At 44.4% G+C, this 53,646-nt stretch overlaps 4 protein-coding genes across 4 annotated transcripts; all 4 read right to left on the minus strand.

Annotated features, from left to right (window-relative positions):
• Window positions 1-259: 259 nt before the first annotated feature.
• On the minus strand, window positions 260-18,629 carry pcsk7 (proprotein convertase subtilisin/kexin type 7). Its single transcript, XM_012872642.3, has 17 exons — window positions 18,514-18,629; window positions 17,409-17,710; window positions 16,385-16,627; window positions 14,789-14,923; window positions 12,702-12,867; window positions 12,491-12,581; window positions 12,269-12,323; window positions 11,924-12,062; window positions 11,691-11,791; window positions 9,514-9,681; window positions 8,574-8,678; window positions 8,374-8,476; window positions 5,243-5,399; window positions 5,038-5,132; window positions 4,803-4,908; window positions 4,532-4,649; window positions 260-1,496 (listed from the first exon to the last, which is right to left on the minus strand). The coding sequence occupies exons 2-17, from the start codon at window positions 17,649-17,651 to the stop codon at window positions 1,230-1,232; spliced, it is 2,292 nt and encodes a 763-aa protein (XP_012728096.2). The 5' UTR covers window positions 17,652-17,710; window positions 18,514-18,629; the 3' UTR covers window positions 260-1,229.
• A 3,024-nt stretch (window positions 18,630-21,653) lies between these two features.
• On the minus strand, window positions 21,654-38,232 carry LOC118556578 (beta-secretase 1-like). The gene is made up of 9 exons (XM_036149674.1): window positions 37,371-38,232; window positions 32,205-32,293; window positions 31,045-31,261; window positions 27,905-28,042; window positions 27,337-27,471; window positions 27,137-27,238; window positions 26,849-26,998; window positions 24,194-24,365; window positions 21,654-23,084 (listed from the first exon to the last, which is right to left on the minus strand). Exons 1-9 carry the CDS (start codon window positions 37,719-37,721, stop codon window positions 22,846-22,848), a joined length of 1,593 nt encoding a protein of 530 aa, XP_036005567.1. The 5' UTR covers window positions 37,722-38,232; the 3' UTR covers window positions 21,654-22,845.
• A 2,898-nt stretch (window positions 38,233-41,130) lies between these two features.
• LOC105933177 (T-box transcription factor TBX1-B) lies at window positions 41,131-44,824 on the minus strand. Its single transcript, XM_021321516.2, has 8 exons — window positions 44,741-44,824; window positions 43,708-43,882; window positions 43,499-43,600; window positions 42,659-42,830; window positions 42,333-42,488; window positions 42,131-42,198; window positions 41,734-41,843; window positions 41,131-41,534 (listed from the first exon to the last, which is right to left on the minus strand). The coding sequence occupies exons 1-8, from the start codon at window positions 44,745-44,747 to the stop codon at window positions 41,374-41,376; spliced, it is 951 nt and encodes a 316-aa protein (XP_021177191.2). The 5' UTR covers window positions 44,748-44,824; the 3' UTR covers window positions 41,131-41,373.
• Window positions 44,825-46,018: 1,194 nt separating this feature from the next.
• LOC105933183 (apolipoprotein A-I) lies at window positions 46,019-47,502 on the minus strand. The gene is made up of 3 exons (XM_012872607.3): window positions 47,393-47,502; window positions 47,150-47,294; window positions 46,019-47,026 (listed from the first exon to the last, which is right to left on the minus strand). Exons 1-3 carry the CDS (start codon window positions 47,430-47,432, stop codon window positions 46,423-46,425), a joined length of 789 nt encoding a protein of 262 aa, XP_012728061.1. The 5' UTR covers window positions 47,433-47,502; the 3' UTR covers window positions 46,019-46,422.
• Between the last annotated feature and the right edge of the window lie 6,144 nt (window positions 47,503-53,646).

Consider the following 53,646-nt stretch of genomic DNA (forward strand, 5'->3'; position numbering starts at 1 on the left):
AGCCAAGCTGAAATTGTCCGTTTCTGTTAACCAGTTGCTCAGTTTACACCTTTCTCATATCAAACTCAAGTTTCAGACGGAGTACATTTCCAACCCAATATTTTCTATACCAAACAGTTAATCTGTATTTCGGCCACAGTAAGGATTTAAGTATGAATGATGTTGCGAACTGTTAATTATAACTCCACACTTATTCTTTAAATCACTTTATTAAAAATAAGCAAAAAAAAAAAAAACTACAGAAATAAAAAAAGCAAGCTCAACACCACCAAGTTTTTTTTTTATTATGATTTTCATTTAAACAATCCGTGACTTGCACAGCAAAACACAGATTCCAGCTACACTCAGAAAAATTTGTTCATAGTCATAAAAAAACAAAAACCTGCAGCCTCGAATACATTCATTAAAAAGTGTAAAAATCCTATGATGCAGTCCATATACAGCAACTCTGTTGAGCAGGCACGATTTGTTGATATATTACACTTTATAAAAATATACAAGTAACAAATCCCAAGCTGGAAAAATCCCACTTCAAGTTTTAATCAGATGTTGCGTAATTAGCCACAGATGATAAAAAAAAAGGAAACAGATGTACAAATCTGAAGGATGAAATAATAGATGTGATAAAAAAAAAAATAATACAAGAATACCCCTGTAAAAGTCACATTATCTGAACACTTTTTAAAAAGGAAGACCCTGGATGTTACAAGGACACGCACACACACACCCAAATCCCTTATTTATTGCACACAACCATTTTCCTTTTTACTGGCACAGGTGTTTCCACCTTAATCTGGAGAGGCGACCTTCCTTTGGGTGCAGGTTTCCCCACCCAACGTGAACATGTGCCACTATACTGGGAGGCTGGATCCCAACACGCCACCTGCAGATCATGCACCCCCCGAAAGCTTCAAAATCACAGGAGGTTTGAACCCATAGCATCCTACTTTCCAAGAGAAGACATGGGTTTAGGAAGAAGTGCACAAGGACAGACGTACGGTAACAGCTCAAACACAGACAAGGCCACTTTTTTGCTGGGGGGGAGAGAGGGAGGGGGGGGGCACCGCAGCAAAGGACAAAGAGTAGGAAATCCACTCTATGATTCATCTGCAGTTCGGTCTTTGAGTACCATCACCGCTGCTAGAGGGGAGTGCAATCAGAGCGGGGGGGGGGGAAAAAGCCTGAGAGAACCCCGCGGGCACAGAGATTGACAACGTTTGGGTTGGCTGCTACGTCTCCAGCTGTTCCCTGCCGTTGGGAACTTTGACCTCCGAGTCCAGCACGGCCAGCAGCTCCACCCCGGAGTCCTGCTCCTCCTCGTCCCTGTACGGCACCGCCTCCTCCACGCCCCTCCCTTTGCTGGTGCGGCTCGTTCGGTGGCGGCTGCGGCTCCTCGGCAGGCACAGGAGGCCCCTGAGGTACACGTGACCGAGCGTCACGTCCAGGACGTAGTAGAGGGACCAGAAGAGCGAGAAGCATCCGAGCAGCAGCAGGAACTGCGTGGGGAGACGGGAGGAAACGAGGCGGAGATGCATTACAACGGCAGGAGCGCTGGAATACCAAATGCGCCTTTCTCCCCCTCTGGTTGATGAATCACCAAGTAATTTAAAACTGTACCGCTTTTCTCAAGCTGTTTTTTTTTTATTATTATTTATTGTTGGGAATCGCATGAAAGGGTGAAGATGAAAGGTTTGGCCAAATGTAGCTAAACAGACTGAATGTGCTGGAGATAAACCAAGAGCAGCAAACCTAAAAACTATTAAACCCTGCCTTTGTTTTGTTTTTTTTAATAGTTGAACTTGTCATCTGGAACTAATTTTATTTGAATTAACTCAAATTTACTGTATTTCAGGCATCCAATGAATATGTTACTGCTCCCTTCACCCATAGGGGAACAGCAATAATTGTTAACAAATGTCCAATCCTCCCCCTCCCCCACTAAATTCTTTTACTTATCAGGCAAAAAGAACGTTTATCCTCTTTTTGGGCCGAGGAGAGAAGAGAGAAGTTCAAAGCCCTCCTTAGTCATCAGTTTTGCATCAACAATGGCATCAGTGTAAGTGGTCACAGTTAATGGCTTTTTGTGGTTACACCAAAAGCTCCAAGGACGTTCAAACTGTTCAATTCTTAGAAACTTCTTCATCCTTTGTGTATTTGGAGGTCATAATGCTGTGAAAGCAGCATTAAATTTAACCAAGAAAGAAGAATCATGGCTTTGGAATAAGTGACATTCATGATCCAATGGGGCGGCCTGATCTGAATGAAGGTATCAGATCTGGTCCAAAAGCAGCTTTTTTAAAAGATATGCATGTATGAACAGTTTTAGGTTTAATCTGGGTTTTTCTTGTCTGGGAACATTACTCTTCAATTTTCCCAGAGTTCTAAGCAAAATGCCAAAAAGTCTCTGAAGCAGGAGAAAGGATTGTTTTCCGTCAGGTCCAGAACTGCATTAGAACGTGTTGGCAACATAATCCGGGAGTCTTATGAAGACAGAGCGTAAGCGTGCTAATGTTAGCCTAGCACTAAAGCAGTTTGGGAGAAAGGAGTTTATTGGATACTGTAACTGTAGCCACGAGTATTTAAGGCAACACACTGGGCGGAAATGAAAGACTTCTCTACTGACGTAACTATTTGTTGGAGCAGCATTTTAAAGGCACAGACTGCTGTTCATCACTGTGAAGAACAGGAAGGAGAGGAGAAGCAGCCCTCTGATCAGAACGGGAAATGTGTTGTAATACTGATGAAATGCAGCCGGTTATTTTATTGCGCCATACATCTCAGGAACTACATGAAATATGACACAGTTTGGGAGGAAAAATACTTTACTTCCCACAGTTTACAGCCCCTTGTGTTCACTTTAAGATATAAAAAAAAATACTACAGTTCCCTGTAGATCTACAGCTACTGTTTCTACGGTGGAAAGGCTTTAAGTAACCTGCAAAACAAGAAACTTTACGCAAGGAAGGAAGGAAGGAAGGAAGGAAGGAAGGAAGGAAGGAAGGAAGGAAGGAGGGAAGGAAGGAAGGAAGGAAGGACACAAGGAAGGATCAAAGGAACAAAGGATACAAGGAAGGAAGGAAAAATATGAGGAAGAAACAAACGAAGGATATGAGGAAGGAAGGACACGAGGACAGAAGAAAGGACACAATAAAGGAAGGAAGGAGACAAGGAAGGAAAAATATGAGGAAGAAACAAATGAAGGATATGAGGAAGGAAGGACACGAGGACAGAAGAAAGGACACAATAAAATGAAGGAAGGAGACAAGGAAGGAAAAATATGAGGAAGAAACAAACGAAGGATATGAGGAAGGAAGGACACGAGGACAGAAGAAAGGACACAATAAAGGAAGGAAGGAGACAAGGAAGGAAAAATATGAGGAAGAAACAAATGAAGGATATGAGGAAGGAAGGACACGAGGACAGAAGAAAGGACACAATAAAGGAAGGAAGGAGACAAGGAAGGAAGGAAGGAAGGAAGGAAAGAATGAAGGAGACAAAGAAGGATCAAAGGAACGAAGGATACAAGGAAGGAAGGAAAAATATGAGGAAGAAACAAAGGATATGAGGAAGGAAGGACATGAGGACAGACGAAAGGACACAATAAAGGAAGGAAGGAGACAAGGAAGGAAAAATATGAGGAAGAAACAAATGAGGGATATGAGGAAGGAAGGACACGAGGACAGAAGAAAGGACACAATAAAGGAAGGAAGGAGACAAGGAAGGAAGGAAAGAATGAAGGAGACAAAGAAGGATCAAAGGAACGAAGGATACAAGGAAGGAAGGAAAAATATGAGGAAGAAACCAAGGATATGAGGAAGGAAGGACATGAGGACAGACGAAAGGACACAATAAAGGAAGGAAGGAGACAAGGAAGGAAAAATATGAGGAAGAAACAAATGAGGGATATGAGGAAGGAAGGACACGAGGACAGAAGAAAGGACACAATAAAGGAAGGAAGGAGACAAGGAAGGAAGGAAAGAATGAAGGAGACAAAGAAGGATCAAAGGAACGAAGGATACAAGGAAGGAAGGAAAAATATGAGGAAGAAACAAACAAAGGATATGAGGAAGGAAGGACATGAGGACAGAAGAAAGGACACAATAAAGGAATGAAGGAAGAAAGCAAGGACGGAAGGAAGGAAGAAAGGAATAAAGCAAGGAAGGAAGGAAGGAAGGAAGGAAGGAAGGAAGGAAGGAAGGAAGGAAGGAAGGAAGGAAAGCCTTTTTAAGGCAGTATGTGAGGGAAGAGACAAGGTCTAGAAGTACAAACAGTTTTCTGCACTCTTATTTACATTTTTCATCTTTCCAGACATGGAAAAATGGTGAAATCAAGTTCCACATGTTTTCATAGGAACCCTCAGATCAGTACTTCTGCAACTTCTCTTTGCCCAAACAGCCCTGGGCAACAGCTGTTTTTCTGACAACTTTTGTAGAGATTTGTGTCACAAGCGGTTAGATTTGCTGCCATCTCCAGAAACACAGAGGCCAAAGACATGATTGTGTGTCTGTGTGAGACTGAACACCGCATTTACCTTCAGGTTGTTGGAGGTGAAGGGGCTGACGATCTCTGGAGGGATGTCCAAGCCTGGAGGGCAGGGCAGAGAGAAGTTGCTGTCCAGATGTTTGCCACTCATAGCCTCCTCCACCAGCCTGCAGACCAGTGAACACAAACAGCCTCGTGTCAGTCCGACGGGCCTCTCAGAATCACCCGGTCCTGCTTGGGTTTTAGACACCCGGGGAAAACTGGCAGGAAAGGTGCTACGATTTTCAGAACGTTGACAAACTGCCATAACAAGAACTGACCTTTGTCTCTCCTTCACTTCGCTGTAAGTCATAGACGAACCGTACAGGGTGAGCTTCCACTGCTTCAACACTCCTACGGCGGCGCACTGATCGGACTGCGCGTCCTCTGCAGAAACACGGAGACGGGTCAGGCACAGATAGGGAGCCTGAAGTCACGAGCAGCCACATGCGACCTAAAGCAACTCCGTATCAATGAGACCAGAGACGAGTGTGTGCGCTCTCCTAGCCTCCTTACTGTAGTCGGTGATTTTGAGGGTGTACTGGCCTTCAGCCCTCTCCCCCCAGCAGCGCACGGTGGAGAATGTCCAGTCCTGGTAGCCTGAAGGATCTCTGTGAGGAAACAAGACGCCGCGTCTTTACTTTGACCCGAATGCTCCTCCTGTAACTCACGTCTACCAGCGAGACGCTAAAGACCCAGAGAGCGAATGCGCGGACCATACCTGTCGATGGACCTGGGAGCCCCGATGAGGGATCTCATGCCACTGGGACACAGCAGCACGATCTCCACGTTCCCCCGGCAGGGGTGGGTTATGGTCACGGTAACAGCCACGTGCTCCAGAGTTCGCATCCCGGACGGGTCCAGGTCAGCTGCAGAGACTACAGGAGAAGACGCAGCGGCATGATTAAAGTGGAATATGTTTCAGCTCATTCTGAGGTCCAGCCCATACGTAGAAAAAACGATACAATCCTGAAGGCAAAATGTACTTTGCCTTGCAATAGGATTCATACCCCTAGAATTTTGTCACGTTAAAAACTACAAACGGCAATTAATTTTAGGATTTTTTTCTTGGATGGAACAAGAAACTATGAAAGGAAAAGCGTGGTAAGCATGAGGATTCACTGTATCAGACTTTAACCACTTGAAGTAGCCCTTCCAGTCTTATTTTAATCCCACTGATCAACAGGGCAAATGAAACACATCTGTGACTCTTGGATAATGTGACGGAGGGCCCGTTTCAGTCTGCCGTCTCACTCTGGATGTCTCCTTCTCACCATCTTTCTTTGACGCTGTTATCAGTAAGTCGTTTGACCACAGACCATCCGCTCAGAGCGTCTGCCTGGCCATCTCCCATCATTTCCTTCTGTCTGATTACTAATGAGTCGCGGTGGGTCCTGACCACACACACACACACACACACACACACACACATCCTTGGGGCAGGGAAAGACGCAAAGAGCCTGCATGAGGAGGAGAGTTAAACTGAAGTGTAGCAGGAGAGAGGTTAAAGGAGGACATGTAGAAAAGCACAGATTAGCTCATTAGCTAGCCTCTCTCCTTGTGGTAACTTAACTGGAGGAGTCCCAAAAACATTCAAGTAGTGAAAACTCAAACGTGGCCCTCTGCAGTTTCCTGAAATCTCCTGTGGCTCTCGATGCCACAAATAACAACGTTCCCTTACGATCGGAGGAGAAGAGCAGGCCCACTGCCGAAGAGATCCTCCTCCGTTGATACCAGTGAACATAAAGTGCTTTTTTTTTCCAATATTCATCCTTTGTTTCCCTTCAAATACACCATTACTGTTTGTTACCCAAATGTTTAATCCCAGTCTCATCTAATCCAAAGGCCATCGCGCTAGCTAAAGTTCAAGCGGAGTTTAGCAAACGTCTGTTTATGTTCCAGATGTTAGGGCAGAAAAGGCTTTTTTTTACTGGCTTCAGAAATTTATTGGGGCACATTTCTTAAAATACTGTTTTTAACATCTGTGTTTGTATTAGGGATGTAAAAAAATAATTCGTGTAGGATTGTTGATTAATGGTTAATTAGATTAAAGTTTGTTCCATCAGATTAACTGATAACATCCACTTAGACCTTCTTTCAGCATTGTAGCATGGCCGCCACCTAGAATGGGCCGCTGCTGGTCATTTTAAAGTGGAGCCGTACCACAGTAGTTGTTAGAGGAAAACTTAATGCTGGTCCAAACGTAGTCTGGCGTGGGATTATTCTTGCGTTTCAATGATGACAAAGATGCAAAATGCTCTTTTTAAAATGCTTGGTTCTGTTTTTTAATATAAACACTCAACAAGCTCTTTAAGTTTTCCCACTCAGCCGGGCTGCATGGCGGAGCAGAGTCAGTTTCTCAACCAAAACGCACTGATGCGCTCAGAAGGATGTGACGACAGAAAAGCAGCGGGCACTACGCAAAAAAAGATATGATGCCAATAAGCACGGCTGATGAGGAGGGCTTCGTGGGGATTATTAGTGTTTCATATATTTTATTCTCTTCAAGGTATTTGTTTTCATTCCGTAACCTAGTAGGTTTCTGTTTTATTATATTTTATAAATCCGTTTATTAATGTGTGAGAAAACCACAACTTTTGGTTTGTCAGTCAGTATTTAATATAGGGGGCTCAATAAACTGTTAAAATATAATGATGTGCCTCTTATAAAATTCAGCATATTGTAAAAAAAAAAATAACCATTCACGTTATGGAAAGACCCTTTTTATACAAGAGAAAACTCAGGTTTTTAAGAAAATGGCCGTTTATCAATTAATCGTTAGTGGATTAATAAAATCAATCAACTTTAGATTAACTCATTAACCAACAACTTGCATCCCTAGTGTGTAGGTATACGTACATACATTTATGTAAACCTAATGTTCTTTGTGCATTTTATGGCGCTGAAGATAGTTAATTGTAGATTAAATTAAAATCTATCTTATCAAAATATAATCAACAAGCAATAAACTTGGGACCGTCATCCAGCCTTGTTTGGGACAATTTTACTTGTTTGACATTTTTTAATATTAGTCCCAAATTCTAACGGTCAAAGCACATTCACCTTTCTTCAATTTAATGTTCTCTTGGAGGCGGCAAATACGACCGGCTTAACGGCCAACGCGTCAGCCAATGAGGCGGCCAAAACACAGAAAAACTACAACAAACATGTCGGAAGCAAATCTGAACATACTTGCTTCCAGGAAGCTCATCAGGCCAGACTGACAATGGGTTTCCAGAACACGGGGGCTAACAGGAGCTGACCTGATTTCTTTCCTTTTAGACAAATTCCTGACATTCCTTGTGAATCTGCTCCGTGAAAACCAGCAGCTTTGCAGAGCTCATGAAAACATTGCTGCCTGACAGACCAAATGTACACAAACCTGCGGTCGTGTGATTAGCTGCAATGAGGCAATAAAAGACGGAAGACAAGGTTTGAGGGAGGACAGGATCAGAGATCAGGAAGAGGGAAATGTCTCTGCTTGAATGAGGTCATCTCTACAAGCACTTGTGGGAAAAAAAGAAGTGCTGCAGGGATTACATGCAGGGGGTTCTGAATAAGAGCGATCCAAGAGGATAGAATCGCAGGAGGAACAGGATCTATAGAGGTAAGATTCAAAATGCAGCGGGAGAAAAAAATCAAGAAAGGGGAAGAAAAAAATAAAATCCCAGAAGCCAAACTCACAAACAACTGAACATTACCTAATAAGGACAAGCAGCCTGAGCGGCAGGCCTACGGGGAGGGAGGGATGGTTCTGTTATGGAGAGCAATGTGTAAACTCGACAGGCGACTGTCCTGCACAGAGACCGGCCGGTGAGAGAGAGAGAGAGAGGAAGAAAATAAAAACAGTACCGTTCCAGGTACGGACCAAGACGTTCGGATGGCTCAGAATGGGTACGTCCTCCTTTATTACTGAACTCTGATAGGACACCAGGAAAGGCACAGACTCCCACACCTGAGACATAACAGAGTGGCCCATGTTTGTAGCAAATTAATGGCAAAAGGTTTGAAAAAACATATTCTCAAAAGTCAATTGTACTGTATGCGCGTACCTTGGCAGCATTAACAAGTCTCCATGCGTTGAGCAGACCAAAGCCGTGCTGGTGGCTGTGGTGAAATCCTGCCCCATTCACTCCCCAGTCTGCCAAGCTGTCGCACTGTTGAGCAACGCAGAGTCAACATTTGGGCCGCAGGATGTATGGGAAAAAAGCATATCGATAACTCGTACTGATCGATATCGATAATTAACAACAACTTCAAAACATTTATTTTAAAGTGCAGCTCTGGCCAGTTTATGCTGTTGCTTAGCGACTTAATTTTACATAAAGACACAAACAATGAATTCAAACTCAAACCTTTATTCAACCAACTTTTTACCAAAATTGCAAGTATTTAAAACAGAAAAGATTGCATGCTCTTTGAACTATTTAAAGGGGGCGGAGCTTAGTGACGGAGCGTTCCTGGGTCTGCGTTGTGATTGGTTGGGAGGATTTAACGACTGTAGCATTAACCTACATTATAGGCTAGAATGCATAAGGAAGGAAAACTTATTCTATTGAACTTTTCATTAATCCTTTTTTTTCCTATCATAAATATAGGTCTATGATGAACACATATTTTTATTGAATTATCTAGTCAACACCACCCCACACTGTCTGGCTCTCTGTCTGAAGCGGTGGAATAATTGTTGAGTTGTACACAACAGAAACGGGCAGGAGAGAAAAGCAGAACAGGTGTTAGTTTTTTTTTTTTTTTATTATTAACAACAGGTGTCCAGGGAGTGTTTGTGTCCATCTACAGCTGTGCTGAAGAAATAACAGACCAGGCAATAAAAACAGAAAAACCTTTGGTTACAGTCGAGCCACGGCAAATAGTTATCTTGGGTGCTATGGTTTTTAATCCCTACAACACCATTGAGTTTTTCCCAGTACAACAAGCCCCCCTGGAGCCAACGACACCCCAGACATGAGTGGTCTACCACCACGGGTTTACCTGGGTGGCGGTGAAGGCGACGATATGCTGAACGTCCCTCCAGGTCAGGCAGGGCCGCACCTGCAGCATGAGGGCCACCATTCCTGCTGCCAGGGGCGCTGCTGCGGACGTGCCGGTGTGGCCCTCCGTGCAGCCCCTCTTGCTGCGCACCGACCAATCCGATGTCACCTGCACGACGACGGAGAGGCTTTATTTACTACCCATCGCAAAGGTGCGATCTGAATGAATGATGAAATGGCTGGAAAACATGTGAGCACGTACAGGGAGAGTATAAAAAGGTCTAACGCCGTGGAAGGGGAGCGAATGGTGCGTAAAGTAGCACCTACATCATAGCGCCATCGTGATGACATAAACTGCCAGCAGGCGGTGGGAGATCAGCTGTGTGTGAGCGGTTAATGGGGTCGACTGCGGGGCCGATGGAGCTCCGTAATAAAAAGAACAAAAGAGCCTGGATGTGTTGCGGCAATAAACACAAAACAGCGGCTCCTTCGCAGTGTTCGAGGCACGGAAACGCTTACATGCATGAGCGAATGCACACCAAAACATCATATAATTATTTTCCATCCATGTGGCTCTGATTGTGAAGTGCCTGAGATACAGTACACAGAAAAGAAACGCCATCTGTGAGGCAAACTGGTGTTTGCACGTCATCCACACGCGTGGTCTTTGTAGTAAAAAGGGACCGGCTACAAGAGTTTCCACAAAGATCACCAAAAAATACGTTTGTGCACAAAAAAAAAAAACGCTACTAAGGTTCTCGTTTCTGCAAACTATACCCAAATGCTGGCTCTCCTGTACAAGTACTGCTTATAGACCACTAAGAATAGCCAGTTAAAACAGAGATAACAACACCACCCTATATATAGTGTTTTTATTCATGTGCAGGTACTGGTTTTTAGCTCTTATATAAGTTTTTAACCCTACCATTTGCTCTGTGACCCACCGAGCCCATTACTGATGGTGAAAGCGGATCGCTGACCTTCTGATTTTTGTGCAACTAAAACAAAAATCGCGTTTTAATGCAATTGTAGCAGCAGCCAGTTTGTGGAAGCACTTAGCATGGGAGTGCGACGTGGTCAGGGAGCGGATGGGTGGTCAGGGCCTGGCTAATCTCCGTTTCCCCACAAGTGATGACATCTTCGCAAACAAAACGGGTTGCCACGGCGACAGCCTCAAACTTCAACAAACACATGTCGGGGGTTTCAGCGGACCGTAGCGTAGCTGTCATTAGCCCGTGCTTTCAGATGAAAGAGGTGGCTGCATTTCCTGGATGTGGAGACTTTCACCCAGCTGGTTGCACCATTTCTGAGCTCACCCGCTTACAGAAAGCTGACGGCGCTGCATCATGTTCTAACCGGTTCCTTTGCTTTATTACGCATCGGGCCTGGGCCGGCATGACTTATGGAAACCACAGTTTCATGCCATTCACACAAAACCCTTACAACGAACACTAAAAGAATAACCAGGAAGCAAACCTTTCCTATTTTAAGGAATATTTTTGGCCAACCAGTCTATCTGCTCTGGTACCCAGAACATGTTAGCTGTAGTTTGAAAACAGCCTTAAATTAATCTTAGCAACTATTAGTGGAAGTTTTTTTAGTTTCCGCACCATGACTGTCGCTGGTTTTTGGGACCAGAAATACCTCCACACAGCCAAATGCGTCTTTCTTGTAAATGAGGGAATAAGCGTAGCGTATGCATGGCAGCAAATAGAAGAGGGTCATCTTTGTCCTCCGTTTAGCTGCAGAAACCTCCGGCCAGTCCGACACTTTCTCTGGTATTTAGTGGCATTTAAACCACAACTCTGTATAAATGACATATACCCTGGTAATAGCCTAGTTATAACACCATATGAACACTATAAAACACCTTTCATGATTAAAAACGGAAATAAAGAACATCAGAAATTCATTCCATCAGCCAAGTTAGACCGACTACTGGATGCTACTCGAATGCTGAGCATTATTTCTGCTACAAGTTTTCCTTCAGACCTTTTAAACTGCCATAATGGCCCCGTTATCTGCTAGACTGGCCAGGAAGGGCCGTGGCTCACAGGGAGGAGCAGCTGGAAAAGCTCTGCATACCACTGTCTTAGTGTGTGAACACTGCGTCTGTGGCTGGCTGGGTGAGTGAGACTCACGGTGAAAACTGCGAGTGCTGGACTGAGCAGGACTTACAATGTTCCGTGATCTGGCCCCCCCACTGCTGAAAGTGACGGCCAGCATGGACGCGCAATCCTCCGCGTAGAACGGCTTCTTGCCCTCCTCGTCGACCGCTCCTGAAAGCAGACACAGGGAGCTAGCGTTGCGCCTTTTGCATAGAGGGATCCACCAGAGGGATCCACCACAGAGGGATCCACCACAGAGGGATCCACCCACCGTCGAGCTCCCCAGCGAGCCCCGTTTCTTACCTACTGTGATGGTGTAGATGGAGTTGGCGTAGCCATCGTAGTTGCAGTTGTCGTCGTACTGCCCGCCGTTACCGCTGGCGACCACGAAGATGCTCCCGAAGCCTCGTCGGCCCGCGATCACCCCGTGCTGCAGTGCAGCCTGGCGAGAAAAGAAATGCATGAGCAGAGAGGGAAAAAAAAAGAAAGATTGTTGAACATTTTAAGAATATGTATCCGGCTTGAGAGCAAGAGAAAAGTCAGCCATGGGGTGAAACCAGGGCAGAATATGACCCTCTTCCCATCTTCTCTGGACCTGTTGCAGTCTACCGCCACCTGCAGGACAAAGAGAGCAGCAAACGGTCTAACCTTGCCCAGAGGATGAGGTCCGTCCACGGTGTGCCCGTCGTCATCCGGTCCCCAACTACAAGATGCAGTCTACATTAGCATTGCACAAACACTTGGAAGTAATTATATGGCACAGTAAAACATAAAGCTAGATGAGAGTGAGTGAGAAGTTTTTAGTGTTTCTGTTTCTTTATAGACAAATAAAACAACTGAAAGAAACCCAGTGGGGGGCGGCAGTGTTACCTGCAGCTGTAGATGTCATTTATCTGGTAGTGCTTGTTAAAGGCTATGGCCTCTAGGCTGTCGGTCAGGGGCCCATCCAGGACTCTGATGCCTATACAAACAGCAACGGCACAGTAAGATGATGCAAGAGGCGTCAGGTCGACGCGTTGGCCGTAAAAGCTGGTGGCGACCGGAATAATGCTGAATGAGATTCTGCTGAGGTGTGCCGTACCCGCCACCTTGCTGCCGTAGGCCACGCCCACGGCGCAGAAGCTGTTGTTGGGGACGGCGGCGATCTCCCCGGCGCACCGGGTCCCGTGGTGGTTGTCGCTGCGCAGGTCTGGGTGAGGCATGGGGTCCGGGTCGTTGGAGTTCAGGTCGTAACTGCCCTCCGGACTCTAAGAGGGACAGAAAAAAATATCTCTCACACGGGCAGCCGAACCTTCGCCACCCTCTCCTCCGTTTCTGCAGCTGACAGAACGGGTTTGACGGGAGCCGGGTCAAGTTTGCTCAGGCCAGGACGAATCCGTAGCAAAGAGTATCTCTTGAAAGCCTTCGCACTAACTTCTTAAACCACAAACTTCAGTGGGTTTTATCAGGATCTTATACGATAGAGCAACACAACGCAGACGGTAATCCTGAAACGGAGGGATTTATTTATTAAGAATAAAATAGGAAAAGCAGGTTGTGCATTTGTTTTGGCCTGCCTGAGCCGGCACACGTTTGGCTGTAGTTACAGCTCCGCGACGGTGAGTCTCTACCAGCTCTGTGAAGCTGAAGTCGAAGAGTTTCTAAATTTTCAAATGTCCGATCGAACAGCTCGAGCTCAGCCGGATTGGATGGAGAGCAGCCGTGAATGAAGGACGAGCGGCACTCGCTTATAAGAAGAATAGTTTGCAGTTTTTATTGTTATAAAGCCAGTACTTCAAGGTTGATCGCAGTCTTTTTGGCGACGCATCGCTGTGTCCAGGCTCACTCACACAAACACTGCGCCAAAAACAGACGGTAGACAGGATCAAAACAAGCACTGAAGTATTAGTTTTGAGAGTCTGACCGGACACAGTGCAACTGTATCCCTAGGTAGCACGCAGTAATTGAATTTAATCATATTTCTAACGGTATCAATGTTTAATAAGGCTCTTGCTGAGTGGGAAAAATTGTTAAAAACTGCAAAAGTGATAATCCCAACTACACTATTAGTTTTTAGGGTTTGCAAACAACTTTAAGAGTTTTCTATCACTCCCAGTGTGTCACAATTCACATCATCAATAAGATGAACCCAGAACTGATTTTTATGGTAGCAATAATAATAATAATAATAATAATATAATTGCATCAATTATCATATTAATTGATGCAATTAATCTAAATATTAACATCAATTTTCAAATCTTACCACAGGTTCTTCTTTCAATTTAGATCTGGACTTTGACTAGACGTTTCCAACGCAAACGTTTCAATAAACCTTCGTTTGAACCTTCCAATCTATTTCTGGCTGTATTATACGCCGTTTGTCCCACTTCCATCAGGGAAACGATTCAGGAACATTAAATCAAAAACTAATAGACCTAAAAGCAGCTCATTACCCAAAGCCGTGAGGGCTATCGCCCCCTGCTGAGAGTCAAATGAACCACCAGACCAGTTCGTAGTCTGTTGGATGTTTACAAACATGCCGCTGGTTCCACAGGTTCTGGATCTGATTGAGAGTTATTTACACCGTCTCTCACTTGCTAATGTCTGTTTGCACTATTTCAGCTTCTCAGGAAGTGTTTCACCACCATGAAGGTGTTTAGAGGGTGGCATGCACCAAAAGCGTTCAATTTTGGTCAGTTTTGGCCTAAACAACTTCTTCACCTCCTGTTAAAACCATTCTTCATGTCACTCTAGTGTTACAGAATAAATTAATTACACTCTAGTTTTTGGTTTTTGCTTGACTAACTTTAAAATTCAAAGGGTTTAAAAACTTCTGCTACGCAGTGCACAACTCCTGACACCTTAGCTGTCATTTTATTTTATAATTGTTTCTTCCTCCGTCTGTCTTTCCTCACTCTTTTCAGCCCTGTCTGGTGTAGCATACATACAGTCTATGTGCGACACTCTACAAATAGCTTCTTAAAAAATAAACTTAATTTGCAGCACAATACACTCCGCTTTGCTAAATCAGACTTTGATTATTACATATGCATTTAAACTTAACTGGGACTTTAAAAAAAAAAAGGCTAAATATTTCACAAGAGCACTGTGTGCAGCTTATGAGGCGCTCTGGTATTCTTCCAAAAACAATTCAAACACTGAGTTGTTGTCATAACTCAGACTCACGTAGTTGAGATGAATGTCCTGGTGGGAGTGTTCCACTCCATCATCCACAACCACAACAGTGACGCCCTGCCCGGTGATGTTACGCTCCCACACTCCAGTCACGTTGATATCCATGCCTCGGTTTATTTTATTATGCTGTAAGGGCAGAAAGAAAAGCTATTTTAATGAACCGGGACAAGAAAACGCTGTCAATGAAGGGTTCAAAGGTTTGTAGAGCAACAGTGCAGCTTTTTGTTTGGGTTGGTGGACGGACAGATTTGGTGCTACGAGGACTGAAAGCAGTTTACCTTGAAACTAGGGCTGGGCGATATGGACCAAAAATAGAATCTCAATATTTTTAGGCTGAATGCTGATATACAATATTTATCTTGGGATGTTTTTTTCTTTTTATAAAGTCATTATAAAAAGGCATCTCTGAAGCAAAGCTGTCTCACAGGCACATTTTTAAACAGATAAACATGATAAACGGCTGAAAATCAACCTACTGGAATACAGAAACGTAGAATTATAACACAATATAGACCATCTCCATAGAAATGATATAGTCTCACTTATATCGCTCTTTAAAAAAATAAATCTTGATTTTTTTATTATTATTTTTATCTTGATATATTGCCCAGCCCTGCTTGAAATGCACTATGGTGTTTTTACAGGGCGTGAACAATGTGCATTTTTAGGCTCCAGGGTTGGATTCACTGTTCCTAGGCGAGTCCAAACAACTCTTTACGATCATGAAAAACAGGTTTAAGTTGCTGAATAAATTTTAATGAAACTGAAAGCGCCATATGGCTGTCTGTTGCTTAACTGGGTAACATTGTTTGCAAGATTTGATATTTAACAGCAAAAACAAGTTCAGCCTAGCAAATGCACACTTCTCACATCACCCTTTTCCAATATTTTAATTAGAGATGACTTATCCTCATTCGTTGCTTGTGTTTTACTGACGCTGCTGCCGTGCATTTCACACAGACATTTAGGCTCTGGGCTTCTATAGGGGATGTGTACATGTCATGTGACTGCATTCGTGTGGAAATGCATTTATTATCTGGGTTATTTACGCCTGTGGACAGGTTGGTGAGAGTGTGGGTCAAATGGTTCTAACTGGGAGACAATGGTGGGTTCCAGTTTAACCGCGGCCCCGAGTCCATTATCTGATAAAGCAGGATAACGTTAAGCTACTGGAAAACTCTCAGCCCAGTTCTAAACTTCTAAACAATGCTTACAAGCCGGGGTTAAACATCCAGGCTGGACTGAGCCTGAAGCTTGAGTCAGGCCCAAAACTAATGATACCCAAACCAGTAATTTGGGAAATTTCTTTTTTTTATTGTAGATAAATTCAATTTATTTTACTATTTAACGTTAGCTTAGATTTGATTCAATAAATAAATCAGATGTAATAATAAAAACTGCACAGTGCTGATGAGTTTAGGATGTTTTACTGCTATTAGTAAAAATGTCCTCCTATAATCTGCTTACATCAGTTTAATCTAGCTGCTTTGAGCCAGCTCAGGAAAATATCAAACAGCTAACATAAAAAAGACATAATGTCTTTACCTAACAGTTTAGGCAATCTTTTTTTTTTGTTCATGTTCTTACCAGGTGCCACTGTTTCGGGTAGTCGGGGTCGTTGAAGGCCAAAGACCTCTTTGAGCGGCTGAGCGCTCTCTCCTTGGAGTACCACAGCACATAAGGATGCGTTGCTAGAACATCCCCCGGCTGGATGCTCCTTTTCCAGATGCCTCCTAAAGATTTAGAGTCAGGCTGCAATGAGCAGAGCAGATAGTGGCCTTCCAGCTCCCCAATCTGTCCCCGGTTCTGCAGACCCGCCTGCTTTGCTACCTGCAATGGAAAAAGTCGGATTTGTTTCTCCACCGAAGCGAGCAAAACTTAAATAACATGGATTTTCTTTCAATATATTTTACAATATCAATAATAAAAGTGGACAAATACGTTGCAACTGTGTTTTGAATTTTAAAAACGAAACCAATCGGTAGAAACACAGGACCGTTCTGATTTCCTTTAATACTAAGAAAGATGGAACAAAACAGAGTTTACTTGTCCGACTAACAAAAACTCACATTGGAGCCGGAGATAATCATCACGTGTTTGGTTTAAACATACAGAGGTCTGTGAGGATATCTAGAGCACGCTGAAAATCTGTATCGCTTGTATGTTTAAAAATCTAGTTTTCCTCTCACACCACAATCAGGTGAAGTGCTTAATACAAGGCAATACTGTGCCAGTCAATAACACAAGTTCCCCGTGAAGCACATTGAAATTTGTGGTTGTAATACAGCCAAATGTGGAGAAGTTTAAGGCTAATGGACACTTCTGCATGGTACTGCTTCTTCTACATTTCAAGTTACAATTAAATTGCAGACACCATGTATATAAATCTACTGGCCCTCTTATACAATTTAGTTTCGATCGGTAAACAGAAAAAAAAAAAAAACAAGACCGGACTCACTACGTTTTTCGTATTTTTGTTTTGATATTGACTGAGAAAATAATTCCGCTATAACAAATGTAGGGATAAAAAGTAAAAAAAAAAAAAACTCTGCATGTTCACGTTTAAGCCGAAGTGCAAACCATCAGGAAAGACGTTGATAAATCACTGTACCCTGTCAGCTATCACATCCAGGTGTGTCGAGCCCGCTCCCTCATCCTCCTCGTGGCGAGGCGGGCTGTGGTGGATCCGCACAGCCCAAGACTGACCCGGACCGCAGGACGGCCAGCGGGAGGACAAGGACGGGGCGGTTTGTGGGAGGGACGGAGTGACGGCCGGCAGAACGGTGAGCACCAAGAGGGCTATGGAGGAGAAAAAAATGAGGAGGAGGAATGTGGGGAAATAGGGCGCTGCCATGGCAAGGAGGGGTGACACAACTGGTCCGCCAGGCGAGCCCTCTTCATCTGAGCAGCAATCTGGACACAAGACAAGACCAAGAAGAAAAAAAGAAAGGATTTTATTAGTGAGGACAATCTGAGAACGAGAGTCTGGTTGCCTGACATCGGCGTGCTACATTTAGAGGGAACTTATCAAAACTCACAGCATCACTTTAACTGGGATCCAGCTTAAACATGTGTGATTAGCACATCTGTGGCGTTAAACCAGAACCATCCGCGAAAACACATGCACTTGTGATTCCCATGCCTCTAACATTAGCAGTAATAGCAAAAAAAAACAAAAAAAAAACGAATTTAGCTATGCATGTATATATGAAAACGTAAACAGTGATGGAAAAAAATTATTACAAAATACATATACAAAATATATGTCTAATTTAAAACATTCATTTTATGATCTAATGAGGCTTTAATCAGGTGGTTTAAAGCACGACTGCTATAGATAAACATTAGCGTCAGCTGTCAGGTGTGTTTACTTCATATTTAGCCTCTTCGCTAGCTCGTGGGGTGACGTTTATTTTTTATTTTTTTGTATTTAATCAACCGCTCGGTTTCTGAAATAACACAAAGACTCCCCGTTTACATCGATATATAGACTTACGATAAAACAAACAGGAAAATAGCAAACAAAAAGAAAACAAAACACGCCGAAACCTAACACAGGACGGAAGTTTCCCCGCACTGTGGTCGCTGTTGTTTTAGCTGTCGGAGCAAGCTAGCTTTGTCGTGCTACCCGATTAAGACCGACGTTTCCTCACAAAACTGAGCCGAACAGCAGGAGGTCGCCGACAGTTTACAGAAAAAACAAAAGCAGCTCTTACTTGTCCAATGGAAGTCCTCTATTTGAGATTGACAATTACTATCAAGAGCGTTAACGCTGAGCTTTGCGCTTCATTTCCGGAATCCGAGCCCTCGTCTGTACGTCATACGTCATACAGACTGCGCAGTTGTGCGTGACCTTTGATTGGCCCACACCCATCAAAAGGAGGGGCGCGTCCCGTAACAAGCAGCCGGGGGAGAACCCGGCTAGAAATCACGGCGAAGGCGGAGTTGTTTCTGTGAAATATTGGGGACAACCTGTTAGCGCGATCATCTTGGTTTATAACTACTATCTACTATATATATCGCAGACAATGATGTCGTCTTCCAGTTTTGAAATACAGACGGCCTGAGGTCACATGTTGTTGGACACCTGGAATTCATCATATTCCATTAAATTACTGCCACAAATTTGTTGTGGAGAGCGCAGTCACAGCTACGTGCATCATATTATGTAGCAGCATGAAAACAAGCGAATAAGCTGTATAAAGAGATTAAAAAAAGTTGGCTTATTTTGCAGTTCTGTGGCCTTTAGAGCTCACAGTCCATAGCAGCATCCATCAAAAAACGCAAACGATGACCGAGTCTTGCGTAACGAGAAATGCTACATCTATTTTCTATTGTTTATTGTTAAAGGATTTTTGAATTGACTTGAACTGAATTATTTATACTAGCTGCATGTTCAGGGAGAGCATCCACAACTCATTCCCATCCCTGGTAGGACCCAGCTGAAGCTCCTCGGGTGACCTGCCTGTTTAGGAATGTCCCCATAGTCCTGATGATGTTCCCACACCGCCATCAGCAGGTAAATCTGCTAACCTGATTGGTCAGCAGACAGTCATGGACCACCTCTACAAGGAGGGTAAGCCACAAAAAGGTAAACAAAAGGGGGACACTTCACAGATTTCTGTGGCCATGCTTAACAATGGTAAGTTGTGTAAGGAGAAAGACCATAACCCATAATCATCAAAATTAACTTGAAACATATAAATGGGGTGATGAGTCTGAGTGAATAAATTTACTGAAATAAATTAACTTTACAAAAATGCTTGGATTATGAGGTACTTTGATCAACCTAAAAGTTAAGTAGAAATAAAACAAAAAACATAGTTATAATTAATTGGGCCGGACGATATAGAAAAAAAAAATCAGTAACATAGAAATCTTATTGATCGATATCAGTAATTAGCAACAAATTCAAAACATTTATTTTAAGTGCAGCCATTTAATGCTGTTGCTTAGCGACCTATTTTTAGATAAAGAACAAACACTGAGTTCAAACTCTACCTTTTATCCAAAAAACTTTTTACCAAAACTGCAATTAATAAAAAAAGAAAAAATAACGTGTGCTCTCTGAACCATTTTAAAGGGGTTTCTTCCAAAAAAGTAAAAACAAACACTGTTTGGTGAACATGGAAGGAGATGGGAACCTCAATATTGAAGTGTATAGAAAACCCACACACACAGACCAATATCTTCTTTTTGACTCACACCACCCACTGGAGCACAAACTTTCAGTCATCAGAACCTTACAACACCGGGCCGAGCACGTCCCGACTAAAACAGAAGGGAAGCACAAGGAAGAGAAACACATCAGAGATGCCCTCCAAACCTGTGGGTACCCTCACTGGGCTTTTGTCAAATCAGCAAGAAAATCCAAAAGACCCGCTGCAGAACATAATAGTGAGAAGAATAAACGCAAAAACATCGTCATCCCATATGTTGCTGGAGTCTCTGAAAAACTCAAGAGGATTTTCTCCAAACACAAAATCCCAGTACATTTCAAACCAAACAGGACCCTCAGACAGAGGCTGGTGCATCCCAAGGACAAAACACCCAAACCTAAGATGAGCGGAGTGGTGTATGCAGTTCAGTGCAGTGAGGAATGTTCTGATCTTTATATTGGAGAAACCAAACAACCTCTCCACAGACGCATGGCTCAACACAGGAGAGCTACCTCCTCAGGACAAGACTCTGCTGTCCACCTGCACCTAAAGGACAAAGGACACTCCTTTGAGGACCAAAATATTCACATTTTGGACAAAGAAGACAAATGGTTTGAAAGGGGTGTGAAGGAAGCCATCTACGTCAAGAGAGAAAGACCAACCTTAAACAGAGGAGGAGGCCTTAGGTTACAACTCTCAAAAACTTACAACACAGCTATAGGATTAATTCCAGCCAATCGTCAACTTAACTCTCACCCTCATTCAGGTGATTAAAACATTGTTCCTTTAAGCCAAGCCAATAACAACTCTAACGACTCCTCGTTACAGAGGTGTGGACCAGTTTCTGTCCAATCTGCTGGCTTAATGTCTTCAACGACCGCCCATTACTAAGGGGGTGGACCTGATTCGGTTGAATTTGCATGTTATCTAAGCCATTACAAGGCCTTTGTTTGGTAATGGTATAAAGCTTGTTACTCCACCTTACTCCAGACTTTTTGAATTGAGAAAGCTTCCTGGAGAGGAAGCGAAACGTCTTCACTACGGAAAACAAGTCCAGTTGTTTGTTTTTACTTTTTTGGAAGGACCATGACCTGGATGACTGAGAATCTTCACCAGCATATTTTAAGGGGGCGTGGCTTAGTGACGGAGCGTTCCTGGGTCTGGGTTTGTGATTGGTTGGGAGGATGTAACCACTGTAGTATTAATCTACATTATAGGCTAGAATGCATAAGGAAGGAAAATTGTTATACTATTGAACTTTTTATTGATCTTTTTTTCTGTCATCGATATACGTCTATCGATCGATATATATTGTTATTGAATTATCGTCCAGCCCTAATAATTGATATAATATAATAATTATGGGTACCAATAATTGTTCTATCAAAGTCATGACAGAAAATGGGAGACCATGCAACAGTTAAAGGTACGTAGAATAAATATTTCTTAATCAGCTCAGAGGAGAGCAGAGAAGGTCAGGCAGCGGAGCACCACACACGTCAGGAGGCAGAGTGGACGGTGAAAAGCGACGCCGACAGGCCGTAACAGCCCCCGTGACTTTACTTAAAAAAAAAAAAATTATTTCTGAACGTGGGAGTTTTTCTCCCCCACTGAACAAAACCAATAAAGCAAAAGGTGGGATTTTTCTAACATTTTCTGAAGAGATTACGCTTCCAGGATGTAAATAAAGGAGACGCTTTAGAGTTACAGTAAGTACTTTATTGGTTCAACAAAGCTGCCAGCACCTGACAGATAAATAACCAGATCTGGGTTCATCTATGTACAGCTTTTATGGACACAACACCAACTGTCCCTTATAGACAGACATCATGTTTCCCAGTGAATAATATACTTTGGGCTGGTTTCCTTTTCAAAGCAGATATGGTCCCAGTTAGGAAAAAAAAAAAAACACCGGGCGGTTTGTGTATCTGTGACAGGAGCCCTCTTCATTCTCTGTTATCTTAAAACGTGTTACATGTGCAAACCATCAAGGAGCAATAAGCAGCCCGTGATCTGTGTCTGTGCAAATAGACCATCCGGGGTCCCCAAAGTTTATGTACAGTAAGATACGTTTAGGCTTTAAACAGTAGAAGAAGAAAAGAAATGACATCTGACGCTGAGTGCGACTGGCCTCTGGCCATATCTGGCAAATAAAAAACAGCTTACACACAATAAATGCTTTACCTTATATTTCGTTAAACGGCCTCTTTTATGCGTACGCATTAGCTTTTTGAGGAATTCTTCACCGGCATTTTCACGACTTCTTTAGTTCTTTACGCCTTACCCCATACTCTTCGTGTGCAGACACATATACGCGGCGGCGTCCACTCGAAAAGCCACAAATAAAAAGAGCTACAGAAGCACACGTGTGACCCACACGTTCACATGTTGACGTCATGCCGACCCGAACCACCGCCGCTCCCCGTCTTTGACGCGCATCCTCGGTTCTTTCTCAAATTTACCCAATCGAAGGCAAGAGACCGCTCGTTCCCGATCGGAACCCTCAACGCGCTTTGCTGTCTCTGCGTCGTTTCTTTCAAAGAACGGATTCTTTTGCGTGTGTTGCGTTTCCCAGCCCCCCACCCCCACACCCACCCCGGCACCAGTTCCCTAAATCGCGCTGATCTGCATAGAAGCTTAAACAGAGAAAGGGGACACTGACAGCAGCACCATCTCTTCTCCTGTTCAAGTTCAAAATGGCTCTTGTTATCCTTGCAAGCGGCCCGATGGCGGCAAGGTTCTGTTTGCGGGTGTGTCCGTGATTTCGACTGAATTCCTGAAGAATCTTTGCAAAGCGTTCCGGGGACAGCACCGTCATTTCGTAAAGGAGCAACCCCCCTCCCCTCCCCTCCCCAACCCCAGGCCCCGCGTCTCGGCCGCCCCGTCCCTTCACTTTAGGAGCGATATGTCGTCGGCGAAGTCCCCGTGCGGGTGGAGGCAGCGGGCGAAGCGCCACTGGCACACCATGAGACACAGGGGCAGCATGAAGAGGGCGCAGATTCCCGCCATGATGTAGGCGATGGTCATCAGGGTGGACTCGTCCGTCTGCGGGATGTTGTAGCCGCAGTCTTCCAGGTCGACGCCGTGGAACGGGCCCTCCACGGAGGCTGTGCGAAACTCGTCGTGCACTGCGGAGGGAAGGACATAAAGGGGGTGAATTAGCGCCTAAGTTCTTGCAAAAAGGGAATTATATAAGTCAAATCTTGAAATTGTTGTATTTGTCCTTGATTTGAGCAGCTAAATGAGATTATCTCCCAATGGAATAAGATTTCTGCGCTTAAAACAGGAACAATTCCTCTCCATCATCTTATTTCAAGTGCAGGATATCTAAATATCTTATTTTAGGGGTCAACGACCTTCTTCCATTGGCAAATAATCCTATTTACCTGCTGAAATCAAAGACAAATACACTTATTTCAAGAAAATGTCACTTACTTTTAGTTCCCCTTTTGCAGTGGACTGTTTCTAAAACGGCAAAGCTTTGCAATAAACATTCATACCAATGGAACATTTTTAGGTTTTGTCACTTTACAAACTTCAATCTGTTCTGCGGGGATATTACGTGACGAACCGGCGCAGAGTATCATTTTTTAAGTTCATGAAAAAGGATCCATGACCATCAATGTCGTTTACCAAATAAAAGGATCCGCTTTGCTCGGATACTCCCAAATAAGAACGGGATGTCCACACCTCAGGTGATCTGACTATTAGATGCTCACTCCGCAAATCCAGAGATTGGCTCGATGACAGCCATCGTTAAAAGAAAGCCATAAGAGGTTCTGGTGTGTTCCCCACAGGCCTTGTAGGGGAGAGAGCAAAAGAGTGCTGGACAGATGGAAAGGGAGATTTTTGGCCTGCAAGCAAACGTGGAGGGAAACCAACACTGTTAATGTTTCCTGTGGGAACCATGGTGGTGGCAGCATCATGCTGAGGGGACGCTTTGCTTCAGAAGCACGAACCAGTAGGCTGGTCAGAGTTAGTGGAAAAAGTCCAGACTAAAATTTAACGGAGAACCTGAGGAGACTTTTAAACTTCATCTACCAAGATCCGTCCAATCAGACCGAGCTTGAGTTCAAAGACGCACGAATGAGAACCTGCGGCGACGCTTCAGACTTGTTGCTCCCTGGCAAACTCAATTCAACACTCAACACGCTGAAGACGATAAGAAAAAGGTCGAGGGACAGGAAAACCGGCTAAAGGCCTTTCCTTCATCCCCTGTCGGTCCTCTCCTCCTCACCGTGGCAGGTGCTGACGGCGAATCCGATGCGTTTCTTCTCTCGGTCGAACACCACGTAGAAGCCCTCCATGATGACGGCTCCCATCACCGTCCCGGTGGTGGACTGAGACACGGCGAACTTATAGCAGTCCTCCTGAGCCGACGCCACGTCCTCCACCGGCCGCAGGTATTGCTGCGCACACAGAACCAACACAAAACAGACAAATAAAATGTAAATGTGGCTTCAGGTGAAGGTTCTTTTTGTGACTTTAAAAAACACAAAAAAAAGAAAATCTGTGGTTCCTGTAGACATTATCAGTTGCCTCAAAATCTTATGTGGATTTAGCTATCCCTTTTACAGGCCTGTGAAAACTATATGACCCTTTACAGATCTCATCTGTTTTTGCTTTTTGGTTACACTTCAATGTTTCATATCACAAAACCATAAATGTAGTATCAGACAACAATAACAAACAAAAAAACTGTTTTTAAATAATTTAACGTATGAAGGAGGGAAAAAAAGACTTTCCAAACCAACATAACCCGATGTGAAAAAGCATTCACCTCCTGTTAGATCTTGGCTTGACTTTGATAAGTCAGATTTTCACTAAACAAACTTTATTGACAGGGCTGTAGAATAACAACAACAAAAAATATACTTAGAACCTGCCTGACAACACGAAGTGGGCTAAAAGATCTCAAAGAGCAACATGGCATGCCCCTGAAATCACGCACTGCAAAAACGGGTCTAAAAATAGGTAAAATGTTCTTAAAGTTAGTGTATTTGTCCTTGATTTGAGCAAGTAAAAAAGATTATTTGCCAATGGAATGAGTATTTTGACCCCCAAAATAAGATAATTAGACATCCTGCACTTGAAATAAGGTGATGGAGATGAGTTGTTCCTATTTTAAGTGCAAAAATCTTATTCCATTGGCAAATAGTCTTATTTACCTGCACAAATCAAGGACAAATACACTAATTTTAAGAACATTTTACTTATTTTAAGTTCCGTTTTTGCAGTGCGCGGTTCAAGAAAAGAGGAGAAACCGAGTTATCGATATCCATCAGAAGTCATTTCTAGGTATTCTGGACTCCAGAGAACAACAGTCAGAGTCTTTATCTAAGCATTCGTCGTGAACCTTCCCAGAGGTAGCGAGCCTACCAAAACTACTCTAAAAAGAGCACCGGCGGCTCACCCAGGAGGTCAGAGAGGAATGCAGAACGTCATTTAAAGCACTGCAGGCACTCGCTCGCCCCGGTTCACCTCAGTGTTCATGGCTCAACAATAGGAAAGAGACTGGCCCATAAGGGCAGCCATGGGAGAGCATCCTGCTACACCTGTAGTAAAACTAACAGAGCGTTTCAGAACAAAGATGATCACACAGACGGCGATCCATGGCGGCGATAGCTTATCGTCTAGGCCTGCTTTGCAGCTTCAGGACCTGGATAACAGCTGATAGACGGACCCAGCAAAAGCCATTATTAGGTTTAGGGGGAAAACTGCTTTTTTCTTCCTAATAAATGAAATCATCATTTTTAAACTGCTTTGTTGCATTGGCTCAGCTCATCGTTGTCTGATATCAAAAGCTCCAAAAGATTCGACTGTGACAAAAAACAGAGATGATATCTGTAAGGGAGCAAATACTTCTTCACAGCAGTGCCTGCGCGCACATTTCTGCCAAGCTGTATTTTCAGATTCTTCTTATTGTGCCTTTTTTTAGACGCAACAGAGATTGCATCAAAGCTCTGACACACGCGGGTGTGTCAGAATGTGTGCGCGTAAACAATGCTGCGGACAAACGCCGCCTTTGTCGCTTAGCCAGAAAACCTCTTTTTGGAAGCAGAACAATTGAGCTGTGTTTGGGCTCCTTATATCCCGCAGCAGAACCCGTCGTCTTTTCGCCCTCGGCTTCTGTTTTACAGACGTCCTCCGGTATCAGATAATTTCATACTTTCTTGTCTTTCCTCAGCCGAACGTGCCGCTTGTGTTAAGACAAGGAACACTTCAGGGACTTCGGCACAGTCAGGAATGGATCTTCATATTTTGCTCCTGGCCACACAAGTTGCCCCTTGATAAACAAGCGGCGCAGAAAGAAATGACAGATGTAATAGCGTAAATGTCCACTGGAGGGCGATAACTTCTGACCCCCGCAATACTTTAAGCTCCCACACGGTTGTTTAGCCAGCAGTTTAGGCGCTCATTTGTACGCTGCAGTGTGGTTTTTACCTGCAGCAGAAGTTAAAACGGAAAGCTTCTAGCTTTCGTATTGTTGCGTCACACACAGCAGCGCGAAGGTCACGAGCCGTCCACAGGTGTGTGTGACTACTGAGGCCTGCAGGAGCTACTTTGAAGAGTTTTAACGACTTTTAACTGGCTCTGAAAGCACAAAGAGGTGTTTTTTCCGAAAAAGAGTTGCTTCTTTTCTTCCCACGCGAGGAGCTTTAATATGAAGAAGGATTAAACGATCAAGCGTTGAGTCTTGCCGTGAATTGCACTTTTGTTTTAACACGTCCCCTTGAATCGTAAAATCCAAGAGCTAGACGTGGGTGGTCTCCAATCACCTACACGGGACTGAGATACGTAACATCGACTGCAACGCACGGTCCGTCCATTCTGACCTGTGCGGTGTTCTGCGGGAGCACATGCCCATCCGGAAACCCGAGGGCGGCCTCACCTGCGGCAGGATGGAGATCCTGAAGGACTGGTTGCGGTTCTCGCTCATCAGGTAGAGGGAGATGACCGGAAAGATGTGCCAGGGCGTAGTGCCGGCCTGCCAGCACACCAGCTGCTCCCCGAGCCAGAACCCGGCGGGAAACTGCTCGGTCTGCAAAACAGGAACATTTATTCGTTGCTGGGTAAAAATTTTGGGTCAGTTTAAGTTCATAGAGAAATGAGGGGGGTGTTCCGTCAAAGCACGACACGAGGAAAATAAAGACGTATGCGTGGTATACAGCGGACTGACCGAGGAGGCTGCTTCGATAGCCTTCACCGCAGCCTGGAAGACCTTCCTAGGAAGTCGAAGGTTGGTGGTTCCGCTGTCCACGATGCTCTTGTCATAGTTGTACTGCAGATGACAACGTGTGTTGCATGTTTGTTGCCTCGCGTTTTTGGATGCATAATCAGAATTTCTAATTCCTCATCTCCAAACAAAAAAAAAGGTACCTCTTTACAGTCCATGTTGAGGTCCTGCCCGTTCACCTCGATCCGGACAATAATGACCTCGTAGTACCACTCCCTGCGGATGGGAGTGTACCAGAGCTCCCCGACGTACAGCGACGAGTCCACTCCACCGATGATCTAAAAGCACGGGGAGAACTAAATGAAGACAGTGCTTCCTGGAAGCAGAACATTACATGCTTCACGTGTGTGTAGTGTGTGTGTGTTCTTGTGCTTGCAGCTGAGCGAGAACATGTTTTACTCATTTTACGAGTAAAGTGAGGAGCTTTTTTTGGTCCTCGCCTTTTTTTCCTGGGCTAGGGGTTAGGTTTAGGACTAAGGTGTGAAATAGGTTTAGGTTAGGGTTGGGTGTAAACCGGTGAAGGTCAGGGTTAGGCCATAGAAAAGGCTTGAAAATGAATGGAAGTCTATGGAAGTCAAGACACGGCGCTCGCTTTGTCCTTTAAACAAGGATGTGTGTGTGTGTGTGTGTGTGTGTGTGTGTGTGTGTGTGTGTGTGTGTGTGTGTGTGTGTGTGTGTGTGTGTGTGTGCGCGTGTGTGTGTGTGTGTCACCATGCTGCCGCCCACTGTGGAGCTCCCCAGGGACTGGTTCTGGGTGAAGCCTGCGCCGCACAGCTGCAGGGAGAAGAGGTTGGGGACAGAGGTCTGACGGACCAGAGAGTCAAAGAACGGCTCCAGGGTCTCGTCCGGCTGGAAGACAGAGAGATGGAGAAAGAGAGAGAGAGAGAGAGAGAAAGAGAGAGAGAGAAGTGCTGTTGTTGGAAAAGCCATGTGGATGACCGATGGGTTTTAGCTTCCAGTTTTACACGCTGCTTCCTCTTGACGCTTCTGCTGAGAAGCTGCCGGGGTTACAGTGAAGGGCAGCTTCCCAGTTCGTGACATCGCTAGTTTTCGACATCTGTCTAAACATCAATAAAAACAAAAAAAAAGGACTTCTTTCTTTTTAAAATGACCTGTTTAATCTTACATTTACTGCTTCACTGACAATGGCATATAATCCCTGACTGAATGCGGCTGAACAGGCCCATACTTTGGCTACGTTCACACTGCAGGTCTTGATGCTCAGGTATGATTTTTTGCTGAAATCTGATTTTTTTTGAGGTGGCCGTTCATACTACTATTAAACGGACCCTCATAATACTGCTGTCTGAACGGTTCAAGACCGCAAAGCGACCCGCATGCACGGAAAACAGGAGACGTCACGGAGCAGCGCACTGTTTACAGTAGTAATGGTGAATCGAATTGTTTCTAGAAGTGTTCAATAAGGTTTTGTTTAAAGAAACACGCGGCTACAGGCCAGCATCTCTCTTTGTTGTTATTAGAAAGCTGTTGAGCCGACAATTAAGAGCACATCATAGCAAGACGAAGTAAGGTAAGAAGGAAGCAGCTGTTAACAGCGGTCTTCTGTGGAGCGCTGACTGCTGCTGCTGTGTGTGGATGTAGCCAGAGACGTCAAAGACTGGTAAAATGCGACGGGACGGTTCAGACAGCGGACGCTTTGAAAAAAAAATCAGATACGTATCAGAATTAGTAGCACATACGGAAGTGGCACCGATCAGATGTTTTTGGGGGCGAAAAGATCGGATTTGTGCCGCTTTTTCCCTGCAGTGTGAACGTAGCCTAAGAACGTTCAACCATGTTTCACGATTGTAGCAAGACTGTCGACATACATCGATTTCTCCTCTACTTACATCTCAGATTCTAATCTCAAAATGCAAAAGTGTATCTGTGCCCTCCCCAAATGTTTAGAAATCGATTGCATCCATCTAGTTGGAACACAGTAGCTACCTCTGAGCAGCTCTATCAGTACCAGTTGATAGGGTCACATAATATTACGAGAGTTAACGCGTTGGCAGAATGTTAACAGATGGAAATGGGACCCCGCTAGGCTTAAATTGAACTAATTCATGTTCATAGCTCCCTGTTTGGATGTTCTGAACAAAGCTCACGTCTCCAACATAAACTCATTTTGTTCATAAATCATATTTTCTCTGCGAGTTTCATAATGTTTTAGGTTGTGACATTATTCACCAATTAGCAAACAGATAACATCACCTCACAGTATTTACAACCTGGCCTTTTTTAAATTGCAGCCTTACCTAATAAGGTCGTTGTCTCTGCGCTAAAAAAAAAAAAAAAGCGTAGTTCATTATTGCCTCATTTCCAGTGAAGCTTCTCTCATTTACACATTATCCTGCTTCCGCCGTCAGAAAGATAAATGGGCCGGATCATCTGGTTTAAAAGCGACCCATTAGGACTGCTTTTGTAACTGTGGCCGCAGCTAAAGCACTACGATGTCGGTGTTCCCATTTAAAAAACATATATTTTCTTTACACACATCAGCTGACAAAATGGTCACTTCAGTGATTAAAGCATTAAAGCTGTCGTTCTGAAGATTACCCGGAATCCCTTTAAAAATTTATAACAGCTAGAATGTTTCAACATTACCACTTTTTTTTACTATATAATATTAACAATATAAATGGCTTTTAGCCCGACTCGTACCTGCAGTAAACCTTTAACTATCTATGAACCTCTTGTGGCAAAAGTAATATCAAGCCATTAATATTAAAGGCAAAATTCAGTCACATTAAGTATTGCACTTTCTTTAAGAGTTTATTAAATAGTATTCATCATACTACTGATGCAGGTACAGACCAAACAGCAGGGGGTGCTGTTGTCACATTTAGAATAATTTAGAACGCCTGTAATTTCTGGATGAAAAAAAAGGTAAGGCTGTTCTTGCACCACCCCTGCAGTACCTTCATACCCTCGCCCTTAGGGGGCGCACCCCACTATTTGAGAAGCACTGGTTTAAGAGAAACGTTAGACGCATCAGAACGCATGAAGCCGTAGCTTCCTGCCTCAGCTGTACCAGGAAACCCTCCTGGAGACTCCTGTTAGTTTACGTTTGATGGAGAGGGCATGCGACCTTTCAGGCTTTATTGTTACATTTAAAGCAAAGAAGAGAATATTAGAGTCAAGGTTAACGTGAAGGGCTCCCATTAAGAATAGCAGGTCCGCCCAGGTCTAAGGAACACCTGAGCTGGGTCCACGATGGCAAACACAACAGTCATCGAGCTCTTACTTTCGAGGGGAAATCTTGCAACTGTTTTGCATAAATTAGCTCTGAGAAAATCACAACTTATATCTTTAATTCACCTCCAAGCAGTTCATGATTAAAAAAAGCAGAACGGCCCTGTTCAGAGGAATCCAGAAGATCGATGCATGAATAAAGTCACGCAAAGCGCTGGTACTAGTCGTGGAACTCATCTTAACCAACACAGCTCATTAGAGCTGCAGCTATTACCAGCAGGGAACAAATACTATAAATGATAATATTGCAAGGGGGGAATAACTGCTGGCAATTACTACAGTCAGGGCCAAATTTCCTAGTCAGTAGTTCGCCTTTAAGGGCCGACCCCTCCAGTTACAGATTGCTGGTTTTGATTTTGATTTCACAGTCCAGCTAAAAATAGAAAATTTTGAGATTTCCCTGTCTTCTTGAACGCCTTAATACTAAATGTTGGTACAAATCCTTTGATAAATAATCTCTAAAGGGCTTATTGGATTCTATGAACCCCAACGGTGCAACCTCCATGAAAATGACTTCAGGTTCACTTCATTTCACATAACTGTGAGCAGCAGAGTTAATCTCTCGCAGCTTGAAGCTAAAACTGTTCCCAGCTTACTCGAGCTATATCAGCGTAGGCAAGCCCCAGGATTCCTTCCCAGTTGGATCCGTTGATGAAGAAGCGGTCCGACTGGGTGATGGCGGCGACGTTGGCGCGCAGCGTGGCGTTGGGGCCGTGCGGCACGGAGACCAGGTCGGTGCCCAGCTCCCCCTCCCAGCGGCCCTGGGTGTAAGGGACGTACACGCTCCTGCCCAGGTCTCGGTATGAACCGGAGCTGTGCACCAACACAAGACAACACACAAAGTTAGTTCTGCAAATAAGCGTGTGGCCTCTGTGGCTTCCTGATTGTGGAGTCTGGCAAAAATTATTCAGCAGTCTTGAACTTTTCCACGTTCCCTGATGCTGCGACTAACCTCTTTAATGGCTTTCATTGTTTTTTTTTTGTTTGTTTTTTTTCATGTGACTAAGCAACACAAAGCAGCGCATATTTGTCAAGCGGGAAGGGAAGGGCAAAAAAAAAACCTGAAAAGTGTGGTGCGCATTTGTCTTCAGCCACCGCATGGTGCAATTACAGCTGCCAGCCTTTTGGGGGCGTATGTCTCTACCGGCTAAAAGACAGAGACCGACACATTAGTCCACCTGTCTTTGTAGAAGAGATCGAGGCCAGTCAGACTAAAAGAATAGCATCAGGGAACATCAACTTTCATGTATTGACACACATTCCCCATGAGTTCTAAACCTGGATTTTAAGACATGCCGATCCAAACCTTTCCACTGTAGCTCTGGCTGGAGGCTGAGAGTTATCGATCTGCGGGAAGGTGAACCTCCACCCCCCCGCGTCTCCGGTTTTTCCTGCCCTAAAAGATTTTCTTCCTGGATTTACGCTGTTGTTTTTTAATTTTTTTTACTTCAACTTCATCCCTGACGTTCGTTCAACGACCCTTTGAGGCCTTCACAGAGCCGCTGCAGTTAAAGGCAGGCTAAATAACACATGGGATCCTAGTCAGGTGACACCTGATGGCAGCCGGTAGCACTGACGGCGATGAATACACATTTTAAGAACCAGCTAGCTTTTTTTTCCCCTCCACCTGTCTATTTGTGCACTACTTTGTGTTGATCTACCACATAAAAAAAAAACAACAACAAAAAAAACCTTGAAGCCTGCGGCTGGAACGTGACAAAAGGGGAGAGAGATCAGGCACAGCGTGTGAACTCACAGTGAACGATGGTAGTATCTGCGCAGGAAGGGATGTGCAGCTGCCCCGACGGCAAAGTTGCTGCTTCCTGTGTCCACCAGAATATTTAGCTAAAGAAAACAGAGAGACCCAAAGGGACCGGTTACTGTGCAATAGGGAGGGACTCTAAATACATCCTAATGTGTTCTTGTTCAGTTCACGCCTTTCAGCTATTTTCTCCACATCTTCTATTGTTGCAATTCTTTCCCTCTGACCCACATGTCCTTGTCAGTCCCCTCTCTGCCTCCCCTCCAACCCTCCCAACCTCTCAGGTTGCATATTCTACTCACCCCCCACCTTGTCATTTCCTCCCCTTCTGTCTGACCCTCTGTGCGAGTATCACATTTTGCGCAGTCAGTCCAAACAGTCGGCGGATGTGTGAATGGAGCGCAGAAGCATACTACTCGCCGTTCCTCTATTGGTGCGCGGATGTCGGCTTTCGGATTCCGCCCCGTGTGGGTGACGGATCCAACGTGAGGCCAGGACGGTCGGTGGCGGGGGAGAGGCACGTTGGCGCAGAAAACACCCGGACAGGGCGGCCGCAGAGCTGGAACGAGCTGCTCAATAATGGATCGGGTCTTAAAATACCCAGAGAAGGGCTACTGTCTCAGGGGCCCGGCCTGACATCCCAGAATAAACCCCGACGCTGTCTACCTTCTTCTCTTTCTACTGCACACACATGCTGCACACCCACACCATTGATCCACATTCCATCTACAAAAGCTGCCCCCTCGGACATTACCAGAGCGGGTCACAACGCCGGACCCCGTGTCTTTCCTCTCTTGGACAGAGAAGTGCTGACTGTGCAGGTCTGAGCTGCCTCCTTCAACAATAGGAGCTCCGTAGGACACTGAAGGCTGCATCCTGGGGTTCTCACACTCCTGTCTGCGAGGGCGAGGGTGTCATGCCACTTCCCAACGCGCCCCCAAATCAGATGTCTGAATGGTCTCGTCAGCGTTCTGTTAAGCTCTACACGGTCCCGCTAATGTCCAAATTGTTTCATTCAGGTGTCCCAAAGCAGCGAGGACCGGTTCTGCAGACCCCTTGACTCCTTGGCTTCTTACTAAGTGGAATGTTGAAACCATGGTCCTATTGAAAAACTAATCCATGCGTTTATATTTACTAGAATTGATTACTGCAATGGTGTTTTCACAGGTCTGCCTAAAAAGTGGATCAGACAGCTGCAGCTGATCCAGAACGCTGCTGCCTGCGTCCTCACTAAGACTAAGAAAGTAGAGCACATCACCCCAGTTCTAAAGTCCTTACACTGGCTCCCTGTATCTCAGAGAATAGACTTTAAAATATTTCTGTTAGTTTATAAATCCCTAAATGGCTTAGCACCTAAATACATCACAGACTTGTTATCAGCGTATAAACCCTCCAGACCACTAAGGTCTTCTGACTCCAGCCTGCTCTGCATACCTAGAACCAGAACTAAACACGGAGAAGCAGCATTTAGTTCCTATTCTCCACTTATCTGGAACAAACTTCCAGAAAACTGTAAAAGTGCTGAAAGCCTGAGTTTTTTGTTTGGATTGCCTTTGACTGTTCTAGTTAAGCTGTTTTAAACATCATTAGTTCAACTTCGTAGTCCAACTGTTTTTAATATTTGCTTTTAGTTTCTGTTCTCCCATGTTTTATTTTATTTTGTTTCTACATTTTATTCCCACTTGCTTTTATTCTGTTTTATTTTCCTATATTTTAATCATGTAAAGCAAAGCACTTTGCATTGTCTTTGTACTGAAATGTGCTATAGAAATAAAATTTCCTTGCCAAATTTTGCCTTACTGGTTATGTGGTTTTGATCTTCATTGAAAAAAGCCCAGTTTATTTTGGTCTTCTTGGCATCGAGTGTGAAATGTTAATACCCTGACAGCCCTACCTGGTGGAGGACAGCTAGCAGATTGAGCTACCTGTGGTCTTCTGGGCAAACCTTTAAATCTCATCTTGTGTAGGCCAGATTTAAAAAGTAAATTACTATTTTAGTAACCGCCTATGTCTTTATCACAAACCAGTTATAATTGGTTCTAACATGGAAGACAAGCCAGATGTCATCAGAGGCCAGCAGAGGTGTGTGTTGTGACAAGAGGGGACCCTCTGCATCCATCCATCCAAGTATTTGGGGGAAACGACTTAAGATCTAAGACATAGAAGTTCATAATCCATTATATTTTGGCTCTACAAATAACAAAAATGATAAATGAGACTTTTATTTTAAGCCATAAAGCAAAGGGATCAGCAAATAGGCTGTGTAGACTTTAACGGGCACCAACTAACGTCTGCATTTTTCAAGTAACTGCATTCATATTGATTGTTTAGGGTCAGAGGTCATGATGCCGGTAGGATCCAGGCCTCCACGGACGGTGCATTAATTGCATTCTTGTTTCTAAACACTGAGGCAGCCTCTGGAAAAAACATTACAACTTCGATCCTGGAAGACCAAGTCTAAGAATTAACTTGATTAGAGCCATCTAGGTAAGAAAAGCTCTGGTTCTTGAGAGAAGCTTTAGCAATTCCACTTGACTGGCGGTTCCCTGAACCCCACAGCTGCTGATGGAAGCTGTCAAATCTCGGCTGGATGGTCCCCGACTGCTGGTCGACGGGTGCGAATCTAAAAAATCAGACCTTGCTGCAAACTATACGACAGCAACCCAAGGTCTGCTAACAACACTCTTCGGTGTGGCAGCTGGTCTGCTGGAGGAAACCAAGTTAGCCATTTTCAGCATCAATATCTCTTTACAAAGAACATCGAAGGCCGTACAGAGGCGTAGGAGCTGTTTAGAAGGAAAATGGATTTTGTAGGACAAATCTCAAGAGCTGTAGCTCATTCAAATCCCGAGACTCTCAACAGATAACGAGAAGGATGAGTGTCTTGCAGTCAAAGTGCTCCGTTTGGGCTTTCCAACGTTGTCTGCCAACGAGCATGCTGGGTTTGGAGATGCCGGCGCCCTTTCATGTCATGGTAAGGATCTACACTCTCATGGGAACTCGCCTTAGGACAGCTGCTGATGTGATGCTAACCACCATAACACGTAACTTACTATGAGATGGTAAGGATAGGGCCAAATGTCAGCTTTGTCTTTCTGCCGTCTTTGTTTTTTAAATAGTAAAGCCTTGTTATACTGCAGCTCTTCTGTCACAATCCCATGCAATGTAATGACCCCCCACACACACACACTCACACACCGGTAAAACAATCAATGGAAAGTAAGGCCTTTCCAAAGATTGCGATCAAAAAATGGGCCAGATCGCAGTGATCGGTGCGTCTCTACGCGGCGCATCTGTCTTCTACCTTTTCTGAAAGCATCGGTGTCCCTCGGAGCTGGTGTCACTTACACGGAGCACTTTGAAGCCCCCACTAAGGCTTATTATGGCTCCCAACAGTTCGCTTCTGTCTTTCCAGCGAAATTTCAAATCGGACCCCCGCATCAAGCTTCTGTCACGTTTCTTCTTCCTGCACCAATCCTCTCCTTCCCCTTTCTATCCCGGCTCTTTTTGCTTTCTGTCCCTCTTCGCCTGCATCTTTCCTCCTGATCCTGGCTCACTTCACCCTCTTCCTTCCTCAGCCTTCATTCTCCCGGTCGTTTCTCCCGCGCCTCCGCCCCACGGCGACACATCTCGGTCCGATTCCCCTCTCCTGGCCCGTCACCCTCTGTGTGCCAGCCTGTGCACCGCAGCTGCACCCAGCTGGCAGTCCTCGCGCCGCTAGAATTAATGGTCCCATTATCTGTCTGCCGCTTTTCAGTGCCTTTCACACACAGGCCGTCTGTCATGGCGGGGGCCAACCCGCAGACGGGGGACAGTCAGAAGGTACATCTGAAGGACGCTTTAAGTCTAACTTGAAAGTGCTGACATGGTTGTGGAAATGTTCACTTTAATGCCTGTAGGAGGGAAGACAGTTTGCAGTGATTTCCCTTTATGATCATAAATTTGCTGCGGGCCATTAGGGTGAGCATGTTAGTGCCTCAATTCATATGAAAGCTTTTTTATGTAGTCAATACATATGAACGTAGATACAATATTTCATGCTATGCTTATTATCATAACCAGCATTATGACAAATGTAATACTATGTTATAACATAACTCTGCTGGAGTTATGTCACAATAAATGATGCACAGCACAGACAGTCAAAGTCTACATCAGGGGTGTCCAAACAAGTCAAAAGTACTAGCGGGGCCAAAAGAATATATATCACTTTTAAACTAAAATCATAAATTATACAGTAAAAAAAATATTTTTGACCTGCTCATCAACTAAGCTATATTTTAATTGAACGATTAAACATCTATTTTATTTATGTATTTTATTTTATAGGAAAGGAATGTGTAAATCATGCCATATCCAAAACTTAAGAAGGTTTACTGGTTTGCCTTATTACTATTATAAAAACAAGTCAGAGCTTTAAGATTTGTTGTCGGCCTTTATGTTTTACTAAACGCTTGTAATTTTAGCATTTGTTGGTCTTATACACCCGGCAGGGGGGCAACAGTGGAAAATTAGCCATGTGGCTAATACTGACACGTTTACGGAAACGTTCATTACCGTGTACCGTCCCTGTTAAATAAACAAATTCATTAATTAATTAAAAGAAAGGCACCCTGTTTGAAACTTCTTTTGGGCTCCATCGAAAAAATAAAAAGTATATCTCAGCTTTAAGAACATTTCTTCCAAGTTTAATAAATAATTAAAAGCATTTAATTTGCGTGCTCCAATGTACGCCTGTGAGTAAAACTTAACAAATAGATGGACTCCTATATGCTATGAAATTAAAGCAGATGCAGACTGTTAGTAAAAGACTAATATTTTTTTCTCACCTGACATTTTCCGTTGTGAGATTTTAATGTGTTGATAATAATTAAGAAAAAAAAAAAAAAAGCCCCATCTGCATTAAGCACCTGTGCTGGCCAGTTGAACTGCAGTAGGGAGGGGCCGCACACAAAATCAATATAGGGGGCCGGATATGGCCCCTGGGTTAATTTGGACACCCCTAATCAGGTCTGCACACTGTCTGTGTAGATGTATAGAGTTAGATTCTGTAAATTCAATTAAATTATTGTGATTGAATTATTGTAATTAAATTCATTTCGTTGTGTACATGTGTGAACAGGTCAAAAGGTGGCCTTACACGTAGCAGAAACGTCTTACCTTCTGCGGAGGAGAGCCCACGGCCATCTCCACGTAGTATCCCTGACCGGATTTCCCACGCAGGTTGTCTATCATGTCCACAAAGCTGACGCCGCCCTCTGACGCTCCTCTCCGCCTGCGCGCAGGAGACTCGCCCGCGGTGCCGCGTCCCCGTTTCGAGGCGGCGGCGGCTGCTGCGGCGGAAGGCGGCGGCGGCGATTGCTCTGCGCGAGCGCCTTGCCGCAGTGGCACGCGGATGGCTCGAGACAGGCCCGAAGAGTCAGGTGCGGGCTGCGCGCGGCTGAGCACACACAGAGCCGTCCACACGACCAGCGCCGTCAAGCAGCGAGCCTGTGGCGAGGACTCCTTCATGTCTGAGCGCAGCTCGGTGGGATTTTTTTTCTGTATTGTTCTGGCGTTGGCTCTGTGGCGCTGCTTTCAGTTTGACATCCAGAGCGAAGCAGCACGGGAGAATAGGTCAGGTGGGGATGATGATGCTAAAACGACGGCTAAAACCATTATGGCAGCTGACCCACAAGGCGAAAAGGCACGAGGTTTAATGTGTTTTGTCTGATTTTGAATGGTACACACCAACCTATGGTTGACATCAAACAGCCCTCACGATTAACGCCCAGGCTTTCCCAAGTGTCACTTTGAGGCGACGCATAAATCCCCCGCTTCTGCTCCGGGTACCAACAAACCGCAGGCCTGGGTCTCTTTAGCCGGACATCTTCGCACTAAACGAGCCAAACCATCGCCGGAAGGCAGACTGACCTGTAGGCTAAAGTAATCCGCATCCTCCCTATTTTCCGTCCAGTTCATGCTGTTCTCCGCCTTCCAGTCTTTCACCTCCTCCTCCTCCTCCTCCATCTACTCCGCCGCATCCTTCGGATCTGAGAGGGGACGCGCATCAAAAAGGCCAAGCTAAACTACAAATCCAAACTGTTTCCTAGAGGATTTTTCAAAGTAAACTACCTTATTCGGCGCACTGTGGTGCTCCTTCGTAGTGTAGCCAGTAATAAATACAGCATCATTCGTTTTGACAACATTCATGATCTAAGCAGAGATTGGGTTTAAGGCAATTTGAAGGGTGCCAGATCTTGTGGAGCCGTTTTCATTATCTGAGAATGATTTGGGGCTAAAATGTAATGAACCTATTTTGTATAGCCCATAGATCTGTTCTAACTTGTTTAAAAGGAAGCATAATAGGTCCTCTTTAAAATTTCTTTTCACGTGTTTGAGCTACGTCTTTATTGTTTGTCCTTTGATATTGCCTTCATTCTTTTTTTAAAAATGTTTACTTACTCTGAATTGAAAGACATCATTCTCTGGCCAAATTTACATTTGTATTTACCATTTTTGTCATCAAAAAAGGTCCTCCAGATATCGCCGACTCTTATTTTGCCTTAAAGTCACTTTGAGTCACCAGTCACGTCTTCCAAATGTCTCATTGTGAGACCCCTTAGGACCACTGTGCACCATAGGCATTCATGTGAAGGCAGTGTCGACAACAAGCACCACACGTGTAGTCTCCCGCACCCCTCCCCTTTAGCCTGTTCTCAGTCTCACTCGGTGGAGGAGCAAAGAAGGAACTTGTGTGTGCATCCGTGTGAAACATAGGGGGAAAAAAACTCCCCATCGTTTGTGTTAGAGAAACGGTCAATATATGTGATTCATTTGTGAACATAAAAAAATCTATTGATTAGCCAGGATTAACTTCTGAGTCCTAGAAGCCACAACATGAAATAAATGACAGAGGAAAAAATATCATGGTGAAAAAATTTAGAACGTTAGACATTTATTGCATAAACGTTTGAATATGCACAACAAAGTAGATATTAGCTGAGGCTTGGTGAGGGATGATAGTCAGACGGTCCCCCAATTAAATGTTGTTCAAGGCCCTGTACAATCTTGGCCAGGCTCCGCTTCCTCCGGTTTCAGCGTGATCGTTCCCGTTGAGGTGTTCATAACGAGTCGGACTGTCCATGTTAAGCAGTTCTCGTAGTGTCCATAAAACATCACAGACGACATAAAACACGTTAAGCTATTAACAGCTATTTAAAGGAGACATACAACATGGCAATGATGTCATAATTTTCACATAAAGAAATGAAACGTTTAATCTACTGCGCTGTAACCTTGTGACTGAAAGAAAATTGTTGAACAGCAGTTTTATTTTTATTTTGAAAGCAAAATCATTGTCAGTTTGCGCTCTTGCCTCCGTTCCAGGAGACCTCCAGAGAAGCGCAGCATCATGGGTAATGAAGTTTTTTTTGTGTGCCTTTTTTATACTTCCAATAATTTCTCCGTTCTCTCTCACCCTCTTGATAGATTTTGAGAGGTACATTTGCTCGATCTCTACTCTCAATATGACAACAAAATTAGCCAAAATCCAGAAGACTGACTTCATTTAATTGCTTTCATTGGTGCTAAAATGCTATGATGATACATCAGGAATACATATTACCATTTTTATTACCTAGGAATCAGCCAGTATGAGATTCTCACAGCTATCCATCCAGCCAGCCATGATCTATACCTGCTTATCCTTGCAGGGTTTTGTCTCAAAGTGCTAAGTTTAATTTAAATTATTATGGTGTCAGTTCATTACATAAAATAAAAAAAATAAAAAAATAAAAAAACTTAAATGCAAAACATCGTCCAGTTTCTTTCATTTAAAAATAAGCAGTTATTCTTAGGGCCACTGAAATCCTGGCAGCTTGATTGTTAAACATTCAATAAAGTAACCCAGAACATTTGCATGTCTTCGTTTTGATTCTGATACACAGACTTAAGCAAAAACATGGAATAAACACCAAAAGTTTCCAAGTGCCGTCTGAGTGGAATAATACAATTTTGCCATCCTGTTTTTTAAAATAATTTGGATATAAGAAGCTGATGTAAGCTAGCTAATTCGCCCGGCAGTCTGCCGAGGTACAGCCTGTGGTCGGCTGCTTCCCTGACGTGCTGCTTGTAGCTTTCCAGCTGTAGTTCTAAAAGGTGTTACCTCAATATGAATGAATGATGGTTGAGGCTCTTTTTTAACATATTTTTCAGATAGGGAAATGTGTTCGACCAGTTGATTTAGCCTTTATTGCCCTTTCATCAAGGGTAAGCTGTTGCAGCCTTCTTTTAGCCAGCTGATGAGCAGTGTGCAGCAACAGATAGGGTCCTCTCTTAGCTTGAGACCATCATCCGAGAGGCTGTCGAGACTAAGGGTTGAACACAGAATTTAGTTCTTCCAGAGAAAACATTGAGCCCTGGCTAAAAATCCCTTAAACCTGGTGGGTGGGCAGAGACAGCATCATGCTCTGAGTTTTTCTTCAGGGTGGATGTAAATATGAACAGTTCCAAACGCCAGTCGGGTGTAGCCCCAAAACATTACTAGAAAGGTGTCGGCATTGCAGGGAGCTCAAACGAACGTCCAAAACCAACAAAGGTACGATTCAAGAGAGGAAAGTAAAAGTCTTGGATTGGGCCACTAACCAGAGCCCAGAACAAATTTTGACAAGAGAGATGACTGAATGTTGAAATTAAATCCAAAATGTGCATCAACAAAGTGTTGGCTTGAGGACGTTCGCAGCTAACACGTGCCTTTATCTATTTACTTGTTAATGTAGTTCTAACAGACTTCAGAATAAACCTGAACAAAGTCATTGTGACATTATACGTGGGAATGGATCTGAATACATCTCAGTTTTTTACAAAACTAAAAAAGTAGTAATTTAACACAGATTTTATTGCCCAATATATCTAAATAAACCGCGGCTCTGTGGCTCTTGGGAAACCTCAGAGGTTTTATTAATAGTGTACGTCATTATGCAACCCCTGAAGCAGCGTTCATTCACATATTTTTTTATTTTTTTTAAAGGTCTGATAAATAATTTAACTGTGATGGAGACCAGGAGCCTAAACTACCATAAGCATACTATATCCAGTAATATAAGAAGGGAAGAAGCAGGACATCAAGGGTCTAATTGGACCGCCTGGTTTTCATTGGCTTGCTCTGTGACAGGTCGACTTCCTAATGGGATGATCCGGCGTAGTCCCAGTACACAGGGATATGGAGGAAATGTGCATGTGTCATCAGGCCGGTCCCGTCTCTTTTCCCCAGTTCCACAGAGTCCTCCTTATGGCGAGGCAGCTCACACTCCTGCAGCAGCGCAGAGGATGAACCTATCTGTCCTGCAAGTGAAGAGGAAAACTGCTCAAACCAGTCCGTGTTGGGCCCTGACGTTTACTGAAACGTCTTATAGGGCAATGTTCAGTGATAGAACTAATAAATCATTAGTGAGAGTCGGAATACTGCCGGATGAGTCGAACGACTTCAAATAATTAAAAATCTGCATTTGAGCTGAGATGTAAGAGGTTGTAAAATGCTTACTGCTTGAAGACTTTGAAGGGCAAGTTCCCTGTTCCCTAGATTTGGTGGAAAGGGGCTCTGTGCTGCCATCTGGTGGACAGGATGCTTCAAGGGATCTTGCAGTGCCCTCCCTGCACACAGATGTAAGTACACACTTGTTGCATGGTTACATTGTCACCTTCAGAACCTAGTAGGCATCCCATTCCCTTGACGCACATTTGTGAAGATGAATGTTATTTTTTTTTATCTACTGTACCTTTATCACTACCCTCCCTGACACGGGAGACTGTATGACTGTACAAAAGTTAAAGATTAGCTGTGATCAAACCTGCGGCCTTATCGTTTGGCAGCTGATAACGGTGGAAAAAGAAGACCGCATCAGGATTCTGCTGCTCGCCAAGGACGGACGGACACTCACCATGCCTGCGGGTCGGAGGTCCTGAAGCCTTTGGCGAATGGGTTGCTTGCAATTTTCAGCTGAGTAATCTAGAAGCACAGAGGAGGGGCAGGATTGCACACAGACGGTTCTCTGAAATCCCCTACTGACTTCACGCACAGCGAACGGCAGGGCCTAAACGACCCGTCAGCATGCAGCCTCACGAAGCCCACCCGGTTCTCACCCTGTGGTTCTGGTAGGCGGTGACGGCCATGAACCGTGTCTCCGGGAAGGAGAAGGAGCAGAAGTTCTTGTAGGCGTTTAAGTGGCTGTCTGGCGCCGGGTCCACGTACACGACATGGAAGCGCGGCTGGTAGCGGTGCATGGAGTTCAGGATCATCTGGCAAAAAGAGAGCAGGAGGAAAAACAACAGTGAAACGAGGCCGTCTTTATGGGATATTTTGCACAAAAAAAGAAAAAAAAATGTATAGTGTCAAAGCAAAACGGGTAATGTTTATACTCCAAATGAAATGTTACCAAATTTTAAACTCAGCAAGAAATCCCACTGACATGTCCATTGTCGTCCAGCAGGTTGTTGGTGAGCTTGAGAGTGTCGAACGACACGGTCTGCTTCATCCACTGGGCCCCGGGGGCCGGGGAATCCGGGTGGAAATGCATCCTGCTCGGGGCCGCGACGTCTGCTCGCCCTGCCACCAACCAGGAGGAGCTGTGGAAGGCATATCTGAAACACACTATTATTATCATCCATCCATCCAATTCACAACACGCTTATCCCTATTGGGGTCACGAGGGGTTGCTGGTGCCTATCTCCAGCTGTCAACGGGCGAGAGGCGGGGTACACCCTGGACAGGTCACCAGTCCAGGGTTTTTTTTTACAAAAAAAAAAACAAGAGGATATGTTCTCATCTCCTCTAGCCTGATATAAATCGGATATGAAACCGTTTCATGGCTGCAAATAAATGTATACATGAAATTAATATTTTAATATTTCCCCTACAATAGCGCTATTCTTATTCTTATTCTTAATTTTTAAATAAGTCCAGGGTAAGCAAGCAAATGGTTAAGTTCAAGTCAGTTTTTCTGTAGTAAATTTTAAATGGTAAATTTTAAATAGAGTTTATCAATATGGCACCTTTCACAGACCACAGGGTCAACATTAGAACCCGATTAAATCAAAACCTTCATTGGAAAGATGAAGAGCACGTTTGAAAAATTCTAAATGGTCGAAAAACAAACACAGTAATATTTAAATCGATTATAACTCGACGTCTTCAGCTGCCTTTGATATGAGTTGGAAACGCTCAAGACGGCGCAGTAACAAAGGGCGCTCGTCCCAGTCGAGGCGCGGTCAGATCCATTTTGTTTTATTATTTTAAATAAATCCCTCACCTGTATCTCTTGTCGTCGACAGGAATGAAGTCCATGAGGAGAACGTACTCGGCCGACGGATCCATCCCGGAGATTCTCACCTGAAATGTCGGGAACATCCTCCTGCGTTGTTTTTTATGAACAGGGAACACAACGTGACGGCAGAGGGAGAGACGCGTCAGAAAGAGCCCAGTGAAGGGAAATGTGTTGCTCCGGAGGCTTTTAGTCACCTTCCGGATTTGGTAACTATCATTTCTGTGCCCAGCTGGTCGAACTGCCGCCACAGTGCCTGCATCTCTAGCTCAACTCTGACCCCACACACTTGGGGGGCCTTGTTGCCGAACAGCGGCCCTCCATCTGTGCAGCCAGGCAAGGTAAGCTCACAGCCCTGAGACAGCACAAGACCTGAGGGGAGAAGAAGGTAAACCTCGACGTACGTCTTTACAATTTCCCTACAGCTAACATCTTTTCTTCCCTACACCCCAGTTCATGACTTACAACATGTACTGAACCAGATTGTGTCAGTTAATCTCCTTAATAGTTACTTATTCTCATAAATGTTCTAGATACATGGTAATAAATGTTACAATCTGCAATAGAATTACATTTAATTTGATAATATTGCCTGAAAGGTTTGTATCACAGCCTGTTTCTGCTTCTTTGTTTAACCCTATAACACCAAGCGTATCAATTGTAAATATTTCTGAGACCTCTACCTTTTCCAACAAAGTCAGTATTTTTCTGAACATACAATTCACAACATACAAATGAATATACTTTACGTACACCATGTAAAAATGCAGAAAAACACGGGAAAACTTATTTTTTTGGTCTAATGTATTAATTACGACACGGAGGAAATTTGAACGCCTGACGTTTTACTTTAAAAAATGTTTTAAAGCGACCGAAAAAAATATATTTTTTTTAAAACAGGAAGTTTCCTGACAATTGGTGCCAGCTACCTTTCCTACACCAGGGGTTATGACCTCTGATCAAACCTAAACTCGTTATTTATCGGCGTCACATCACCGCATTTACGAACAGTAGGCTACACTCTGACTAGATTTTAGAAAACGACTTTCATCTGCAGTTTGTCAACGCCGGTACGAATTGTACAAAAAAAAAAAAAAAAAAAAAGCATTCCATGCCACAGGTCTCCAGAAAAAGTTAGGTGTGACCACAACTGCAAAGGCGCGAAATAGCGAAGGGGAGAAACGACCCGTGCCTGTCATAGCATCGATGAAGCACTCAGAAAACTCTTACCGTTCATCCTTTCAGCGTCTACCAATCAAGTCGTCTTTGTTTCTGCTTCTACAGTTTCTGTTCAATCCTTTTCAGTTTTTTTTTTGTCTGTTTGTTTTGAAATCTGACTGCAAACCCGCACGTCTCCTCTGTAACACGGAGGAAGCAGCCCGCATCAACTCGACTCGCACTTCCAGGCTCTTCTGAGCGTCCGCTTGTGGCCGTGGGGGGGGGAAACGGGCCGGTTTTTATGCACCGCGGAGGCCTCACTGGGGACCTCCATGCTGGCCCCATCCATTACCATTGGCGCAGCGACGCTGACACCAACTAATCAAAGCTGGACGCACCTGCTTGCAGCGGGCCGCGGGAGCAGCGAGCACGCGGGCGCCGTGCTTTCTATAGGCAGCGAAGACCATGATTGCGACTCGTAGCCTGAGGCCTCGGCCGGATCAACACTTTGCACACCGATAACCCCCTGAACGGTTCGCTGTTGCCGGGTGCGGACAGACGAGGACGGAAACGCTCCGTTTTATTTTATTATTCATAGGGCCGGCTTGTCAACGGCAAGCTAATTGGAGCCTCTTTGACACACGATGCCCGGCACAAAGCCTTTTTGACGAAAGGTGGAATTCCAGCACACGCCATGATCAGACCCATCTTTTTCCATCAATTCCCGATAAATGGGGCTTATTTTCATTTTAGTTTTGAGAAACTTTAGCCTTCACGTCGTGACGTCGCGTGTTCGGCCTCTTGCGGCACTGTGATGGGACGGCGTTGATTGCTGCCGCCCGAGGGAGACCCGAAGCAGTGAAGTACTAATAAGTCCCTCTCCGATCAACTCATTAATCATGGCTTTCAATACGACCGGGCAGGAATATCTCATACAATGCCAGTCCTAACTGATTGTCTTAATTTGCCTCTTTCAAAAGGGACCTTTGTGATCAGTGCTGACCTCTCCAAATCCTTTTGACCTGCAAGCGGCCCTCCAGGGCAGCAAGATGTATTTTCCACACTGAATGTCAAATATCTATCTATCTATCTATCTATCTATCTATCTATCTATCTATCTATCTATCTATCTATCTATCTATCTATCTATCTATCTATCTATCTATCTATCTATCTACCTATCTATCTATCTATCTATCTATCTATCTATCTATCTATCTATCTATCTATCTATCTATCTATCTATATATATATATACATATATATATATATATATATATATATATATATATATATATATATATATATATATATATATATATAGTGTAAAGATGAAAGGACTCCAGGAAGGACAGTTTTATAAACAGTCAGATGTTTATTGAGCTGTATTTTTTTTTTCATCAAAGCACAGTTACCATTTATTACACAGAGATTCAAGCCCGTGTGGCAATTCACACACAATTCATACACAACATGTTAGCAGATGGCATGAAAAGACAAAGGCGCGCTGGCGTGTGTATGTGTGTGTGTGTTGAGTGTGGATGTGCCTCTGTGCGCGTGCTTGCGTGTGTGCTCGGAGGAGAGGAAGTTCCGCCATGTTCGTTCATAAGTTAGGCACCAGCTTCACTTCTGAGGTGGTCTGTTTGTGGGAGGGAGGCGGGGGGTGGGGGTGGGGGGGTAGAAAGAGCATAAGAGACAGCTTAGATGGATCAGCCTGGAAGGCGAGGTTAGTTAAAGGGAGGGAAAGAGAGGATTTAGTTTTTGTTGAAGGTTTCGGTGATGACGCCGACCATGGCGGCGAGCTTGGCCCTAATGTCCTCTGCCAGCGGAGCCAGCTTCTCCTTCAGGGCGGTGAGCTCCTCGGCGTTGACGCCCTGCGCCTGGTTGTAGAGCTGCATCATCTGCTGTTTGTACTCCTCCACGTGAGGGGCCGCCGCCGCCCTCAGGGTCTCCAGGCGCTCGGTGAGCTTGGCGCGCACGGACTCCACGATGGGCATGAGGGCCGCTTTGGTCTCCTCCACGTTGGTGGCGACCTTCTGGCGCAGCTCCTCCATGACGGGCTCCAGCTTGGCCCTCAGAGCCTCCATCTCGGCGTTGTGCCTGGCGTAGTGCTCCTTGACCACCGGCTCCAGGTGGGTGCGGTACTCCTCCATGTGCTTCTCCAGCACCTCCCTCAGCTTCTCGCGCTTGGGCTCCAGGTCGGCTCTCAGAGCGTCGATGTCGGCCGTGAGGGTGGCGCGGAGTTCGGCGGTGGCGTCGGCGACGGTGGAGACGAAGCTGTCGGTCATGGGGGAGACCTGGGCCTGCATCGCCTTGATGTTGCTGTGCATGTCCTGCAGGCGCTGAGCCAGGTTAGCCCTGGGAGAACACAGAGGCGGAAGGACACGTGGTTAAATAATTGAATCGTGAATCTGATAAACAAAAAAAAAAAAAAAACACGGTTAAAGAATGAGAACGAGTGCCAAGATTTTTTGTTTTTACTTCATTTCCTGGTATGGAGTGTCATCGAGCTGGTCCAGAGCTTTGATGGCACCGTCCTTTGCCTGCGTCAGGTAGAGATCCACAACGGACCTGATGTGGTCCAGCTGGGAGGGGGCATCAGCCTGCAGGGAAGCGGCCTGGGAGCCTGGAAGCACGTGGAAGAAGAGAAAACATTGAACACGTGCGGCAGGTCTCCCCGGAACGTCACAAAATCCGCAAAAGAGTCTTTTTCTTTTTACTCACCGACTGCCAGGAGAAGAGCGAGAGCCACGAATTTCATCATGGTGGTCTGGAGTGGAGGAAAAAAAAGAGAGGAGGGATGTTAAAGAGGAAGAGAGAGAGAAACATACACACACAAAAAAAAAACAAGAAATGTGGTTAAATTATCGACTAAATTAGGGTTAAATGGTTCTGAATCTGCTTTGGGAAGTCTGAAAAAGCAAGAACGCTTTGCAAAAACCGCTCATCCCCAAATTGGCCTAAATTAGCCGGCGGCCAGGAGGATGTGTAATCTGAATAGATTAGCGAAGCATCTTTAAGTCGGTAAAATCCGAACTGTTCCATAATCTCGTTTCAGGGTTTAGCGAGTCAGCTGTCCGGCCTGGAGGACGATCTCAAAAAAGCAAATGAGTTTACGGGCATGTTTGGAAAATGTCCGGAGGCCTAGCAGCTTTGGCTCAAAGTTGCAATTAAAAGACAGAAATGCCTTAAAGCACCTGTCATCTTTTCTGAACAGTACATTTTAGCCCAGATCTCACAGAAATAACAACTCTGCAAGATGGAAGAGATTTAAAAAAAAAAAAAAAAAAGTTAAAAAGTTGTGGAAGGCCAACTTCTTTTGTGATTCCCCTGAGCCCGAAAACAGAAATCCCTGTTCCCCGTCCCAGCTGCCGCCCGCCTTACCTGGTGGAGTTGGTAACGAGACTGAGCAGCTCCTGCCAGAGCAGAGCTTTTATAGCGCACGGCGAGTTCTTGGCCGAGGAGGAGGGAGGAGGAGCGGCCCAGCGAGGGCTGCGTGTCTCCGTGGAGGTGGACCTCAACCCCGAGCCGTCTTCCTCAGCGGGGGGATCGGGTTGAGGGTTCAAAGGTCTCCCGCTGCGAGGAGATCAGACATCACACGCTGGAGCGCACGTCAACAGATCCAACAGAAGATGCCCTAAATACTGCTGCGGTGTCACAGTGTAGACCAACTTTTACAACATTTTATTCTTCACTTCTCCAGATACCTACTATTATGACTATGATAACTATTATGCACTTTTAATTACATCTATTTTTTTTTTGTTATTCTGAGTAGTGGAGATGTTGGAGACGTGTGTGTGTGTGTGGGGGGGGGGGGGGGGGGGGACAAGAGTGAATCTCCTGCATGCAGAAAAGCAAAATGAAGGTATTTGCAATAAAGCCACGTTATTTTCCCTTGTTGTGCTTCCAAAAAAAAAAGAAAAAAAAAAAAAGAATTTGCTGCCAAGGAAAACAATCCCGGGCACACAGGACACACGCACTTGATGTAATCAGCTCAAACACACAAACACACACATATCGTCCCACTAAAGACAGCGCGACGTTTAATCCAGGTGGGCAGATGATATCAAAACAGAATTATCTCAGTTTTTAGATTAGAAAATTCGTCACTGGTTTGGGAGTGTGTGTGTGTGTGTGTGTGTGTGTGTGTGTGTGTGTGTGTGTGTCTGTGTGCGCATGTGCGCGTGCGTGTGATGATTAATTGGTCAAAGGGTTGTGTGCTCTGTCCTGTTGTTTGTTGTCCTATCACCAGTGGACTTTGCCACCATGGCTACATGTGATTTGAGGATTTGGAGCGATCGGATTGTATAATTATACACGCATATGCTTAGTTTGTATTCTTGTAAACCTATCCTGTTGACGTTTAAAAATTTTTAAAGTTTTATTTAATTTTTTGTTTTTAGGAAGGGGGGGGGGTGATTGTAACGTCTAGCCGAGGCTTTTAGGCCACAGCATCCTTGCAGAGCGGAAGCCGTGGACCCCGCAGGGTTACCAGGTGCAGGATCAATCATTGGAAGCACTGGAGCCACTTTTTTTTTTTTTTTTGCACAATATCAGGCCCATATGGTCGATACAGGCCTTTCTGAACACTGTCGCTTTCAAATGCTTCTACCTGTCGTCCTCCGTTGCAACATCTCCTGTCTTATGCAACGTTGATCATGACAGTACAGTAATTTGCGGTAAAGTGCTGAACTCAAACAAATCACCCCCGCTGAAAAACAACCAACATGTCGAAAACAAAACCTGGAGCGGCTTCCATAGGCAGCAGTTGTGCAGGAGGAAACGGGGCTGAAAAAAATAAATGTTCCCCCCTCTTTTGAGAACATCCCAAATGCTATTTGGTCACAACAGTTTGTTTAAAAAAGCCTACTAAACTTTAGTTAGCCTTTAAACTGAGCAACAGCTACGAAAAGTAAGACACTATTACAAAATAGTGATACACTATTACACTATTATTGATACATGTAACTAGAAGTCATCTCATCCTTCAGTGTTCTCACAGATCCAAATACTATGATGAGAATAAGACTTTTTATTAGAAAGCCTTGATGTTTTTGTCTAATTAGACCTGAAGCTGGTTTCTGGGTGACCCGGGTGGTGCCTGAATGTCACACTGGAACCCCGGCTTCTTTTGCGGAAGAAGAAACTGAACTGAAGCTGTGAACTGAGCCGACGGAGGACTTTTCATGGATCTATCATAACTCAGACATGTTTCTGGCCAAACCGCTTCTCCCCCAATTCTGTATTTTAGGTTTATCAGTTGATATTTCTTTCCTTTTCCAGTGAGCTAATTAGCTGTGCATTGTTTTGCAGCTATGTTCAGGTCTCCTCTGCTTCACTGTCTGGTCTCCGTCTCCTGTCTCTTCCCCTGATTGCATTATTGAGCCGACATTTCTCAGTGGGGCGGCTCAAGCTGAGCCTGATCACTGGACCAATGAGTCAGCTCCCCCCCGGTGAAGCGCTCACCGTCCTTTTTATCAGCTCTGGTGATTAGTCTGAAACCGATTAGCAAGATACCACAGACGAGCTGAAAAATGGACAGAGGACATGGAAAGACTTAGAGTATTTGGCTTTTAGTTCATCAAAAACGCCTTTAGATGTTTCTGTTGTCATGTGAGTGGCAGTACTGATGCGGTGTTTCTGCCTCTGACGTGACTATTACTGTAGCCGCTCCTGCACCTAATACTGCTCTTTGGGTCTTAAAGGAGCATAGGTAGATTCAATTCCACAGGGTTATCGAGAAAAAAAGCTTTATTTTTTTGCAGGACGTTGCAGAACTTTTTGCAGGAGCTTGGAAAACCTTCAGGGGAACCATCTAAAATGACGGTCCCCGGCCTAAAGCCTCTCACTGACCTTCTGCAGGATCATGCAGAGTCATTTAGGATCTGGCAAAAGGAACTCTGGACCTTCCAAGAGTTTTGCTGTCTCTTGCAAAAAAAGAAAATAAAAAAGAACCAAGGGTCTCTCTAAGGGAACTTGGTATCTTAAAAATGTCTTTAGCAAGATCTTGGAAAAACTTTAGTGGTGTGTTGCGTCAGAGAAGAAACTTATCTGGAACGGTAACCTTTGAGACTTCTTGCTTTGCTGAGCATTGATCCAGCGTCCACGCTGATCTGTGTCTATAGATTACTGCTGTGGTAATTGTGGCTGGAAGCAGACATTTTTAAAGTCACACCAACCCCCAAACCCCCCCAAGTGGGTCAGAACTGGACGAAGATTTGAAGACGTTGATCTATGTGAAGCTTTACAGTTGCCTCTTCTGTGGCTTTGGTTACATTACGTTGAAGAACGTCAACCTCCATCCCGATGAACGTGGATCACCGTCAGACACAGATGAAGAGTATTCCAAATATTTCATCAGCAAATCCACCATTTGGTCATGTGCTAGCTGGGGGTTCAAAGGTCGTCGCATTGTTCCAGCTGCCTCCTCGATGGAGCGGCGCTCTCAGACCAGCAGGGGAGGTTATCTCAGCTGCAAGCAACAGTGTGCTCGCGCTTATGTTTCTCCAAAGCACACAACGTTGTAAATTGCTAGACCCAAGTCTTTTTAACGGTATGGCGCGGTTTTGCAACACCCCACCTGCTAAGGTCACTTCTTCTTTAATACAGACATTTGCAAAAAAAAAAAAAAAAAAGTCCCTCTAGCAGAGCGGCGCTGTTGGTTGCAAACGCTCTGAGGCCTGGACAGCTTGAGAGCAAGGCAGGAAAATCCACCCTGAACCCAGATAACCAACGACTTTTCTATCGTATACACAGCACAGCGCAAGAGACCCTGTCGATCTTTTTCATTTCTTTCTGACCCAAACTGCTTAAGATCGCATGGTTTTCTTACTGCGTTCTGAAGGTTTACTTTCTTTTCTCCTATGGCAGTATGCTGACAAATGCTAATGCAATCAGTGAATACAGAGGACACACCCGGGCGACTTCTATGCCAACCAGCAAGCACTGAGTTGGCTCTTTGATCAGTGATAGGGAACATTATCTTCCAGGTTTATGAGTTTCTGCTGCCATTTGCTGTTCCAGATGCTGTTCCTCAGATTATTTCATTTTATTGACGAGGACAGTAAGTGCTGGGACTTACCGAGACGGGTCGGTCATAACCTCATTTACACTCTTCAGAGTTAGAAGTAGTTCCCGCTCTAAGGGAACCCGAACGTCTTAATAATCAGAAAAGACCCCAGCGTGTCTGTGCTTCCCAGCATGGTGGACAGGATGGACAACCAACCAGACCGATCATCCTCACTGACTCATTTACCGTTTCTTAAAGCCTCTCAAGGGGTGAAAAGCAAACTTTTAACGAAGCCATTCTTAGAGAAGAAAAGGGCAAGCGAGGCTGAACTCTTCATACTTTCTACATGACCTAAAAATCCATAGAAACAAATCATTTGGAGCGATCGGTAAAAATCTGCAAGTTTTCCTTTTTTGTCGTCAACATCTACGGGGCCACTTGTCCCACTGGGATGTTTCAGGTCATCAAACACATAATATCGAGTATGGGGTAAATACAAAAAGCTGTTACGCTATCCAAACAAGCCTGTCCCTATGAATTTACTAAGATTACACATGGTTGGATTTCTTTAGCCACACGCAAGTCTGCTTACTGCCAGACCTGCTGCCAGGCTTCGTAAGTCTCTGTTATTACTATTATTATTATTAGTATTATCTCCTTGAACATTGGTCCCTGCTTAGCCCATGTTTTGTGACCTGTATTTGCTCTTTGTTCTGGTACGCAAATGCAATATGATGTCATTGACAGTGTTTCTGAATGCTTGATTGACTGATTGGTGTCTCTATGTCTTGGTTAATACGAATGGTAGGCTAAAACTGAATTGCTCTACGGGCAGTGGGGGTTCTAGACCAAATTTAGCAGGGGGCCAGGGTGAGGCCAGTGTTTTTTCACAGGGGCACAGAACAAAAGATTGGGGGGAAAAAACTTAACAGGTCAACATTTCATCGTTTAATATATTATTAAGCCAAAGAGCCAATTGTGGCTGTGGAACTGCAGGTTGCAGACCCCTGATCTTTTCTCAATACAGCGGGAGCTTAACATGAAACAGCCTAATTTTTAATTATTGTTATATTTTTATATTTATTTTTTAATTATTTTGTTATTTTATTATAGGGTAATAACATAAACGAAAAAAATACAACCGATCCAAATGACCAGTCAGTCATGGTATCTTTGTCAGCATTTATCATACTAAGAAATGTAATACCATGTTTTTAGTACAGGGGCCATAACAGGGGCCAGGAACAGTTCTACAGGGGCACGGGCCCCTGTTGGCCCCTGTCTAGAACCGCCCCTGCCTAAAATTGTTTTATTTTATTTTTTATTGGATTGAATTGAATTAGAACCCGTGGCATCTAAAAAGGATTTTTACTTATAACAGAACCTGTGTGACAACATGAAGCAGGTTAAAGGATCTGAAGCGGCAACACACCCCCAGTCTAAGAGAACATGAAAAGCAGGGTCCGTGACATCTCTCAGCCTGGGGAAGGCTACAAAGACAATTCCAACAAACGGAATCATTCTCCAAGGAAGCTTGAAAATGTGGTGAACGCTCCAAGGAGTGGCCAGCCTTTTTTATTTTACTCTTCGAGAACATTGACAACTCACCCAGCAGGTCACCAAAGAACAGAGAAAAGCAGCTAAATTACTGCAGGCCTCCCTGTCCTCAGTTCACATCAGTGTTCACAATGCAGCGGTAAGACTTTAGGAACATATTCTGGGGACTGGTGAGATTTTTTTGGAAGGTGTACGCATCTGATTACATGTGGTGTAAAACCGACAGCATTTCAGAACTGAAGGTGCCTACAGTCAGACATGGCGGAGGCAGTGTGGTGCTGTGGGGCTGCTTTACTGCTTCAGCACCTGGTTGTAGTTCTGCTTCCCCGAAGGAGAATGCGCCTGCTCTTAGTTTCTGACCTTAAGATCAGATTCATTCATGTCAAGCAGCAGGACAGCTGATCCAAAG

This window comes from Fundulus heteroclitus, chromosome 18, assembly GCF_011125445.2.
Source record: "Fundulus heteroclitus isolate FHET01 chromosome 18, MU-UCD_Fhet_4.1, whole genome shotgun sequence".
NCBI classification, from domain to species: Eukaryota; Metazoa; Chordata; class Actinopteri; order Cyprinodontiformes; family Fundulidae; genus Fundulus; species Fundulus heteroclitus.

What these genes read in the sequence shown, in the direction of transcription:
- pcsk7 (XM_012872642.3), bottom strand. Translation starts at nt 17,651, where the DNA reads ATGGCAGCGCCCTATTTCCCCACATTCCTCCTCCTCATTTTTTTCTCC. An exon ending in TCGCCTTCACCGCCACCCAG is followed by an intron (nt 8,679 to 9,513) that starts GTAAACCCGTGG and finishes GTTGCTCAACAG; the next exon opens with TGCGACAGCTTGGCAGACTG. An exon ending in GCTCCCAGGTCCATCGACAG is followed by an intron (nt 5,133 to 5,242) that starts GTATGGTCCGCG and finishes GTTTCCTCACAG; the next exon opens with AGATCCTTCAGGCTACCAGG.
- LOC118556578 (XM_036149674.1), bottom strand. Translation starts at nt 37,721, where the DNA reads ATGAAGGAGTCCTCGCCACAGGCTCGCTGCTTGACGGCGCTGGTCGTG. An exon ending in AGATACTACCATCGTTCACT is followed by an intron (nt 31,262 to 32,204) that starts GTGAGTTCACAC and finishes GTTGGTGCACAG; the next exon opens with CTCCGGTTCATACCGAGACC. An exon ending in CTATCGAAGCAGCCTCCTCG is followed by an intron (nt 26,999 to 27,136) that starts GTCAGTCCGCTG and finishes CCTGTTTTGCAG; the next exon opens with ACCGAGCAGTTTCCCGCCGG.
- LOC105933177 (XM_021321516.2), bottom strand. An exon ending in GTCGACGACAAGAGATACAG is followed by an intron (nt 42,831 to 43,498) that starts GTGAGGGATTTA and finishes AGTGTGTTTCAG; the next exon opens with ATATGCCTTCCACAGCTCCT. An exon ending in ACCTCCGACCCGCAGGCATG is followed by an intron (nt 41,844 to 42,130) that starts GTGAGTGTCCGT and finishes ATCTGTGTGCAG; the next exon opens with GGAGGGCACTGCAAGATCCC.
- LOC105933183 (XM_012872607.3), bottom strand. Translation starts at nt 47,432, where the DNA reads ATGATGAAATTCGTGGCTCTCGCTCTTCTCCTGGCAGTCG. An exon ending in CGCTCTTCTCCTGGCAGTCG is followed by an intron (nt 47,295 to 47,392) that starts GTGAGTAAAAAG and finishes ACGTGCTTCCAG; the next exon opens with GCTCCCAGGCCGCTTCCCTG. An exon ending in ACTCCATACCAGGAAATGAA is followed by an intron (nt 47,027 to 47,149) that starts GTAAAAACAAAA and finishes GTGTTCTCCCAG; the next exon opens with GGCTAACCTGGCTCAGCGCC.